Genomic DNA, 72,089 nt, shown 5'->3' with positions numbered 1-72,089 from the left:
CACTGGTGTTGTGGTTTTCTTCAATTCGCCTTTGGGACAAAGTAGCATATGGGACTACACTCCTTGAGAAACGTTTAGAGTGATTTGGGATTTATGGTGGACAGTGACTAGGTCTACGAGCTTAATTTGAAATATTGGCTAGCATAACGGCGGGAGATTTGATATGACGGAAAGAAGCTGCTTGATATGAAGAAGGATACAACATAACTTTGAATTGGAAGATATTGTCGCACATTTAGTTGATGTCCACGAGGAGTGAAAGGACTTGTGCAGCCGGTGAATGAGCACGGGCTCAGGTGCGTTATCTCCTATGAGTAGGTCAGCGGTCGCGTGGTTGTGAAGCTTCTGCAAAGGATTTTACTGACTATCCGGTAAGAGGTCTAATATGTGAATGTTGCTAATAAGTCAAGTGACAAGCTACTATAGATACACTTGGCAATTTAGGATAATATTTGTAATAACATTTAACTTAAATTGAAAGATAATTTTTTTTAGTTTGAATAGAAAGATAATAAATTAAATTCTTTTGAATTTGAATAGAAATAAAGTAAATATTTTTCGGAAGATACAATAGACTGTCCTATCTTAACTAATTATAACAATAAAGATGAAAATATTATAGATAAATGCTAAATAAGAAATATATATTATAGGATAAAAAAAAGTATGATTAGGAGAATAGAGATAATGTAATGATATTTATACTTTAAAATTATTTATAAAAAAATTAAGTAAACAGATAATACTCAATATTTTTAATAAATGTAAATAATAAAAGAATTTCGAGAAATAATCATACAGATAAAATTAAGTTAAATTTTATGGCTAATAAAAAAAGATTATTGTATTAATATAAAGAGGAAAGTTAATAAATACTCGTATGTCAATTTAATAATACTAAGTAATGAATAATATAATTACGATAAGTAAACAAACAAAAAGAGGAATAAAATATAAATTTTAGGAAAACTATAGAAGTATAAGACTTATAATTAGAATAAGATGAGAAAAGTCCTTATATACACATAATAGAAATTATAATAGACAAAAAATCAGAGGCAAAAATATTAAAAATAGAAAGAGTATATATATATATATATATAACTTCGCCAGTAAAGTCGCATAGCTATATATATATATATAACTTCGCTAGTAAAGTCGCATAGCTGGTTGCCTCTTCTAATGGTGACCTACGACGAACTTTTATTGACGACATTATTTACTTTTAGTGACGACTTTGGTCGCTACGAAAAGTAAATAAGATCGCCACTAAATTGCCCCTTCTAGATAGTTTTCCTGCTGAACAAGAGATAAAGTTGAAACTAGAAAAATGGAATTTGATAGAAGAGAGAGCATTCTTAAACAAAAATCAAGGGTGTAATGGTTGTGAATAACTAATTTTTTACCGTACCTAAATTCTACGCTACTTTAGTATAAATATTTCTTTTAGGTCCAAATCTTGATATTTTAAACGTTTATCTTACTTTAATAGGTTTTGTTCAAAAAAAAGTTAAACATTATAAAAAAAAATGTTCACATACTTAGAGTACAAATTTTATTTTTATTTGTAAAGAGAAAAAGAAAATTTACAAAAAAATAATAAAATATCTGATTTCTTCTAATTAGAATTTTAAATGTAAGAAAGGTATCTTTTTTAGTATAGTTTATACTATAGTGTAAATATTTAGTTATCCTATGTATATAATATTTAAGTCTAAAAGTAGTTGGCTAATATTTTTAGCTATGTATTTTACTTTCTTTTCTCTTCATTTTAAAAAAAGAATTAATTAATAAGTAAGAGTTATTTAAGAAAAAAGGCAACTAACGAAAAAGAACAAAAAAAAAAAGATAACAAAATAAACAAATCTTAACTCCCTCACGTTCTTTTCCCCACTTCCCCCACTCCGTCACGTCCGTGAGCATGTGATTTTTTCCCTATACGAGATACTCCTATAAAATCTTAAGAAAATAGATTTTTTATTAATTATTCGCCATTTTAGGAATTTTTGTAGAATTTTGTTCAATTTTTGCATTTTTGTGCATGTTTAATTTTATTAAATCATGAAAAAATGCCAAAAGTATCGTGCATTGCATTTAGGATTTGTTTTACATTTTTAGGATTAATCAGTAATTATTTATTTTATAGAAATTTGAAAATCACAAAAAATAGCTCATTTTTACATTTTGTCTTTTAATTTTTAGTTTATTGATTTTTTTATCTTTTAATTTAGAATTAAGTGATGTTTATAATTTTTATAATTAGTTTAATTTCACATTTTTAGATAATTTAGGATTTTTAATTAAAAAAAGAAAGAAAAAGAAAAGAATAGGAATAAAAGAGGGTATTTCAAAAGAATAGATTTCTCGGAATTTGGCTAATAACGAAATCAGCCCAAATTTGCCCCAAACCCGTCCTAATTGCCCACAACCCAAGCCCCAAAATCAAGCCTTACTAGGTCCAGACCCACCTGAAGCTAAATGACCCCGTTTCATATGGATTAATCACAGCCGTTAGATTTTGATCATCCAACGGCTCGGAACTAGTTGGTCAATTTATATAAAACTGTCTGAACTTCAGCCCCCCCCCCCCCCCGCCGAACCCTTTCACTCTTCGTCTCTCTCTCTCTAAACTGTTAAACCTTAGCTGCCCATATATTCTTTCACCACCTCCGCCGCAGACCACCTACCGGAAATCGCTTCACGGCGGTTCCGGTGGTCCAAAACATCCCAAATTCACACCCCGAACCCTCCTTCACCTCCTCAGTCCATATATCCAACTATTTTCCTTCGAATCACTGTCAAACTCCTTGAATCTCAAATCGAAATTTCGATACCAAAACCCTAACTGCTTCAAACCTCCCCCCCCCCACCCAATTAACACCCTACAGTCCTTGCCCCTACCTGAACCTCAAACCACCCTTAGCCCCCCTCGAGTCAGCCCCAATCTAGTCGAAGTTTAAATCTCAGATCTCGAAAAAACCCTAATTTTTTCTTTCTTCTTCACTTGATTAGTGCTTGGTCAAATGAACTAAAATATCCATTAATCGACTGTTCTTATTAATGTTGATTAACGTTCATTTATGCCTTTTGAAGTTTGGCCGAGTTCATAACAAAATCCAATTTTAGGTAATTTCCTTTTTTCTTTCTGTGTACTTTTACCTTGTTTTATTATTTTATTTTCATGTTAATTGTTTCCATTTAGCTGCATATTTTAGGATTTTTTTATTTTAGATTTTTCTTTTCTTTATTTCACAACTGTTTAGTTTAATTATTTATTCTTGTTTAGTAAATTGGTCGAAGCATGTTTAAGTTTTATTTATTCTTTGTTTGTACTATTTCTGCCACCAATATTCGTTTAAATTCAGTTTTCATTTAGGGTTAATTAGATAAGCATTTTCATTTACTAATTAGTTTAGTTTTAGTTTTAAATTGCATCATCACGCTTCTTTTTGTCATTTCGATTTGGATTTTGGATCCCTTCTTGTTTCTGCCTCTGTTTACTTTGATTTGAAAGCCAATAGAAACTTTAGGGACTTAATTGAACAAAAAATTTTAGGTAAAAACTGCAATAAGCAGACTTTAGAAGGGCAATTTAGGGTTTTCTAATTAGGAAAATATTTGAATGTTCTAGAAAGTGTACCAGCTGTCCAAATTAGTTTTAAAAGATGCTGAAAATTGATAGCTGGACATTTTATCCTCTGCAGAAATGTTGTACTAGCTAGGGAATTTAGGGTAGAATATTTTCTAGATGCTATTTTTTGGGCGCTCTATATAAAGAAAGCTTTCCCACACTCTCATACACATCTTTCAGCCTTAATTTCTGCAAAAAAAAAAAAAAAAAAATCTCTGAAAACACAATTAGATTTTTAGAACCAAAAATAGCATTTCAAAAGCTTTCAGCTATTGTTTCATTTGTGGCTAGTTTTATTCAGATTCTTTGAGCAAAATTCGAGAAAAGTTTCTCTATGGGATTTCTGATTTTTCAGATTCAAGTCTGGGGTTAAGCTTTAAGTTGTATACAGCTTTGAGTTGCTGTTATTTTCCACCGTTTGCTTGCTAAAGTTACTCACTCATTTCTGTTTCTTTGGCTGTATCCAGGTACATCTTCAAATCTTTGGAATAGAAGTGAATGTAATGGTGTTTGTAGCCTTAGAGCTGATGTATAAATGTTAAATGGAGTTTGGCACTCAAATGTTTAAATTTTAGTTTTCACTTAAAGTCTGATTTTCTTCCCAACAGTTTAGTATTTGAGGATCTTATTAGTTTTGCTATTTTCATTTAAGTATTTCTGATTTGCATATTGATTAGCAGTTTCTTTTCTCTAGTTGGGATTTTCACATATGAGTGTTTAAGTTGGTTCATTTCTTCTATAATGACAACTCTAATTAGATATTTCATTAGAAGGTATTAGTTGGTGTTTTACTCATGCTTGAAAGATGCATTATTACTTCAGCTGAATAGTTTTAGATTTCAAAATCGTTAAATAGGTCATGTATGTATAGCTGCTGAATAAGTTAAAGCATGTTTTAAGTTTATGAGTCGTTGTTTAGGGCATGACAAATGAACTAGAAGCCTATAATCTGATTGTTAAATGCATGTTTGGTTTTCCAAATTCTCATTAGTTTATCTTATTGTTATTTGCGAATTAAGGGGTGTGGGTTTTCAGTCATGGCTCGTTAGAGTTCCCTTTAACAAGCTGGGCTTAATTCTGGCCCCACAAGCTGGCCTGCCTATTATGAGCCCAGATTGACTAGATCCGGCCTTCTGCCATTTTGGGCTCAATTTCAAGCCCAACAGGATCCAACCTTGACTTATCTCTTTTCCATCCCCCCCCCCCCAATTAAATACAAATGTATGCTTTATGGGATGGCTTTGGTGTAAAAAATGTATGGGGTAGCCATTTTTTAAAGTGGTGTTTACTTTTATCCAGTATTTTTAATGCTTAGCAATAGTAGCCACTAGTCTATTAAAATTAATAAAGATTGTGTTACCCTTTTTTCTATTTCTTTTCCTTCCCAAACCCTCTATCAAGTCTGGGTATACCAGTAATGGAGATAATGTCAAGTTCCCTTATTGAAGAATCTCGGACAAGCATGACAGTTTCAGACGACACTGGATCCACTTCAGCTACGACAAATACTACTTCAAATGATTCATTGGCAATTAGTACTTCCAATAGTTCAAAGGAAACACTGAATGCAAAATCAATTGGGAATTTATGGAAGAGCTTTTGTTCTATTATTTTAATTTGAACGATAAGAAATCGTACAAATATAAAGTATCTATCAATTATGATTCCCAATTTTGCTGTTAATAATGATTTCGATAGTTGTAATCTTGATGTTTTTGGCAAGGCAAATACAGTCAGTGCAATTTGAGGTGTTATCGGGTTACACAAAATGCATAGCAGAAGACATAAAGAGGCATGGTTATGGTAGGTACTTGGTCCTGAATTTAGATTAAGAAGCTCAAAAGTTAAGGACAATAGGTCCTGAACTTAGACTAACAAGTTCAAAAGTTAAGGACAATAGGTCCTGAACTTAGGCTAAGAAGCCCAAAAGTTAAGGACAATAGGTCCTGAACATATAATTACAACTTCAAAAGTTAAGGACAATAGGTCCTGAAGTCCTGAACTTAGATTAACAAGCTCAAAAGTTAAGGACAATAGATCCTGAACTTAGGCTAAGAAGCCCAAAAGTTAAAGACAATAGGTCCTGAACTTAGACTAACAAGATCAAAAGTTAAGGACTATAGGTCCTGAACTTACAGTTACAAGTTCAAAAGTTAAGGACAGTAGGTCCTGAAGTTTGAGTTCCAAGTTCAAAAGTTAAGGATAATAGGTCCTTAGCTTTGAATTCCAAGTTCAAACGTTAAGGACACTTCGCCCTTAACTTTGAGTTACAAGTTCAAAAGTTAAGGACACTTGGTCCTGAACTTTGACTTACAAGTTCCAAAAGTTAAGGACACTTAGTCCTGAACTTAGACTTACAAGTTCAAAAGTTAAGGACACTTGGTCCTAAACTTAGACTAACAAGTTCAAAAGTTAAGGACAGGCAGTCCTTAACTTACAGTTACAAGATCAAAAGTTAAGGACAATAGGTTCTTAACTTTAACTTACAAGTTCAAAAGTTAAGAACGTTTGGTCCTGAACTTTGAGTTCCAAGTTCAAAAGTTAAGGACATGTAGTCCTGAAATCCTGAAGTTAAGTTCAAAAGTTAAGGACATATAGTCCTGAAGTCCTGAACTTAGAGTTCCAAGTTCAAAAGTTAAGGACATGTAGTCCTGAACTTAGAGTTCTAAGTTCAAAAGTTAAGGACATATAGTCCTAAAGTCCTCAAGTTAAGTTCAAACGTTAAGGACATGAGCAGAAGGGTATTTTCGTCCGGGAAGTTAAAGTTTATTAAAGTAGTGGCTAAAGACTAAAGACATTTTAAACAGTGGCTTACAAGTAAATACATGTGTTATTAGTGGCTAACCGTGCACTTCCCCCGGCTTTGGTTGGGCATTGGCCTAAAAGAAATGATCCCGGTTGATTTAAACCTAACAGGGCCTTCAAGGTCCATTTTTGGGGCTTAATTTCGAGCCCAAGCAGTCCCAATGCCTTGTCCCCTAACTAAATTACTACTGGCCAATTCCCTCGATCCAAGATAGCTAAAGGCCCAGCATGTATCCCAAGCCCTCTTATAATTACTAGTCATATATCTTAAGTTCAACTATTTGTAAATAAGAGCATCCTTAAGTCTAATTAATTATGTTCCATATTAATAATTCGAGGTGTGTCATACTCAAACGAAATCCATAACCTATGGCCCTCATGTTAGTGTTACAACTTAGATATTAAATACTCGTAGTTTGCTTTAGGCTCGATTTAGATTATTCTTGTAATTATGTATACGTTCGCGTAACCTAATTACGAATTTAATTCTAAAAAGAGACTCAAGAGATGCGTTCGCGCAACTTCAACCAAATTTTTCTTAATAAAATAAACAAAGCGTTATTAATTGTGGGCAGGTTCGCGTGACATGATTTTCGACGCGCCAAAAGAAAAGAGTATACGTACGCGTAACTCAATTCTTTAATTACGAATAAATCAAGTTATTAAAAGCAGTTAAAAGGTAAATGAACATAGGTCCTAAAATAAGTAATTAGACAACTTAAGCAGAGTAATAATCACTAAGCGACCGTGCTAGAACTAAGGAATCAGGGAATGCCTAACACCTCTCCCGGGTTAACAGAATTTCTTACTTAGAATTTTTGGTTCGCAGACCTTTAAAAATAAAATAAAAACTTCCTCGATTTGGGATTTAAAATAAACCGGTGACTTGGGACACCATAAATTATCCCAAAAAGACTCTAATAAATAAAATAATCCCATTTTGATTAATGTCATTTTAATTGAAAAAACTCCCTTATATCCCTTATATACCCCCTCGGGTGGGTAAAAAGGAGGTGTGACAGCTCTGGCGACTCTGTTGGGGATAAGAACCCAGAACTTCTGGTTCAGGGTTCAAGAATTCGATCTTGTTAATGTGATTTTTATTTGGCTTTATTTATTGTTGATATTATTGTATTTCGTGGACTTAATGTGCTAATTGCTATTTATTTACCGCTTTGATATTTCTTGAACTGTATTTAAATGTCTTCTTACGCCTCCCCCTGAATCTTCTGAAAAACGATGCTCACGTTCATGTGGCCCACTTTTCTGTTAGAGTTATACCAAATAGAACGGGGTTGGGCAAGCAACAAGGCCGGGTAGACTTTCGTGCTCCCGATATGTTGCCTCCTCATCGACTCGAGTTTGTCCGCCCGGGTAAGCCAGGTTTAGAACACAACCCCAGGTTAAACTTAGAATAACATAACTTTATGTCGGATCCCTAGTAGGAACGTTTATTTACATCACGTTCATTCGACCTTGGGGACTCAACACAGGGGTTAGGTCCGTCTAGGACAGGTGAACCCAAAATAACAGACCATCCTGATGCATCCTATGTACTATCTGAATATTTATTTATTTCGGCTTGCATGTTGACCGACTAGGAAAAGAAAATCAAAGAGAAAAACCAAGAGTGAGGTAGGATAGAGAATTTACCTGGTTCTAAAAATTTCGGTATTTGAAAATATCTCGAAACTCTGGCAAAATTTTTGGAAAAAAAAAGGAAAAAAGGAAAATGTATTTCAAAAAAAAGTGAGTCAATATCATGCTTTTTCCAATTATGTTAAAACGGGCCGAACTACGTGGGTCTGATTCTCACCGGATGTGAGATATGTAGACAAACATCATCGGTTCCGACCCCAATTTTCAAAAATCCAAAAATATTTTCCTTTAAGTTCCTTATTTAGAAATCTTTTCTTAGAAAATTCAAAAAAAAAAGTTTTTTAAACTCAAAAAAAAATAGTTTCCTTCTTTCTAAAGTCTCATACAGAAAAAAGAAATAAAAGAAAAAAAACTAATTCGATAAAAAATCAAAATCTAAATTACGTGATTTCTTTATTTTGAAGTATTCTTTCCAAAAATTCAAAAAAAAAAGAATAAAAAAAATTATTTTCCTTGTTTAAAAATCTTTCTTTCGTAAATGTCAAAAAAAAAGTTTGAAAAATTGAAATCTAAAAATATTTTTGCTATAAGTACTTTTGTAAATAACTAAAAAAAAAAACTCAGAAATCCAAAATATTTTCTTAAAAGTCCCTCTTTCGAAAATTAAGAGGCAACATCCAAAATCCAAACATATTTTCTTTCTTCTTTAGGAAAAGAGAAAACAAATGAAAATTCAAACAAAAATATTTTCTTTTTACTTTTAAAATTTCTAATGTTCAAATCAAAAACAATTGAATTTTTAGAAGTCTTTCTTTCGAAAACAAAACAAAAATCAAAATCAAAAAATCAAAAAAAAATATTTCCTTTCTTCTTTTAAAGCATTTTCTTTCAAAAATTCCAACCAAAAAAAAAGGTTAGTTTATTTACTCCATTTTCGATCTTCCCGAACTACGCAAGATCTGATTCATGCGGCGTCATAATACGTAGGCAATCCTCATCGGATTCGATCATAGCCATAAAATTAGTTGAGTGAAAAATAAACTGAAAAAAACAGAGAAAAAAAATTGAGTGAAAAAAAAAAGAGTGACAAAAATAAAAGAGTGACAAAAAACAAAAAAAAAAGAAGAAAATAGAGTGCCAAAAAATAAAAGAGCGACAAAAACGAATTGAAAAAAATCAAGAGTGATTAAGAGAGGCAAAAATAAAAGAAAAGGGGTACATACTGAAAGGGTTAACTAAGGCCGGGATGAAACATGCTACCGTTCAAACACATGGTAGAAAAGTTTAACTATTTAGGTGCATTGCATCCAAACGTGTGATTTCCTATATGTTAAGCGTCTCAAAACTAACAAGGTTGTTGGATGTGCAAACTAGCCAGGTGTTGGTGGTTTGTTTTTTTGGTAGTGTAGTCTTCCCCCTTCACAAGATCCAAAGGCACATCCACAAGCAATCTACCAATCATTGGTCCTGAGGATAGCTCGGCATCGGTTATTCTGCAGCTAGAATCAGCAGCTGCTGAAGAGAATAAGATGTTGCCTCTCCGCATATTGGAAATGTCGGATGCATGTTCTAATGGTAGGGAACCACCAAGTGCAATCCCTGGGTTTCCTGAGTTGATCCCCAGGTCGGGTGAGGCTACCAACGCTCTTGTGCCCAATTCGCACATCCTATGCGGGCACCCTCTAATGCCATTCAATGATACTGGCATGCCTTCTGTGGTTCGCCCTCAGGCGCCAGTTTCCTGGGCACCTCCAATATTGTTCTCTGCAGCACCAGTCTGCACCAGAACACAACCAACTTTACAACGGTCGTATGTTGAGCCTCCAATGTTCACCTTTTAGGGTCCACAGCTTCAATCAGAAATAACATATGTTACCCCGGACTCTTTTACTCAACCTCCGCAATATGATCTCTCGGGGGAGCAAGAAAAGGTTGTTAAAAATTCCGAGCAAGAGGAAATGGCTCGGAAGATGAAGAGACTAGAACAAAGCCTGAAAAACATGCAAGGTCTGAGTGGCCAAAAGAGTGTATCATACTCTGACCTCTGTATGTTTCCCCATGTCCACTTGCAAGCTAGATTCAAGATGCCAAAATTTGGAAAGTACAACAGGCACAGAGACCCGGTCGCTCATCTGAAACAATACTGTAACCAGTTGAGGGGTGCTGGTGGAAAAGAGGATCTGCTAATGGCCTATTTTGGGGAAAGCCTCACCAGAATCACTTCTGAGTGGTATACAGATCAATAAATTACCCATTGGCATGTGTGGGACGATATGGCCCGAGATTTTATTCGCCAGTTCCAGTATAATGTGGACATCACTCCCGAAAGAAACTCTTTGTCCAATTTGAAAAAGAAAATCATGGAAAGCTTCCACGAATATGTTGTCAAATGGCGTGAACAAGTTGCCAGGGTAAAGCCTCCAATGGACGAAACTGAAATGGTCACAGTTTTTCTGCAGGCCCAAGAGGATGACTACTTCCAGAACATGATGTCTGATGTGGGTAAGTCGTTTGCTGAGGCTATCAAAATTGGGAGATGGTAGAAAATGGGCTAAAAACGGGTCGAATCTTGAGTCATATTGCTTTTAAAGACACATCACCAGATGTTCAAAATGGTTCAGAGGATTTGATAAATGGAAAGGGGAGAGAAGAAGGAGCCATGATGGTTTCGAGCTCGAGGGGGACCCATAGGTCATCCAGCCGATCATATATGCTTCCTGAGGTCCCTCAACATTATTATCCTCTTCAAGATGTTGCTTATGTCGTGGCACCACCTCCTTATGTGGTGATGAACGCGCAACCTTACACGCGACCACAATATCATACACAGAACCGAGTGCAACGAACCGACTGGTCGTTTTGATCTCTAGCGCATCGTTCAGCAGTTTGAGGTCATGACCAGCTTCATTTTAGGTATTATGACTTGTACGCATGGTCAAAATTGAATTTCCGGAAGTTCGGAGTTGATTTGGAAAGAGAATTCTCATTTCGGAAGCTTTAAGTTGAAAGAATTGACTAAAATTGGATTTTTTTAGTAAACAACCTCGGAATCGGGATTTGAAGATGCCAACAGGTTCGTATGATGATTTTGGACTTGGGCGTATGTCCGGATCGGGTTTTAGAAAACTCGGGAATGTTTCGGCACCTATTGTGGAAGTTAGCATTTTTGGAAGAATTTCATAAGTTTGGGTTGAAGTGTATTTTAGTGTTATTAATGTCCATTTGGGATTCTGAGTATGGTAATAGCTCTGTGTGGTGATTCTGGTGTTGGGAGCACGATCGGAAGTGAATTCGGAGGTCCGTGGGTCATTTTGGAGTCATTTGGCTAAAGATAGAAATTGGAAGGTTATTGAGGAGTTTGACCGGAAGTGGACTTTTTGATATTGCGGCCGAAATCCAATTCCGGAAGTTGGAGTAGGTCCGTAATGTTGAATATGAGTTGTGTGCAAAATTTGAGATCAATCGGATGTGATTTGATAGGTTTTGACATCGAATGTAGAAGTTTGAAGTTCTAAAGTTCATTAAGCTTGAATTGGGGTGCGATTCATGATTTCAATGTTGTTTGATGTGATTTGAGGCTTCGAACAGGTCCGTGTTATGTTATGGGACTGGTTTGTGTGATTGGACGGGGCCCCGGGGGTCTCGGGTGTGTTTCGGGGTGGTTTCGAATCATTTCGGGATGTTTTACAATAGCTGATGCTGGTGTCTGGTATTGTTCTTCGCGTTCGTGAGGATCCTCTCGCGTACGTGAAAAGGATTTGGCTTTAGGGACTCTGTTGTTCGCATTCGCGAAGAAGGAAATCTTTGTTGCATAGGTCTGACTTCGGAGGCTCATATCTCGCAATCTATAAGGAATTTGGAGATGATCCAAAAATGAAAGTTCTATCTCTTTGTGTCTAGTTTTATAAAAATAAACCATTTGGCATTTGGATTTGTGTACAAAAAGTTATAGCTGGTACACTACAGGCTATCTGGGAAGATAAAGAAGAAATTTGTATTGCACATGGTAGGATTTGGTAGCTTATATCTCAAAATATATAAGGAATTGTGAGCTGACCGAAACATGAAAGTTGTAGATCTTGGTTTATAGTTTTCAAAACATTAAATCATTTGTAATTTGGAGTTTTGTACAAAAGGTTATGGTTATTATACTAGAGGCTATCTAAGAAGAGTTTGAAAAATGGTTTTTGGAAATTTTCTTCTTTGCGAATGCGATGAGGGTCTCGCGAACGCAAAGAAGAGTTGTTTGGGCAGTGTATAGGTGTAAAGAAATGGGTTTGGCTCATTTCATCTCATTTCCTCCATGGGAGCCGACCTAGGAGTGATTTTGGAGCACCATTTTCATCATCCATGTCAAAGTAAGTGATTCCCACCTATTGCAAGTTAATTACTTGGATTATATCCAGATTTTAACATGGAAAATCATGTAAATTAGTAGAAATTTTGGGATTTTGAAGAAAACCTAGGAAATTTGTATTCTTGGATTTTGACCACGATTTTGGACATGAAATTGAGAGCCAATTATATATTTGAATTCATGAGGTTGTGGGTAAACTTTATCTTCAAAAAATTTCGAAATCCGGGCATGTGGGCTCGAGGGCATTTTTGTCACCTTTCTGATCGGGGTTAGGGATTGCTATAAATTGGATTATTATGAGTAATTAAACATGTATTAATGTGTTTACATAATTATTGGCTAGTTTTTGAACGTTGTGCGTCAATTTGAGTCATCGGAAGGGCGTGGAATGCCGGTTATGGAACTTCGGAGTGAGGTAAGTCTCCTTTCTAACCTTGTAAGAGGAAATTATCCCCATAGGTGAAATAATTAGTTATGTCTCCTATTTGTGGGGGATACGTACGCACAAGGTGATGAGAGTCCGTGCGTAGCTATTATTATATTTAAGTCCGAGTAGTCTAGGACCCAAAAGCATGCTATACATAAAATATTTGTAATCTTATTGACAACTGAAATTGCCTAAATCATACCGAATTAGTAAAAGAATTTCAAAAAAGGGTTAAACCTCATTTTCTTAAATCGTTAAAAGAGAATTGACTTTTCCTTGGATAAATGTTTCTTGATGAGTTCTTAATTGACTGTTTGAATATGTGTATCTATGAGTATCTGCGTCGCACGCATGATTCGAGCGGGGTAACTCTATTATTTATATTTGACCGCGTCGCACATATGATTCACGAGCGGGGTAATAGATGCATCTATGGTTCGCGCCATTCGACCCTATAGCAGTGCACAGTTTAAATATTTGTTAGATCGGGCCGTACGCCCTCGACATGATTTGCGCATGCTTGTAATGCTTGTTTGAGATTTACAAATTGATATTGCCTCCCTGGTCAGAGATAAATTTATAAATAATGGATTATGAATTTGGAGACTTCTAAATATAAAAATGAATGTTTACTTGTTTCTTGACTTACTTGAGTTTAGTGTCGTTTTAATAAATCCATAAATATTCGCATTATCAATATTGATATATTATTACTAGACCACTAGTAAGTGTCGAAGTCGACCTCTCGTCTCTACTTCTTTGAGGTTAGACGGGATACTTACTGGGTACACGTTGTTTTTGTACTCATACTACACTTGCTATGCATTTTTGTTGCACATGCACATGTATGTCTAGTGGCCTAGTTGGGTGCAGCGGCATGGTTGATACGAAGTCTTAGGTGAGCTACACCTCTCGAGACGACCTGTAGCCAGCAGAGTCTCCTTCAGAGTATTGTACTGTAGTTTCTTTTCTGTCCAATTTGTATTTCGGACAGTTGTTGTGTTACATTATTTCCTAAAAACTGCTCATGCACTTGTGGCACAGGGTTCTGGGATGATTATGGGGTATTCTGTATTAACTTCTAAATATTCTTTTATTTATTTTGTAAAGATTATCTTTTACTATCCAAATTGAAGGAAAATCATAGTTTTCACAATTATTTAAATGAGAATTTAATTAAGTATTTATAGGTGGCTTGCCTGACAACGGTGTTCGGCGCCATCACGACCCTTAGTAGATTTTGGGTCGTGACAACATGGTATCAGAGCACTAGATTCACTTAGGTCTCACGAGTCTGAGCAAGTCTAGTAGAGTCTTGCGGATTGGTATGGAGACGTCTGTACTTATCTTTGAGAGGCTATAAGGCTATTAGGAGCACTTCCCTTCTTGATTCCTCATCGTGTGGTTTGATTCCTTTGAGGCTTATGACTTTGTTTATTTCCTACTCAATCTTATGTGACGTGAAGCGCTTGCTATATCGATCGAGAATTGAGAAATTGTAATGGTACTACAAATATGGTGCGGGATGTTCCTCCCTGTGTATTTGATTGGGCTATTGTCATCGCCTTGCGGAAGGTCGTTCTGTCGTTTCTGCTCAGTATCAGTATTACCTAAGGTTTTGAGATTTGGCATTAATTGTTATGACGTTTTGTGTGTTGCTACCGCACAGTATTGGTGTAATGGTAGGATGCTTGTCTATGCGTTGAAGCAGTGAATGACTTGGAAGGATGTTTACTCAATGCAAGATTCAGAGATTCAGAATTTTATTTCCGGCGGAGGAGAGGAAATCAGGCTATGAATGTTCAAGTTTGGTTTGATGGAGTAACAAGACTTGACATTTTCGAGCGTGGTGGAATTTTCATCTGTGATGTGGTGTCATTGTCCTTGTTGAGTACGTTAAGTTCACTGGTGTTGTGGTTTTCTTCAATTCGCCTTTGGGACAAAGTAGCATATGGGACTACACTCCTTGAGAAACGTTTAGAGTGATTTGGGATTTATGGTGGACAGTGACTAGGTCTACGAGCTTAATTTGAAATATTGGCTAGCATAACGGCGGGAGATTTGATATGACGGAAAGAAGCTGCTTGATATGAAGAAGGATACAACATAACTTTGAATTGGAAGATATTGTCGCACATTTAGTTGATGTCCACGAGGAGTGAAAGGACTTGTGCAGCCGGTGAATGAGCACGGGCTCAGGTGCGTTATCTCCTATGAGTAGGTCAGCGGTCGCGTGGTTGTGAAGCTTCTGCAAAGGATTTTACTGACTATCCGGTAAGAGGTCTAATATGTGAATGTTGCTAATAAGTCAAGTGACAAGCTACTATAGATACACTTGGCAATTTAGGATAATATTTGTAATAACATTTAACTTAAATTGAAAGATAATTTTTTTTAGTTTGAATAGAAAGATAATAAATTAAATTCTTTTGAATTTGAATAGAAATAAAGTAAATATTTTTCGGAAGATACAATAGACTGTCCTATCTTAACTAATTATAACAATAAAGATGAAAATATTATAGATAAATGCTAAATAAGAAATATATATTATAGGATAAAAAAAAGTATGATTAGGAGAATAGAGATAATGTAATGATATTTATACTTTAAAATTATTTATAAAAAAATTAAGTAAACAGATAATACTCAATATTTTTAATAAATGTAAATAATAAAAGAATTTCGAGAAATAATCATACAGATAAAATTAAGTTAAATTTTATGGCTAATAAAAAAAGATTATTGTATTAATATAAAGAGGAAAGTTAATAAATACTCGTATGTCAATTTAATAATACTAAGTAATGAATAATATAATTACGATAAGTAAACAAACAAAAAGAGGAATAAAATATAAATTTTAGGAAAACTATAGAAGTATAAGACTTATAATTAGAATAAGATGAGAAAAGTCCTTATATACACATAATAGAAATTATAATAGACAAAAAATCAGAGGCAAAAATATTAAAAATATATATATATATATATATATATATATATATATATATATATATATATATATATATATATATATATATATATATATATATATATATATATATATATATATATATATATATATATATATATATATATATATATATAACTTCGCTAGTAAAGTCGCATAGCTGGTTGCCTCTTCTAATGGTGACCTACGACGAACTTTTATTGACGACATTATTTACTTTTAGTGACGACTTTGGTCGCTACGAAAAGTAAATAAGATCGCCACTAAATTGCCCCTTCTAGATAGTTTTCCTGCTGAACAAGAGATAAAGTTGAAACTAGAAAAATGGAATTTGATAGAAGAGAGAGCATTCTTAAACAAAAATCAAGGGTGTAATGGTTGTGAATAACTAATTTTTTACCGTACCTAAATTCTACGCTACTTTAGTATAAATATTTCTTTTAGGTCCAAATCTTGATATTTTAAACGTTTATCTTACTTTAATAGGTTTTGTTCAAAAAAAAGTTAAACATTATAAAAAAAAATGTTCACATACTTAGAGTACAAATTTTATTTTTATTTGTAAAGAGAAAAAGAAAATTTACAAAAAAATAATAAAATATCTGATTTCTTCTAATTAGAATTTTAAATGTAAGAAAGGTATCTTTTTTAGTATAGTTTATACTATAGTGTAAATATTTAGTTATCCTATGTATATAATATTTAAGTCTAAAAGTAGTTGGCTAATATTTTTAGCTATGTATTTTACTTTCTTTTCTCTTCATTTTAAAAAAAGAATTAATTAATAAGTAAGAGTTATTTAAGAAAAAAGGCAACTAACGAAAAAGAACAAAAAAAAAAAGATAACAAAATAAACAAATCTTAACTCCCTCACGTTCTTTTCCCCACTTCCCCCACTCCGTCACGTCCGTGAGCATGTGATTTTTTCCCTATACGAGATACTCCTATAAAATCTTAAGAAAATAGATTTTTTATTAATTATTCGCCATTTTAGGAATTTTTGTAGAATTTTGTTCAATTTTTGCATTTTTGTGCATGTTTAATTTTATTAAATCATGAAAAAATGCCAAAAGTATCGTGCATTGCATTTAGGATTTGTTTTACATTTTTAGGATTAATCAGTAATTATTTATTTTATAGAAATTTGAAAATCACAAAAAATAGCTCATTTTTACATTTTGTCTTTTAATTTTTAGTTTATTGATTTTTTTATCTTTTAATTTAGAATTAAGTGATGTTTATAATTTTTATAATTAGTTTAATTTCACATTTTTAGATAATTTAGGATTTTTAATTAAAAAAAGAAAGAAAAAGAAAAGAATAGGAATAAAAGAGGGTATTTCAAAAGAATAGATTTCTCGGAATTTGGCTAATAACGAAATCAGCCCAAATTTGCCCCAAACCCGTCCTAATTGCCCACAACCCAAGCCCCAAAATCAAGCCTTACTAGGTCCAGACCCACCTGAAGCTAAATGACCCCGTTTCATATGGATTAATCACAGCCGTTAGATTTTGATCATCCAACGGCTCGGAACTAGTTGGTCAATTTATATAAAACTGTCTGAACTTCAGCCCCCCCCCCCCCCCCGCCGAACCCTTTCACTCTTCGTCTCTCTCTCTCTAAACTGTTAAACCTTAGCTGCCCATATATTCTTTCACCACCTCCGCCGCAGACCACCTACCGGAAATCGCTTCACGGCGGTTCCGGTGGTCCAAAACATCCCAAATTCACACCCCGAACCCTCCTTCACCTCCTCAGTCCATATATCCAACTATTTTCCTTCGAATCACTGTCAAACTCCTTGAATCTCAAATCGAAATTTCGATACCAAAACCCTAACTGCTTCAAACCTCTCCCCCCCCCCACCCAATTAACACCCTACAGTCCTTGCCCCTACCTGAACCTCAAACCACCCTTAGCCCCCCTCGAGTCAGCCCCAATCTAGTCGAAGTTTAAATCTCAGATCTCGAAAAAACCCTAATTTTTTCTTTCTTCTTCACTTGATTAGTGCTTGGTCAAATGAACTAAAATATCCATTAATCGACTGTTCTTATTAATGTTGATTAACGTTCATTTATGCCTTTTGAAGTTTGGCCGAGTTCATAACAAAATCCAATTTTAGGTAATTTCCTTTTTTCTTTCTGTGTACTTTTACCTTGTTTTATTATTTTATTTTCATGTTAATTGTTTCCATTTAGCTGCATATTTTAGGATTTTTTTATTTTAGATTTTTCTTTTCTTTATTTCACAACTGTTTAGTTTAATTATTTATTCTTGTTTAGTAAATTGGTCGAAGCATGTTTAAGTTTTATTTATTCTTTGTTTGTACTATTTCTGCCACCAATATTCGTTTAAATTCAGTTTTCATTTAGGGTTAATTAGATAAGCATTTTCATTTACTAATTAGTTTAGTTTTAGTTTTAAATTGCATCATCACGCTTCTTTTTGTCATTTCGATTTGGATTTTGGATCCCTTCTTGTTTCTGCCTCTGTTTACTTTGATTTGAAAGCCAATAGAAACTTTAGGGACTTAATTGAACAAAAAATTTTAGGTAAAAACTGCAATAAGCAGACTTTAGAAGGGCAATTTAGGGTTTTCTAATTAGGAAAATATTTGAATGTTCTAGAAAGTGTACCAGCTGTCCAAATTAGTTTTAAAAGATGCTGAAAATTGATAGCTGGACATTTTATCCTCTGCAGAAATGTTGTACTAGCTAGGGAATTTAGGGTAGAATATTTTCTAGATGCTATTTTTTGGGCGCTCTATATAAAGAAAGCTTTCCCACACTCTCATACACATCTTTCAGCCTTAATTTCTGCAAAAAAAAAAAAAAAAAAAAAAAAAATCTCTGAAAACACAATTAGATTTTTAGAACCAAAAATAGCATTTCAAAAGCTTTCAGCTATTGTTTCATTTGTGGCTAGTTTTATTCAGATTCTTTGAGCAAAATTCGAGAAAAGTTTCTCTATGGGATTTCTGATTTTTCAGATTCAAGTCTGGGGTTAAGCTTTAAGTTGTATACAGCTTTGAGTTGCTGTTATTTTCCACCGTTTGCTTGCTAAAGTTACTCACTCATTTCTGTTTCTTTGGCTGTATCCAGGTACATCTTCAAATCTTTGGAATAGAAGTGAATGTAATGGTGTTTGTAGCCTTAGAGCTGATGTATAAATGTTAAATGGAGTTTGGCACTCAAATGTTTAAATTTTAGTTTTCACTTAAAGTCTGATTTTCTTCCCAACAGTTTAGTATTTGAGGATCTTATTAGTTTTGCTATTTTCATTTAAGTATTTCTGATTTGCATATTGATTAGCAGTTTCTTTTCTCTAGTTGGGATTTTCACATATGAGTGTTTAAGTTGGTTCATTTCTTCTACAATGACAACTCTAATTAGATATTTCATTAGAAGGTATTAGTTGGTGTTTTACTCATGCTTGAAAGATGCATTGTTACTTCAGCTGAATAGTTTTAGATTTCAAAATCGTTAAATAGGCCATGTATGTATGCCTGCTGAATAAGTTTAAGCATGTTTTAAGTTTATGAATCGTTGTTAAGAGCATGACAAATGAACTAGAAGCCTATAGTCTGATTGTCAAATGCATGTTTGGTTTTCGAGATTCTCATTAGTTTATCTTATTGTTATTTGTGAATTAAGGGGTGTGGGTTTTCAGTCATGGCTCGTTAGAGTTCCCTTTAACAAGCTGAGCTTAATTCTGGCCCCACGAACTGGCCTGCCTATTATGAGCCCAGAGTGACCAGATCCGGCCTTCTGCCATTTTAGGCTCAATTTCAAGACCAACAGGATCCAACCTTGACTTATCTCTTTTCCATATCCCCCCCCCCCCCCCCAAAAAAAAAAATTAAATACAAATGTGTGGCTTGGGCATTGACCCAAAAGAAATGATCCCAGTTGCTTTAAACCTGACAGGGCCTTCAAGGTCCATTTTTGGGGCTTAATTTCGAGCCTAGGTAGTCAATGCCTCGTCCCCTAACTAAATTACTACTGGCCCAATTCCCTCGATCCAAGATAGATAAAGGCCCAGCATGTATCCCAAGCTCTCTTATAATTACTAGTCATATATCTTAAGTTCAACTATTTGTAAATAAGAGCATCCTTAAGTTTAATTAATTATGTTCCCTAATAATAATTTGAGGTGTGCCATGTTTAAACGGAATTCATAACCTATGGCCCTCATATTAGTATTACAACTTAGATATTAAATACTCGTAGTTATTATTCTTCTAATTATGTATACGTTCACGTAATATAATTATGAATTTAATTCTAAAAAAGAGACTCGAGGAATGCGTTTGCGCAACTTCAACCAAATTTTTCTTAATAAAATAAACAAAGCGTTATTAATTGTGGACATGTTCGCGTGACATGATTTTCGACGCGCCAAAAGAAAAAAGTATACGTACGCGTAACTCAATTCTTTAATTACGAATAAATCAAGTGATTAAAAGCGGTTAAAAGGAAATGCACATAGGTCCTAAATAAGTAATTGGACAACTTAAGCTGAGTAATAATCACTAAGCGACCGTGCTAGAACCACGGAACCCGGGAATGCCTAACACCTTTTCCCTGGTTAACAGAATTCCTTACTTAGAACTTCTGGTTCGCAGACCTTTAAAATAAAATAAAAACTTCCTCGATTTGGGATTTATAATAAACCGGTGACTTGAGACACCATAAATTATCCCAAGTGGCGACTCTGATAAATAAAATAATCCCATTTCAATTAATATCACTTTAATTGGTAAAACTCAAGAAAAAGATCACGAGAGAGAAAAAGGCAATCAGATAGAGAAAAAATTCAACAACATAAGAAAAACTAGCATTATTCTTCTAGAGTGAAAATTACTTTGAGATAAATTATTGGGTGGATTTCTTAGGTTCGAAGTCAAAAATCAAAGTATTCTGTGTGGTTTTAAGTTCGCGAGTTCAACTCAGCAGATTATAAATATTTTCTTTGTTGTGAAATATTACAAAAGATAACACTCAATTTCCTCTGTATAGTTTAAACATGATATATGAGATCTATGTCTTCTTAATGTCTGTAAATTTCCTTTATCCGTTGGTAAGTTTTTGTTAGAATTATTATTATTATTTTTTGCCATCTTTTCTTTTTCTCTTGTAAGATAGAGAAAAGTGGCCAAAGTTTGTTATTCCTTTGTGCATGTACCTTTAATATGTTAAAAACACTTTTATACTAATTCATGAATTTGGAGGTAAGATATAATGGGAGTTAACATGTTATTCTTAATTAGTTAAGTCTATATAGCTTGTAAAGCTCGGTTTTGTTTTGAATTAGTAAATCCAATTTGAGGTTGATAATATTAAATATTAATCTAAATAAATTGGTCAGATTATTTTGATAAGTCAGTGTATTAATCAAAGGACTTTTATCAAACAAGTTTAGTAAGTTGACAATTCTTTTTTAAGAATCCGTTGGGTAAATCTAGTATGTTTGGTCATGGTATTCAAGGCATTTATTTTACTCTTCTGGATATAAATTCTAAGTCATGGTCTCTAAGTTTTGAAATTAGTTTGTATTGACAATGTACTTACTGTTAAATAGATTTAATGAATTAAATTATTGAGTCAAAGAATTTTATATGCGATTTTGACAAACTGATTGTATTCTTTAGAGCAAGTTTATTTGTTTTAGTCACATATTATATTTATTTATTTTTAGATAAATATTTATTTTATTATTAGAACGTAAGATAAAAGTTCTATATTTTTCACAATGTCAACATGTGAATATGGAATCTGTTTATATTGACGTGTGCATTGCTAAAAGAATGGTTTCACATCATGTTTGATGGCTTCTTATTTGTTATTCATTTTTTTTTGTTGCTTTATGACAGATTAATGGTTTGGGATATATGTTTGTTCAAATATTATAGCTTGTTTGAATATGTGATCGTTGCAAGAAGTAAAATAATTAGCATGGTAAGAGTAAAATATTGGTAAGGTAGCGAGATGAGTCAAGAACTAATTTAAGACTCGTAGAAATAAGTAAAAAAAATTATGATAAAAATATAAAAAATAATTGAAATACTTTAAAACACTAGAAAAACTTTAGATGTACTTTAAATATTAGTCTATGTGTTCATACCCGAACCTTGGATTAATATGCTTAAGTAATAAAAGGGTCATGTGCGCATTCTCACGTCTCGTTGCCTTCAAATTTAAAATAATTATGTTTTAATCATGTGTACATTCTGTACCTTGGTTTAACATCTAACTTCAAAGAAATACCTTGTATGTGTATCACATCTGGGTCCAAACAATTAATAAAAATATAATAATTTAAGTGAAATGGTAATAGACAACCATAATCAATAAAATACAAGAATAGCTAAAAATTGATTTAAGCATTACATTAGTCAATAACGCGACCGTGCTAGAACCACGGGACTCGAGGGATGTCTTACACTTTTCCCTCGATTAATAGAATTTCTTACTCAGTCTTCTATTTTCGTAGGCCATAAGTTATGAGTCAAACCTTCCTTATGATAAGAGATTCAAATAAAAGTTGACTTGAAACACCAAAATCCAATTCCAAGTGGCGATTCTAATTAATTAATAATCCCTTTTCAAAACGTCACTTTAATTGAAAAAACTCTTCTAACTCAACCTCATAATAGGGTTGTGTGGCAAAAAAAGGTGTGACGATGGCTAAAACTAGGAGACTCGAATAGTTCATATTCCTTTGCCAGTATGAAAAGTAGGAGAGCTCAAAATGGTATACACAGTCTACTAAATACAACGGGGTGTATACTACAGAGTAAGACAGACATTAAAGATGAAATCTTGAGCTTTTATAAACAGTTACTGGGAACTTCAGCGGATCAAGTAACGATAATTAATCCTCAAGTAATGAAAGAAGGGGGATTGCTTAACAGGGAACGACAGATGTCATTGACACTAATGGATATTGATGATTCCAAGGCACCTGGTTGTGATGGTTTGAACGCGCTATCTTTCAAAAGAACGTGCTCATAATTGGGAATGATGTTACTTGTGCAGTTCTGGATGTCTTTTCCTCAGGTGAGCTCTATAAACCTATCAACTGTACATTGTCACCTAGATTCCAAAAATAGAAACCCCCTCTAAAATTACCGAATTTAGTCCTATATCTTGTTGCACCATACTGTATAACATTATCTCCAAAATTCTTACCAAAAGGTTACAAAAAGATGATGGATATACTGGTTGATAATAGTTAGTCAGCCTTTGTTCTAGAGAGGGTTATTATAAACAATATTATTTTAATCTATGAACTAATCAAAGGATATGGTAGGAAAGGAGTATCACCCAGATGTATGTTAAAGATTGACATGAAGAAAGCATATCATTATGTGGAATGGAAGTTTCTTGAACAAGTTTTCAACCGTTTAAACTTTCCCGAAAAGTTTGTAAAGTGGATTATGTCCTGTGTGACCATTGTGTCTTACTCTATTGTTATTAATGGTTTACCTGCTCTCCTATTTCCTGCAAAAAAAAGGTATGAGACAAGGAGATCCTATGTCTCCTTTCCTTTTTATACTAGCTATGAAGTATTTCACTAGAATTCTGAAGAATCTGAGAAGGTTGCCTGATTTTAATTTTCATCCGAAGTGTGAGAAGTTGAATATTATCCAGCTTAGTTTTGCAGATGATATACTATTGTTTAGTAGGGGAGACATGATTTCTGTTACTATGTTGTATGATTGCTTTAAAGAGTTCTCACAGGCATCAAGATTACAAGCAAATGTTGATAAGTGTCTGTTTGAAAAGTCACCAAATAATTGAAATTGGTGTAATTACTAGGGTAGTAATTACACAACATAGTAATTACATAGTTGTGTAATTACGACGATCTGTTTGTTTGTCGTAGTGTAATTACAAGTTTACTATTTGGTTGCACAAGTGTAATTACATAGTTAGATAAAATTTTAAATGAAATAATTATCAAAACTTAAAAGTTAATATAATAAATATATGCTTGTAATTTTTTATAAGTATAAATGATATTATATTTGGTATTTAAGATGTATATTTTTTCGTGAATATACATTAATTAGTAATCATATATTTATAACTAGCATTGTAAAAATAATTATATATATATATTTTTCAAGTTAATAATATTTAGTTTAGAAACTTACAAAAACTAAAAATATAAGTTTTATCAAAATATCGTGGAATTCATGTTTGATAAAATTAATTAATATTTATAAATATGTCATAATATTATTCAAATGTTTGACAAAACTAATCTATCAATTCTAACTAAAAAAATGAACAACATGCAATATGAGCCAATACTACTAAAACAATTGAAACCATGAATATAACACAATTTCAAAATTAAAAAAAAAAAGTTTAACATATGTCAAATTCCAACATAATATAGTAAATTCCACTACAACTTAAGATTAGGAAACATAATAAGTTTATAATCACATTCAACATCGAAATTTCACTTTAATTGCATCACTAATTATATGCCAAATTTGTTAATTACTCATTATTTCTAATATCAGGAGGTGTAGTTTCAACAAATAGAATAATAAAAATAAATAAAAAATAAAAAATAAAATATAAGCAATTACATGGAATCACAAGAAGTAAAGGTAGAGAAATAAAAAATAAACAATGTACAAAGAAAATTATATTTTAAAATTACAAAAGAAAATAAAATTATAAAATTAAAATAATAGAAGTAAAAAGTTATAAAAAAATAAATTAAAATAAAAACAAAAAAGAAAGAAACTAAAAAACAACCTTGTAATTACACAATGCAATTACCACCAATTCTCACCTCCCTTTGAGAATTGAAGAGTGTAATTACACCCCTCCAATTACACCTAATTCCATGCTAACCAAGTAATTACTTGGCCAAACAAACATGTCAAACTATGTAATTACACCGAATTACACCCAAATCCATTTCCAAAGTGGCTTTCCAAACATGCTCTATGAGTTTAATCTACTTTGGAGGAGCTAGCTTTACTGCCCAGCAGGAGATTACTGATGCACTTGGGTTTGTAAAAGGAGAACTACCATTTAGATATTTGGAGGTACCTCTTAGTGATAAGAGATTATCAATAATTCAATATCAACCATTACTGGATAAAATGATGGGAAAGATAATTTTCTGGACTTCCAAATTTTTATCATATACTGGCTAGGTACAATTGATTAAGAGCATCTTGTTTACTATTCAAGTCTTCTGGTCCCAAATACTCATTCTGCCAAAGAAAATTATAAGGTGGGAAGTTCTTGGAGGGAAGGATGCCGGGTGTCTATTTGGAAACAGTCTCTCTACCCTAGGGTAGGGGTAAGGTCTGCGTACACACTACCCTCCCCAGACCCCACTAAGTGGGATTATACTGGGTTGTTGTTGTTGTTGATAGAAGTTATCTGTAGGAGATTCTTGCGGAATGGGAGTACTTCTTTATCTAAGAAAGCTTTGATAGCATGGGAAAAGCTGTGTTATCCAAGAGTAGCTGGAGGCATAAACTTTCTAGATATAAAAACTTGGTATAGGCCTGTCATTTGCAAACTTCTATGGAGTGTGTGGAAGAAAAAAGATAAGCTATGAGTGCAATGGGTGAATATATGCTTATTACATAAAAGAATAATCGGTATGGATAGCACAACCTACACAGGCATCATGGGTAGTTCAAAAGATTTTTGATGCAAGAAAATGTCTAGAGGCTGCTGGGTAGGGAGAGGATGATGTTCGACAGATGCAATCTTTCCCTATAAAAAAGATGTACTATTTGAAATTGAGAGGAGATTTTTTGTAAAGTTGACTGGAGAAGATTGATATGTAATATTTTTGGATGTCCAAAATGGTTTTTCATTCTTCACTTGGCTTCGAGTCTCCCAAAAAGCAAGGTGGGAAGTTCTTGGAGGGAAGGATGCCGGGGGTCTATTTGGAAACAGTCTCTCTACCCTAAGGTAGGGGTAAGGTCTGCGTACACACTACCCTCCCTAGACCCCACTAAGTGAGATTATACTGGGTTGTTGTTGTTGTTGTACTTGGCTTTATATGGCAGACTCCTCACAGAAGATAGATTGTCACAATGGGGAGTTATTGATAACTTGGTTTATCCTCTGCGTGGTCTAGCTGATGAAAGTCATGATCATCTCTTCTTTTTGTGTGAGTTCTCTACTAATGTTTGGAGTAAACTATTACAATGGCTAGGAATCTATCGAACTGTACAAAACTGGAATGGAGAAATCAGTTGGGCAACTATTCATAAGGGGAAAGAACATCCAAGCTGAGATCTTTCGAATGACACTAGCTGGTGCTGTATATCTTATTTGGCAAGAAAGGAACATGAAATTATTTCACAACAAGCAAAGAACAACAACAACAATCCAGTATAATCCCACTTAGTGGGGTCTGGGGAGGGTAGTGTGTACGTAGACCTTACCCTACCCTGGGGTAGAGAGACTGTTTCCAAATAGACCATCGGCATCCTTCCCTCCAAGAACTTCCCACCTTGCTCTTGGGGAGACTCGAACTCACAACCTCTCGGTTGGAAGTGGAGGTTGCTTACCAAAGAACACCTGTTATAATAATCAGGCAACTCATAGAAGAAGTATATTGTAGGGGGACAATGAAGAGTAGATTAGCAAGAGGTTTGGAACGGTTTGATTTTTATCCTAGTTAGATGTTGAGCTGATGTAATATAATAGTACAGCAATATGTTGGTTAGAAGTTGCTGGGATTAGAAGGTTTGGGGCAATTGTCCAAATCTTGCCTTTTGTTTTGTACTGTACAGTTATACTTGGTAATAAAAGTTTTTTTATTTACCAAAAAAAGAATTGTACCTTCTAGCGGCGACCTGCTATGGACTTTAGTGACGACCTACTTCCACACTTTTAGTGGCGATATTACTTGCCTTTAGTGGCGACTGTGTCGCCGCAAAAGCACTTTTAATTTCTATACTATATGCTATATGTACAAATACATTTAAGTATTACTATATATTTTTCAGATCACCGTTTCTGCTTCTCCTTCACCCAACACCAGTGAACATTTCCCCTCCTATTTTACAAAGAATTTCTCCATAGACGCTCTCTATCTCTCTCATTTGCAGAACCCATTGGCGGATTTGGTAAAATAATCTATTTATATTTCTATTTGTTTCTATATAATACTTTGCCGAAAATATCCAGTTTTCAGCTCATAATATTATTGCAGAAAAAATACAAGTTGTGAGATTGGAAGGAAAATGGGGTTCTTGGTAACAACTCTAATTTTTATTGTGGTTGGAGTTATTGCATGTTTCTGCGCTGGAATCTGCTGCAATAGAGGGCCTTCCACTAATCTGTATGCTCTAATTTCTTACAAATTCTCTACATTACCTTCACATTGTTTTTTTTGGGCCTATTGTTGTTGATTATTCTGCGGATTGCTTGATTAAACCAGCTTTATACTCAGAAATTAGTGTCTGGTTAGAGTTTTACAGATTCACTTTTTACCAAAGTTAGTAACTTTTTGTTTTAATTGAATGTTAATCAATAATTCTGTCCCAATTTATGCGGCGCTCTTATTTTTAGTTTGTGCAAAAAGAATATCAATCTTTCTATATTTAGAAATAATTTAACTTTAAAATACCCCTTTTTACCCTTAATGAGATTGGTTACAACCACACAAATATCTAAGGCTTGTTTTAGACCACAAGAATCAAAAGCTTTTTTTTTTTTTTTTTCTTAAACTCTGTGCCTAGTCAAATGATCCCATATAAATTGGGACAGAGGACGTATTATATGTTAATCCCTTATTGACATATCAGAAATGGAGTACTGTAGTTCTTTTCCATGCTTCTTTGATATTGAATCAGTTGTTTATTTTGTTTCTTGCTTAGTTTGATTGGAGAAGTCTATCCATTTTTTACCTTTTGTTATGGTGGTGTCCAGGCAGCTTTAGCGCAGCTTGATTATTCTACCGAGTGCTTGCATCTTTTTCACCCATACAAAGTATACTCTGCATTTAGGCGGATTGGAAATCACCAAGATTTTTAGTCTGTATCCGGTGATAATGTTTTGAGCACAAGATTGTTGAACGATTTGTGCTGCAATTTTTTTAATCCTTTGATCATCTCTGATCTGGAATAGCGAAATTTCTGAATAGATTTGAGATAACAGACACTCGGGAGATATTATGACAGGAAAACGTCAGAGCATCAACTTCACCTATGCTCTTCTGACTATCATGACATTGAATAAACCTTCAAGACTTAAGCTTTAAAATTTCACACATTAATATTCCTTACATTGAGGTCCCTCATGTTTAAGTTCTAAGTTAATTTAATTCAAAATGCTATATGTTTTATGTGTTGCTTATAATTGGATCAAAGGCAGCACAAAATTTCTAAATTCCCTTTTTTTTAAGGCTTCCTTAGAATACTTTGTAATTTACATGATTATTAGTAAGTCAAATATCAGTTTAATAGCTTAAATGGTCCCATTATAATCACTTCTTTGCTCAAACCTCCTAATGTTAAGATTGCAACTAACAAAAAGCATATTCTTTATAGAGTTAAGTATTTGAAGATCAGTAGAGAACAAACCATTTGAACAGAAACTTTGAGCTCTGTTGCTACATCTCTAACTGAAGTTTGGTGGTGCAGGTTACACCTGACATTGATTATAACTGCTACAGTATGCTGTTGGATGATGTGAGTTTCTCTATCTCTATCCCTCTCTCTTTCTCACTCTCTGTCATTCACACACCACACTCAGACACAGAGCGAACAAACCCCCACGCACAAAAAAGGAAAAAAGGAAAAAAGAAAACACATTCTTAACATGCGTGGGGTCAATAGAAAAAACAAGACATGGTACATGTTGCCATATTTCTTGAATGTTGAAGCATGACTTCACGTGTTTGACCTGAAATGAGAAACTAGTTAAGTCTTATGTATGCGGAAAAATCAGAAGGTCTAAATTCTTGCTATCGAGTCACTTTAGAAGAATACCTCGAGACCACGAGGACGCGAAGCTGTGACCGAGTTCCCTCCCTCGGAGCTCGCCGAGGTCCGACTTAAAGAGGACGTAGATCGAGGCTAGAGTAAAATGGGGAATTCCCAAGGCACACGGCTAAGTCTGACAAAGCCGACCTACCCTAGCCTGTATAAAGGCGTCACTTCTAGCCGTCCCATCTCCATGCTTTTACAATTAATGTATTTTGTACAATGGCGGGATTCCCCTTCTATATAAAGGGGATCCTCACCACTTTGTAAGGGGCTGCTATTGCTCCAACTACTCTACACAAGATCAATAACATCTCTCTTTTCTTTCTAACTTACTCGCTCGAGACTAAATCTTTTATTTATTGCTTTCATACTTGTTCTTCATTTATTGCTTGATATTTGCCATAAAGAGCCTCTTCCAATTATATCCTGACTGTTAGCCCCTTCCCGGTTATCTCCGATAGCTCGAGCTCGAGCCCAGGCGTCGACCTCGAGGCCCTTCATCAGCTAGCCCGAGGCCCGGATAGCTAGCCCCTCGGTTTGATTATAATCCTGTTTCAGTTCGTATTTCGTCGTTAAGCTTCACATATCTAGTATCAGTTGTTCTAACAACTAGCATAAAAATAGATCACGTATTTTTAGAGTCCCATCAACAAATTTAATTGTTATTACCATTTTCACGGTAAACAGTTTGGCGCCCTCTGTGGGGCTAAAAATAATAGTGATTATTTTCTTGCTGGTTTCGTCACACAACACAAGTTATCTTTCACACTTCTTCTTGTCCAAGATCTTCGATTTCAGGTCAAAATATCTGGCTTAGTAAACAGAGTCGAGAGCGACAACCTCGAAAACCACGGAGAAAACGGTGTGGTTGTTCTAGTTGTCGGTGCACTGCCGCAGAACCTCGATAACGCACCTGGACCGATTCCAGCGGACGCGGATTCGCAAGACGCGCAGCGGGTCGATGAAACCTCACACACCAACAGGAGCATACGACATGGTGACCAATAGGAAGCCCAAAAAACCCCAGCCCGAGAAGAATAGGAAGTTAGTCTTCATGTTATTTTTGAAATGTTGCAGGCATAACAGTTGGCTATCGCTCAGTTGCAAAGCCACCCGAAGACTCCCAGCACAGTAGCATTGAACACTACTCCCCCGGCCGAACAGGTACCGAAGAAATCGAGCAACAATGGATCAGTAGCCGATCCTGCCATCGTGAAAATGCTGGAGGACCTCACCAAAAGATCGAGTCAGGCGAGAAAACGATAGCAGCTAACGGCAAGAAGGTCGAAACCTATAACTTCAGAGTCGACCAAATCCCAGGCGCACCCCCAGTCCTGAAGGGTGTAGATTCAAAGAAATTCGTACAACGGCCGTTCCTGGAGGAAGCGGCTCCGAAACCCATTCCAAAGAAGCTCGGAATGTCGGAACTCCCAAAATACAACGGGACCTCAAATCCCAACGAGCATGTCACTACCTATACGTGCGCGGTAAAGAGCAATGACATAAAAGACAACGAGATAGAGCCCGTCTTACTGAGGAAGTTCGGGGAAACGCTCTCGAAGGGGGCCATGATGTGGCATCATAACCTAGCTCCTAACCCCATAGATTCATTTGCCATACTGACAGATTCCTTCATAAAGGCACACGCCGGTGCCATCGAAGTAGCAACAAGAAAGTCCGACTTATTCAAGATTAAGCAAAGGGAGAATGAAATGCTGTGAGAATTCGTATCTCGTTCCAGACGGAACGAACGGAACTACCCCTGGTCTCTGACGACTGGGCAGTGCAGGCCTTCACTCAAGGCCTGAATGAACGAAGCTCGGTGGCTTCAGGACAGTTGAAACAGAACTTGATCGAGCATCCAGACACGACCTGGTCGGACGCCTATAACCGGTACCAGTCGCAAATCAGGGTCGAGGATGACCAGCTGGGAGCCCCCTTGGGCTCAGTATACTCGAGCAGGCTCCTGGCAAAGAAACCGAAATCGAACAAAGAAAGATACCAACCCTACGCCGAAGATAGGAGGAATGTCGGAGAATGGATCGAGGACAATATCCTCGAGGGCTCATTAACAGAGCCAGGGTCGACGGAGACGCGAGGCCAACGGGGGCACCTCGCCTACCAGAATATAACTTCAACGTCGCTGTATCAGACATTGTGTTCACGATCAGCAAAATCAGGGACACCAAATGGCCCAGGCCTATCCAGTTGGATCCTTCTCGGAGGAATCACAACTTGGTACGTGAACTTCATAATACACACAACCATAGGATCAGAGATTGCCACCAACTCCGCAAGGAAACAACCAAACTACCCAATAAAAGTCACCACCGAGGATTTTTGAGCAATCGAGCTCAAGTTCAGTTCCGAGAAAGAAAGGCGGCCAAGAAGAACGAATCAAATAAGCCGCGACATATTACCATGATATTGGAGGAGCGCCGACACTCTCCAGGAACTTGTGAAGAGGAGGACAAAAATATCCATCACCAGAGAAAACGGACCCGGGGATACGTACCCGAAGATGCCCTCACATTCGGGAAGGAAGGCTCCGAAACCTCGCCCCAACCTCATAACAACGCACTGGTAACCTTCTTCCTCATTCGTTCATTTCAAATAAAACATGTGCTCCTGAATTCAGGTGGCTCGACCAACATTATCGGGTCGAGGGTGATAGGGCAGCTCGGACTGCCAGGCCAAATCATGCCCGCCTCTCAAATCCTTGGCGGGTTCAGCACGGCGATCGAAACAACGAGAGAAGAGACCATTTTCTCAGTCAGCATGGCCGGTGCAGACCGGAACGCCAAGTTCCATATCGTCAAAGGAGACTCGAGGTATAAACGCCTTGTTCGGACGGCCGCGGACGCACCGCTTGAAGGCGGTACCGTCCCCTCTTCGCCAAATGATGAAATCACCAGCAAAGGACGGAATTAAAACCGTCAACGGGGAGCAACACGCGGCAAGGGAAGTGTTCGCGTTACGTAACGTAGCGCCGACACCAATATCTCCACTCTCGAAAGAGTCAAAGGGTAATAAAACTATGTCTTCGGCTAAGCCCGATTAAACACAGCAGAGGGCCGTACAGAGTCCTCGCTCCGAACAACAAGGACAATCAGGTCTCGGAACATCGCCTGCGTACCCCGCGATAAGGTAAGACCACCTCCCTCTTTCGTTATTTTACACTAACCCATATGCAGGCGCCCGATCAGGGTGGTCGAAAGTGTTAACTCAACCCGAAGATCCCAAGGCCTTAATGGCATTCGTTGCACTCTTTCCCTTCGGCCGAGCTTTTGCCCTGAATAGGGTTTCGCCGGCAAGGTTCTTAATAGGGCAACGCGCTACCTAAGGAAGATCCGACAAGCTTGCAGGGCTTCTTTTGCAATCAACCCCGAACACTGGGGCGCCCCATTGAGAGGTCGTCCACTTGGAGGAACCAGGGAACGACTAACTAAGTTCCAACAGGAAACAATGTACCGGGCCAAACGGTCAAATAAACCGTGTCCACATAACCCGGGCTCGCTGCAACAAAACAACATGTACTTATGCCAAACAATCAAAGAACATCTTTCGCCAAAGCATCTCGTACTCCAAAGAAAATTCAACATTTTCACTGCAAGGATCCCTCCGCCAAGGACGTTCGAAAATACTTGGAGACTAGCGCCAACAACTCGGCGCCCGCATGGCCTCAGGGTCGGGACTCCAAACTCATAAGCCCTCAATGAGGCAGCACAGAAAATACGAAATATCTCCAAAAGGGAAAATTGTCCCGAACACTCGGAGACTGACATCACAAACTCGGAAAACGCATGACCCCATGGTCGGAATCCCCAAAAAACGTAAGCCCTCAATGAGGCAACCCCGAGCTCGCGAGTAACGGCCCCTGAGCCTAAACAGACTCGATGACTCGGAGACTATAGCCAATCGCCATTCACTTAAAAATCCAAGGCCATAAGACCCGGAGCTGGCAAACTCGGTCTAGCAAGACCTATTTAATATAGCAACAAAAACTGTAAGCCTCAACAGGCATGACAAAACTGTAAGACTTCAACAGGTATGAAAAAATTGGAAGACCTCAACAGGCATGAAAAAACTATAAGACCTCAACATGCATGAAAATTTTGTAAGACCTTACTAAAAGCATAAAACTCGATCTCGAAGTTTAGGCTATATGTCGAATTTGTAAGACTCCCGAAAGGGCATACCCTCGATGTAGACGCCTAAACTACCACACTTGGAATCAAAAATGGTTCCGGCCAAACACAAATGGCTACGGTCAATACGGCTGCACCAGCCAAACTAACGCGACTCAGGGACGCCCGACCGTCGCTATAAAATCACAGGCCATTACTTCGAAAAGAACCGGTTAAACAGGCTACCCTCGACAGGCAAACGAGCTTCGACTATGTCAGCTCCAAATCACAAGGCTTCGAGCTACTCAGCCTACGAGCTAAACCTTCTGAGGTACTCGAACATCGCCGCAAACGACTTGAAATCGAGGTTCTTCTCGAACCGACGACGGGTCAGGCAAAATTATTTCAGAAAGTCCTTAACGAGAGGAAAGCAAAGCCTATATATGCCTAAGGGCAAAGCGTAAGAGCCATTGTCGCCAGCCTAATGAGCCTCAGGGTCACACACACTAAACAGTCGCAACGACCAAAAGCGTAAGAGCTACTGTCGCCAACTTAAAAATTTGAAAGCTTGAGGGTCAAAGTGAGCTCGAGTCGTAACCCGATTCGGAGACTGAATCCAAAATAGTTAACTATACATGCCTAAGGGAAAGCGTAAGAGCCATTGTCGCCAACTTCATGAGCCTCAGGGCCACATACATAACAGGTCGCTTCGACCCAAGGCGTAAGAGCCGTTGTCGCCAGCCCACGGAAATACAAAACTTGATGGTCAATTGTGCCCGAGTCGAAACCCGACTCGGAGACTGAACCCGAAATAGTTAAGATACAAATGCCCAGGGGCAAGGCGTAAAGAGCCATTGTCGCCCGCCCATGCGGACACAAAAGTTTGAGGGTCGAATGGGCTCGAGTCGAAGCCCGACTCGGAGACTAAACCCAAAACAGTTGAGCAAAAACATAAGAGCTCTAACGCCAGCTTACATTAAAGGCCGCATCAACCGAACGCGTAAGAGCCCCCGGGCAAGCCTGATGAGCCCCGGAGCCATATTACGAATCTAAGGATTCTCATCAACTCCGAAACCAGTCCACCTGGTCAGAAGCGAAGCAGAAAGGGATACATAAGAAATAAAGCTTCAAAGTTCTCTTCTATTTACATACATAAAAAAGTGCATCCTCCATCTACAGATGTGCTCTTGAAATATCACAAATAAGATGGCAGAGTCTATGCCCCGCCCCTAAGGGCTACGGCCTACCGGCCTCATCTTCACCCTCCTCAATATCAGGCAGGAATGATCGAGCGTTACGCTCGTCCGCCCTCGCTCGTGCTAGCTCTTCCGAGAGAACAAAACCCCTGGCTCCGATCTCCTCAAGAACCGTTCTTCGGGATCTGCAACGAACATATTCTTCGATCTTCTCTTCACGATCGAGGACCCTCTTCAACTCGGCTTGGGCATCAGTGGCATCCTTCAAATGAATCGCCATCTCCTGATCAGCCTTAGTCTGGCTCAATGCTGCTTCAGCCCGAGCATCAACGATATCAGCCCTGACCTTCGAAAGTTCGGACTCGAGCTTCGTGATCATATCCGCTTGAACTAAAGCGTTGTCACGAGCTAAGCGGAGTTGGGCCTCGAATGCAGGAACTCTAGCCAAGGCACCCTTCTCCTCTGAAGCCTGAACCTGCACCTGAGCTCTTAGCTTGCCACAGTCACTCCTGATTCTGTCGGCTTCACTCCTAAGGCGCTCCAGAGCCTTCGTCTTTTTCTGCAACTGGGATGGGCAAAAAGATTAACCCAAAAGGTTAAAAAGCGAAACGCATACCATGAGAAATTACCTGCTCCATCAAATAGCTTTCGTAATTCGAGCTCCGGTACGCCTCATATCGCCAGTGTGTCGACTCAACTTCCTTCTCCTCGCAAAAGAGCCTAAGGGACCTACCCTCATCCAGAGCTTTCTGGAGCCTAGCTCTGTGACGGAGCAGCTCAGACCTAAGCCTGTCAAAGGCCTGCAGAAGAAAAGCTCGATAAGGAACGGGAGACGCGAGACTCGGAAAGCCTGTGCCAAAAACTCACTGCAAAGTGAAGTCGGCGGACTTCCTCGATTGCCAAGCACACCTCTGTTGATCCAGCCCCCTTGGCCCTGGAAGGACCAAACTCGGTCGAAGCATGATCGCTCGGGGGAATTTCCTCTCTAAGGTCGGAAACTACGGGTACAACAGACTCGGGCGATGTCCCCTCCTCAAAGACGTGGCCCCGTTTCGCCCTGCTGAAAGGCGTATCCCGTTTATTGTCTCCGTCCTTCAGCTCGGAAGCTGGCAACTCCTCCCCTTCTCCGGAGGAACACAACCTCGCCCTTGGAGACCCTCCGATACCTACGACAACAAGATTAGTGCATGAAAAGGGGAAAATGCCTTCCCAAATGCACGAAGGATAAGGTAAAAGCAGTGTATGCACGTACCATAGTGTTTTTGCTTCCCATCTGCTTCGGGACACAGTTCGCCACCTGCGCTCGTCACAAGTTGATTGGGTCACCAGCTTCCGGACCCAGCCGGGCAGATCGGGAACTTCGCCCGGCGCCCATGAAATTGCTGCAAAAAAGAAGGAAACGCGATTACTAAACTAGCTTTCACCATGAGCGAATCTGTGAAAGCACGAGACGCTCCACTCACGCGTGTAATTCCATTTCTCGGGGAATGGCATAAGTTCCACAGGGATAACGTCAGTCGTCCGAACCCGGACGAATCGACTAATCCACTCTCGATCTCTATCTTCCTCATCATCAATAACAAAGGGCGTGGACGAATGGCACCGCAAGGTTAGTAGACCTCGATGATGAAAGGGCCGGTATAGCCTGACGAGATAACTGAGCGTGAATTCAAGCCCCGCTTTCTCTGCAAAGAACCTCATCATCAACACTATTCGCCAAAACGATGGACGTATCTGCGCCAAAGTAACCCGGTACTTTAAACAGAAATCGAGCACGACCCTATTAAGGGGGCCTAGCGCGAAAGGGTACAAGTACACGTTCAGGAATCCATCGGCGAGGTCCGTGATACCCTCATCCGGGGAAAGCACCTGCAAAAATACTCGCCCCATCCGCAGTCTCTCCTCACTATCTCCAGATGCTTCTCTCTTATCGAAGACATAGTCTTCAGAGTAAACTTCCGTGGATCCTGAGCACTGGGAGTGGAACTCTCCCCTCTCTGCCGGTCAGACCCTGAAGTTGGCAATCATGGTTATGGTGGAACTAGCAAATTGAAGCGGGAACCTACACGAACACTTTGGCGCTTAAGGCAACGAAGGACTCGATGCCAAAACGGAAGGATAACTATCTGAAATAATGGGATCTTCCAAGAAGCGGGAGCAACCACATATAGATGTGGGGAAAGAACAACGATTCGCCTACCCAGGTTAGGCCTCGGGAGGCTGACGGCTTCGGTACGGGTTCTGAGGTGGTACCCGACCTCGAAGTTTCCTCTCAAGGAGAAAAACAAGCACTTTGAGCTCCGTCTATAGGGGCTCGGCGTCAGGAAGTCGCCTAAATATGAGTAACCCCTCCTCAGAGACCTGCCTACTCAGAGGCCGCTCTCAAAGTTTCAAGGTTCGGTGCTCTATCTCCACGAGGCTCGAGGGTCCCGATAACCTGGGTTTATCGGACTGCTTCAGGCTTGATCCGGGAAACAATGATGAGCTCGGAAAGGAGCCATTTCCATCAACCAGAGACCAGAAAGAATGCTCGCGCCCGAGTTGGATATTGACGATCGTCAACAGAGACATACATTCAAAATCCCCGCAAATGCACAAGAATATACAAGAATATGGCAGATATCAAAAGCAGAAACGAAGAAGATGTCCTTTTTATTTCATAAATATTGGCTTACAATGGCCCTCGAGGGGTCCTTACATGTAATTACAAAAGCCTGCAAGGGGTCCTTACACAGAAACAAAGGGGTATACACCCATAGTGAAAGCCTAAGAACCTAGTCCATCAAAGGTTCATCTTTGGTATCATCATCCCCGAGCGCCGCCTCCTCGAGCTCGCACCCTCGAAGGCAACTCCTTCGATCATCATCTCCTCTAGGTTTCCAGCTCAATCCCGCGGAGAGTCCTTGCTGAGGGAGAAGATGAAGAAGAGGAAAAAGGGGGGAATGCAGAAGAGGCAGAGAAAAGAGACATAGCCCGCCGAAGCCAAAGATTGAAGATTCGGCGGGCCCCAGCCTCAATGGCCGGTTGTGCCATTTTATCCCTCGGGAAAGAAAAAACCCAAGGGATGAAGTGCCACACCAGGCCAGGGTAGGAGAGTGAGCAGCGGTGTATAGTCCGAATAACTTTCTAAAAAAGGGGAAAGTCGATTCCCCGTCTATCGTCATCTCGAGCCAATCAGGACAGCAGTAACAATCGTAACAACAACGGCAGCGACGACAAGACGGTATAATCTCGCTCGACAAAGGGAAGCTCAGGCAAAAGGCCATCGCCCGTACAGTGGGAACGCAGCCAAACAACCTTAAGGCCGCGAACTTCAAACATGGTGATTAACAAAATAGAAAGATGGCGAGAAGGAAGGGATAAATGAATGAAGAAAGACACTTGGATAGAAAAATGACGCCAGAATGCCCCCATTTTTAGGGGGAAATAACACGGTCATCAATGCCTTTGGAAGACTGACCGGCGGGCGCAATTACTGCATCCTTGAAGAACTGAATCGACGACAGTACTGCCACTTTGAAGGACGAGAATCGACAACGCATTGAATGGCGTCGAAAAGACAAGTCCATGGAATGTCCTGCTTATCGTGAAAATTCACGCCATAAATTGCATCATCGGTATGACGTCGTCACGGTAAGCCCGAGGAGTCGGGTATCATAATCGTTTCCCATCGCTTCGTTTTGAGAAACGCGGAGACTATCTGTATGCGGCAAAATCAGAAGGTCTAAATTCTTGCTATCGAGTCACTTCAGAAGGATACCTCAAGACCACGAGGACGCGAAGCTGTGACCGAGTTCCCTCCCTCGGAGCTCGCCGAGGTCCGACTTAAAGAGGACGTAGATCGAGGCTAGAGTAAAATGGGGAATTCCCAAGGTACACAGCTAAGTCTGACAAAGCCGACCTACCCGGAGCCTGTATAAAGGCGTCACTTCTAGCCGTCCCATCTTCATGCTTTTACAATTAATGTATTTTGTACAATGGCGGGATTCCCCTTCTATATAAAGGGGATCCTCACCACTTTGTAAGGGGCTGCTATTGCTCCAACTACTCTACACAAGATCAATAACATCTCTCTTTTCTTTCTAACTTACTCGCTCGAGACTACATCTTTTATTTATTGCTTTCATACTTGTTCTTCATTTATTGCTTGATATTGGCCATAAAGAGCCTCTTCCAATTATATCCTGACTGTTAGCCCCTTCCCGGTTATCCCCGATGCTCGAGCTCGAGCCCAGGCGTCGACCTCGGGGCCTTTCATCAGCTAGCCCGAGGCCCGGATAGCTAGCCCCTCGGTTTGATTATAATCCTGTTTTAGTTCGTATTTCGTCGTTAAGCTTCACACATCTAGTATCAACTGTTCTAACAACTAGCATAAAAATAGATCACGTATTTTTAGAGTCCCATCAACAAATTTAATTGTTATTACCATTTTCACGGTAAACATCCTATTCTGAATTTTCTACACCGCATTGCACTGTTCAAAAGTTTTGATGTTTAAAGGGGTTGTATTTCCATTCACCCATTCATTATATGTATTATGTAGACTACCTTTCCACTGATACGTACATATTTTGGTTGATTACTTGTTTTATATATCGCTTGATAAATTAGACAGTGGGTTGTTTGATTTTTCTAGTTTTTGATATTGGGATATTGATGCTACAAAGAAGAACATATGGTCATTTGAGGAGTTGGCTGGTTATGTAATTGAACGTGTGCGCAATAATCGTGATTCTAGGATAGATGACTGTTGTGACCATCTCATCTAAAAGTTTAAACTTTTGAGAGAACACGCTTTTATTTGTTTAATTATGTCTTCAACACATCTTCTCACATGCACGCTTGATACTTTTTGGTGTACGTGAAAGTTTCTTTTGATAATGGGTGGCTATGAATTTGAACTGAGGACCTATGCTTGCTTTGATATCACGTTGAACTCTATACTCATCACAGCCCCTTGAAATGCTTGTTTTCTGAGAAATCAGAGAAAGTAAGGACATTTATAGGTATTTACCATCATCTGATGATTGCAAATGGCATTGCGCCATGTTAACCTTTTTAATGAGTGGATATGGGCTAGTTGTGAGCTTGTTTGAGATTGATTGCTTTATGGAACTCTAGCAGTGGATAATGGCCAGAATATTACCTCTTTTCTTCTGTTAAAGAAGCATCGCGTAAAAAAGAATTAAATAGAAAGCCCCGTGTAATTTGGTCAGTTTTCTGCACAAGCCACTGAAATTCTCCTCCTGCTGGAAGGCTGTATTGTGACTGATAGTCACGTTTAGAAGATGTCGCTAGTTCTGGTTGCCCTACAGCATTGGAGAAAGTACTACTTATTGTTTGGTGTTGTCATGCTTTCTTAGCCTTGAAATAATGTCATTTTCACTTGCGACTTTAAAAAGTAGTAGTTGGATTACTGCTCTGCTTGAATTACCATAAGTTCTTTTAGCATGCTAGCGTTCGGATATAACAAGTGAGAGGTTTAAGTAATGACACTCAACCAACATGAGTGACATATCGATGGAATGTTAACTGTTTCTAACACTTTTATTGTTCTTATGGATAGGTGGGCGATTGTGTATCTTGCACAGTTGAAACCACTCATCGTACCAATCTTGAGCGAAGGAGAATGAGATGCTTATGGAATCCAGCAGCCATCCATTATTAAAGGAGGATTGATGAGGGGAAGAAGTATTTTGAGGCATGTAGTAGCTGAAGATACTGTTGTATCAAAATTTCTGTGTATTTGTAGTTGGTGGAAGTAATTTTCATTCGTATTGTAGATTCATAACATGTTTTCTAGTTCGAAATCCTTTTGTGGATGTTTCTCTGAGCTTTGGACTAAAGGCAAAAATAACAGATGGATGATGTAACTAGGAGTTTTTACCCTCTGCCGCTGTAATAAAATCATTTTCCATCTGCATTATTTGTTTTTTTTTTAAAACATATATATTCTTCTTTGTGGACAAAGTTACCTGGAAATTTGTACGGGTGGAAAGTAGAAGGTACTCGGCCGAATAGTTAAGGTATGCACAAACTGGGTAGATGACGGCGCCTTCCTGGTCAATTAAAGGCAAATTTACATTTTTTCCACTTTTCTAGTTGAAGAAAATCCTATTCAAATATTTCAGAAATTTAATTATAGAATATTATTAAGCTAATGTTCACATCACCTGTATAATATTTGAAGGTTACTAGCAATATATTCTATGCTAAGGTAATTTTTCAAATTGTTAAGACTATAAAAAAAATATGTGAGAAAGACAAGAATTATATGACTAGTTTAAGTGCAAGTTTATGAATGTAATATATCATGAAATAACTAAATCCATAGTTATAAAACCTTAAGAAGTTGCTTTTTAGGGTTCATTTGGTACGAAGGATAAATGATAATTAATTTCGGAATTAAGTTTGAAATGAGTTTATTCCACGTTTGATTAGAATAAAATTACAATAAAACTAATCTCGGAATTAATTATCCTAAAATTATAGTGTTAATTTTTATTCCTATAGTAGGATGAATAATAATTTTAAAATAATTAATCCTGAGATACACTTATTTCCAACTTTAGTTACAAAATAGTCTCATAGAGATTATAATGCTAAAAATGAAAAAGAAAAATGATAGGTCCCTATTAGCACAGGCGACTTAACTAGCGTTTGGACATAGATTGAGTTGAAACTTGAAAAAATAATTTTTGGAAGTTGAAATTATGTTTGGACATGCATTTTATTTGAAAAAAATTTGAAGTTTTGTGAGTAGGAACTTGATTTTCACCAAAAATCTACCATAAACTAGATTTTGAAAATTTGAAAAATATTTTCAGAAATTTCTCAAAAACAGATCACTAATCTATGGACAAACAATGTTTTCAAAATTTTTGAAAAAAACTTGCCAAAATGTATGGCCAAACGGGGCCTTACTATCCGAGAAATAAAAATAAAAAAAATAAAAGAGGTCACGTCGTCTCCTAAACGACGCCTCTCCAGAATCCAGAGGCGAAAAAAAATGAGAAAAAACGACCAGAAAAATCTTCAGAATTTCTAAAAATGTCAAATTAATTTCACATTTGAATGTCTCCTCTTCTCCCTCTGTATCCCAATCCAACAAAATTGCGGAACAGATCAAAAGGCTTAGGTTTAAGCTTTTTGAAATTCTCAAAAATCAAATCATTCCGCAAAATGGTGGTGCCTTTATTACAGGCACCGGAATTTAGGAAATTAAGGAGATCAGCTTTAATATTGGGCCTCTCCAATGCGCTTATAATAATAATGGGAGCTATTATTGTAATTATTACGCGTTATTCGTGTGGAGAAAAGGATATTGCGCCAGTTTTTGTTATAATGATGGCTAGTTTTGTAAGAATTGGTGCTATGATTGGAACTGGTATTGCTCAACAAGATACTGCTTCTTGTATTTTAACTTCTCAGTCCGATTTGCCTGATTCTCAAGCTGCTATTCGACACCAAAGACGGGTAAAAAATTTAACCTTTTTTATTTTTTATAGTAGTTTTGATTATGTGCAATGGTGAAAAATGCTATTTTTTTTAGTAATATTATGGTATTTGTTTCATTTTATGTGGCGGTGTTTGAGAACATTGGAAATTGAAGTATTAATTTGACATTTTAGGTATGGGAAAAAGTTGGCTTAGGGATTATATTAGTGACAGTGGAAGAAAATGTTGAAGTAGTTAAAAGTTTTGTTTTTATTTAATATAATGATTTCATGAGTTGAATTTAAATGGAAAATTGAGGATTCATATGGCCGATCCCAACTTGTTTGAGACTCAAGCGTAGTTGTTGTCTTTAAGAAGTTTGTTTGATGAAGAGGTTTACATCAACGTTCAGCAATTTTTCATGTGGAACGAGACTTTGAAAGAAATTTGAATGTATTTTTTCATAGCTTTGATCCAAAGAAGAAAGGGATTGTAGAGTTAAGAGGCTTGTACCTACTCGTTTCTTAGGTGATGTTACAAGATTATCACAAAGCTTTACATGAGAGAAGAAAGGTGGTCATTGGATTGAAAGCAGTTTACTTCCACAAAATTCAGTCAATATTTGATCTTGGCTGGGATACAAGAATGTAAAGCTGGTGGCTTTCCTTTAGTATTGCCATACACCTTAAAAGGCTGCTGTAACCAGTTGGCAAGGGCATATGAGGTGACACCTCAAGTCCATAATGGATGATGGTGCCTAGGTGCGTCATTTGGGTAACATAGAAAGAAAGGAATTGCAAGTTTTTCGAAGGAGGATCAGAGGCATCAATTTGTTTGAGTCTAGATGTTCACAGGCTAATAATTTTTGGTGTTCGCTGAAACTTGTGAATGAATTTTGACACTTTTCTGAACTTCATAGACTCTTTGCATATGTAAAGGAGTTATAGTCTTTTACTTTGATGTAGATATTTAGCACATTATTCCTGGTGCTTCTACTGTAAAAAGTACCTTACTTGTATATGATAAAGCATATAATCAGTAACGATTGGAATAAATTAATTATCCATCTCCAACAGCAGTATCAACATCACCACCACCAAGACCCAATACAGATGTGAATCCACGAGTATTCAGAATGTCAGTCGCATGGTGTATGGTTTGATCATAAAATGCATATTACAGCTTGTATTGAATTGTATCATAACTCATATTTTATTAGATATGATAATAATGGCTAAAACTAAACCAAGAAAAGAGAGAATAGAATTCGAATTAAAAGGTTTCTACATGGTTGTTGCTTGTCTATTCCTTTGTATGGTAGTTCCTTGTTGTTCCCTTTTGAAATAGGGGGATTTAAACGGTTGGTTTCCTATTATACAAGAGTATTTTAGAGTAGCTAGTTGATCCTTGAATCTGTTCCATGTAAGCGTCTTAATACAATTGGATGTATCGCCTTCTATACACCTTTATATTTTTTCTCTTACGCAAGGTAGGGTCTGCTTAAAATTTTACCTGAATAATCCCAATTTTATTTGCACACACAGCTGCATTAGACATGCCTAGTATTTATTTTCCAGATCCAGACGTCATAATTAGCCTTTTAGACAGATCTGCTGCTCTTTCTCTTCTCTGGTTTTTAGCATTCACATGTGTATTTATTTTATGTTTGTTGATTTGGACTGTATCTTATGGTTGAAAGAAATGGCACTGTCATCGGAGGGCATCAAGATATTTGAGCATGGGATTTTTTCCTAATATAAAGATTATAATTGCAACATCTAGCCAGACATATGCAACTTTTGTTTATTGTTTACATTCATGATTTAAACAGATTTTAATGCCAGCCTGCTACTTTAGTATATTATTACTTTATTTTGGCAAGACGTATTCATCTGCTGTGATGGGCATGTGATAAAATTATTCTCCTTTACCAAGTATTCTCTACGTGTAAAATCATTAGAGCCCTCTGAAAGACATTTCTTGTTTGTAACATATTTTTGGGTTTTACGTCTTGATTACAGAGGAAATATAGGAGACTGTTATTGTGGACCCGAATTGCCTCAGTAATTACAGTGGTGCAGCTTCTTGGGGCTGTTTTTCTTTTGTTCAGTGTCACAAATCTTTTGCATCGTGATACAACATCAAGCAACTGTCTGAGAGGTGATATGGAATTGTATGCGTGCCTTCTTGAAAATTTTGATCTAATTACAATATTTTACCTTATCTTTGCTTTTTCATTCTCTTTTATTGCCTGCTTAGTTAAACCCGACTACTATGTTTGTAAATAACACAATTAACCAACATCTTTTTATTTCAGTCATCAAACTGAAAATACTTGTGAAAGTATCTTGCAGGGCTTCTCTCAAATGGTTCATGGTGGCAACGCAACATACTTATTCTTTTTATGGTTATTATTTCTTATGTGGCTCCAGTACAATGTTTTGCTGGAGCCGAGGTCTTGAGATGGAGGTCTTTCTATGCAACAGAAGATAATGCATGGAAGGCACATTATAGGGAGGTATTTGATCATGGCATTCGTGAAGCTTTGTGCTGTCTGGGACGGGTCAAATACTTGTAGGCCTCTCTGCATATGTTGACCACAGGATTTGAATTGTCATTCAGATTGTTTAACCCGCTTTCTTTGTTACTCTGTTTCCTGCATAGGACTGTGCTAGAGGAAGATGAAGTTTGTTCTGTGGCACAGTTACTTGGTGATCTTGTCACTTACCGTGCATCCGGGACAGGTCATTTGGAGCTCTTAGCAGGTTAGTGCTGTTGTAGGAGTCTGTGTTTTACTTTTATTTCTTTATTTGGTGCATGTAAAGTATACAGTTCACCATTCTATAGAAAGTGTTGAAGAATATGTAGAGTGGTGCAAGACCTTAAAAAATCCTTTTGGATGCCTTTTATACTTGATTGTGGTACATGAAAGGTTCTAAAAAAACAAAGCTGTTGTATTATTGTATTATGTATTCTAACATCTCTTCCAAAATCATGCTGGTTGAACATATATCTGGAGAAGCGTACCCCCAATTTCCAAACTCATGAGGATACCTCTTTAGTTTGTTACGTGCATTCTTGTGCAAGCATATCTGACAGTAGGGATGATAGGGAAACAGAAATGAAATAATCATGGGCTCTACCTCGCTCTCAAACCTTCACTCATCCAAAAAAGGGAAAAGGGACATAGGATTATGTACATTTATCCACAACTAGTTTAGGTCCTTTAGGATGTTTGGGTGCTGCAGTTCTTTCAGAATGTTGCAATTCAGATGTTTGGGCGAATGTTTCAAAAGGGGTATTAATTAAGAAATAGTTATACAAGAAGTCACAAAGTTTCTTGTTGAAAATCAAATGGAAAAGAATAAAAAGGTCATTTGAAAAAATTAGAGATTTTAATCAGAGGGAGCTAAGAGGAGAATTCTTGTTCATTTGACATGATCAAGGTTTTGTGTATTGTTTTGCAATCCTTTTCTTCGGTAATTTCTCCTCCAACATTACAGTAAAAATGGTAGTGATGAATGCTAGAAGTGCTTTTAAGTATTGGATTTGTTTTCTACTTGCTCGATTCGTACTTATTCACTTTGGAAACAAGATTATCTCTTTCTATCAGTAAGGTAAAAGAAAATGATTTCTTCTTGATATTCAGGACTAGCTTTATTGCAGAATCCTCGTTCATTCTCTAAATTGTATGAAGAGTCAATGATCGTACCCATGGAAAGGATGCGCGAGGCTGCTTTCTTTCATCCGTTTGCTGAAGCAGCCTACACGGTATGACAACAAGGCATTTCAATTGACTTGATTTTCGTTCTCCTTATTTTGACGTGGAATGGTCAATTGCAGGGTCTATTACTTGATATAGGAAGAAATCCTGTACTTTTTTCATGTTCATGGCTCTATAGGCAAGGCATTCTTGCTCCCTGGCTATGGAACAGGTAAGACACCTACTGGTATATCTTGGTTGTAGATCAGCAACTTCGGATTGTTAAAGCATGAAGCAGCATTTGCTTTGTAAAGTTGAAAAGAAAGGGTTTCAGTGGAAAAACATAGAAGTTCATTTGGCCGCAAGTCATAAGCTTGGATATGGATGGATTATACATGGGGAAAAATACCATGAAGGGACTCCTCTAGGAATTGACAGGATGTAAGATCTGGAATATGACATAGAAGATGCTCTAAATTTATGAGCAAAAAGGATCGGGAATTTCGTACAAGTTGCCAGAAAATGTGAGTTTAATGTTTTATGGGAGGGACTCGAGCTCTGTACTATGTGGATAGAGGGAGCATGAACGAGGTAGTTTATGCTTTTTCATCCTCACTATCTGGTGAAACAAAGAAATGATGATTCCCTTAAATAGACCATATACAAGCTCCAACTGTGGCTAGTAAAAGAAGTAAGCTTATTCAGATCACCTCGAAGAGCTTTGGCTTAAAGGAACTCTCTGCTTAGACTTTTTAAATCTAAAAGATCAAGATGCTCGTCACTCTTAAGTATCCTAAAAGCAAGTTGGAGTATCAGACATACATACACGGTACGATCCGTGGTGCATGATAACAACTGCTTGCTCCACTCAGGGGACTTCAAATGTGTGTCTAGTCTAGTACTGGTGCCAGCAACTGATTTTATCATAAAAGGATGAATGGAATTACCTAGATTCTTCTAGCTTTCTTGATTTATATTCAGAGATCTGATAATTTAAGATCCAGCACAATCAAATGAAGGTTCCTGCAAAGGATTATTTTCATTAAATCTGCTTCATTGGACAAATCACGAACCCTTATTTTTGTGACACTAAGTTATTTTCAAATTGTTGTTTGATTGTTATCATGGTTACTTGATTCTTCTTTTCTTTTTTGAAATAAAATTCTTTTGATGTAGGCGACCTTTACTCGAAGGTGACAACTGGTGGCGAGGTCATGCAGCAGCCTTCTTGAAACATGTTCATTTGTCAGCACATATGCTCAGAAAAGGGCGTGTTAATCAAGTAAGTCTAGCTTTAGATCTATAGGCTATTTTAAGCTGCTGATATTTTGCAATGACATTCCTAAGCTCTGATCAGTGATCACCTAACCATCCAGCTTTGGTGCTAATAGACTTTAGTGTAATTATTTACTGATTGTACAAGTTACCTTTGTAATATCACCACCAGTTTTTGATAAAACTTTCATGGTGTGACTCAACATCTTGATACCTCTATAGTTAATACAATTCTGGATATCACCCTTGTTCTTGAATCTATATTTTTGATTCTAAGTTATTTATAAACCATGTGAGGTCTGAACTGTCAGTTTGTCATTTAAGGCCTGTAATTTCATAAATTTGAATTTCTTTAAGCCTAATTTTGAAAAGCGGCCGCTTGTGTGTGAGGCAATGCAAGTTGAGGGGCAATGCTACTTCACTGAAGTGTATGCTTAGACAGGAGAAGCTCAAGACTTCAAGATAAAAAAACATTGTTTTTGTCTTTAGCAAGCCCATCTCATCGTAAAATGCGGGGAAAGAAGATAAGGCAGGGGTGTTAGATTATCCCGTTTGAGGAGATCGGCGACATTGAACTATAACATAAGTGTTAGGAACACTTCCTACGACTTACCTAGGCCTGCTGTTAGAAGCGTCGCACGAAGTTTGCTCTATGGAATCTGTTATGAGAAGTGGAGAAAAGGTTAACATGATGGAAGAAAAGATATTTAGGGGATATGAGGGTCCTAATCAAGAGCACCTTGTTTAACATACCAACATATTACATGTCTCTCATGTGCACACTTTCTGTTACTGAAAAGAAAGATACCAAAAAAAATTCCTTGTGGGAGTTTGAAGGAGTGGAAGAGTCTTTTGTATAAATTAGTAAACCTTCTTATTTTATGTTCATTCTTCCAGATGACGGAACGGGAAGACCCAGGGATCATCTGTGACATTCCATTAGTACTAGACAGGGGTGTACGCAAAACTTTTTATAAGCGGTGTCGTATTTACATAAATAAAAAAAGTATTATTTAATCTTATTTTACCTCAAGTTGAAAGACTCTGTAGCCTCAAATTTTTAACAAAAAAGCTCCTCAAAGATCTTCAAAAAATATGTCTAGGTACAGATTCGAACCAACGACCTTTACAAGCCCAAATACAAGCTTGACCAGCGGACCAAGAAGCACTATCTTCTAGGAAGCGGTGTTTACTATATATTGCTTTATTTTTGCAGAATATTAGTATAAACATTTAATATTTTTTTCCAGCGATGACATGTTACGAGAATCATGTTTTTGTATGACATTTCTCTTACAAAAAAATGTTCCTTTTATGACGTTTCTTTAACTTTTATGTTTCTCTAGTATGCGGGAATTTCCTCTCCCATTTATTTAATAAAACTTAATACTTCACAAGTGAAAATTTCTAATCCCTTTTTGCTGCTGAGATGGGAATGGAATCTGTCTGAGCAGTAAGAAGTTTAGTAGAGGAATGGACGATATAAAGGCTTCGATTAACATAGTAGTGATTTCCAGGCAACAATTCCTCTACATCCCTCAAAAGTTTGCCATGCCTTTTTTTTTAAATATTGTGAATCAAGTGAAACCATGAGTACTAAAACATGTCTTATTTTGGATTTTTTTTTTTGGCAGAAATAGGTTATGTATATTATTGTTCCTTAGATATTGTCTTGTCATTTTTCTTATCCAGAAAAGAAATATTGTCTTTCATTTCAGAAAAATAATATCTTCTATATCTCTTTTTCAGGGAAAGTGTAAAGCAGCATACTTTATTGTGGTTTTGCATAATGTGAAATCTGTTGTAATTGCTGTGAGGGGAACTGAGACCCCTGAAGACCTCATAACTGATAGTTTAGGCAGGGAATGCTGCCTTACTGAAGGAGAATTAGATAGCCTACTACAGTAATCTCTCTCCCCCTTCCTCCCTTTCTCTCTCTCTCTCTCATTTTGGTCCTTTCTTGTTGCACATGCACATTTACATGCACGCAAATCCGCTTCTGGCATCACTTTCTGACATCCTTTGACTGCCTTCCTTTTACCATTATATTGTTTTCTATCTGTTTTGCATTTCTATCAATGTGTTTTACGTAAGCTAGAGTTCGTTCCTGTAAGCCCGCACTAAAATTCACGTGTCAACGTCAAAATAGAGTTACGCGTGCCGGAGAGCATTGAGTATATTGTTGTTCGTAAATTCTGTAAAAATTTCCAAATAGTTTTAAAAAGGTTTGGATAGGTCCACCCATTGCCTAAAGATCTTGTGTTGGATGTTTAGACTCTTTCATAGTACGGGGAAGGGGGAGGTGTTAGAATCCCAAGTCAGTTAAGTGTATAGGATGTAGTTTCCTTATATAGTCTTAGGTATTGCTCTTGAGCTAACTTTTGGAGTTGAGTTGGGTCCATTGTCCATTTTCTCTATAGAATCAATGTTATATAAAATCCAAATGAGATTCACAATAGTAACACTTCATACTATTCAACCTAAAGCTAAAACCATAGAAAATGAAGGAAAACTGGTCTATAAGCACATAATAGAATTACTGTTTGTTACACTGAGGAACCAGGAAGAGATTGAACATTCGCTGTAGTAATGTGATGTGATTTTCTTTTTGCTTCCATTGCTGCCTAAATTTGCCGTACTTGGTTTCTGCATAGGATCTACGCAGTCAGCACTATTTGATGATTCTCCTGTTTTTTTTCCCCTCTTCTAATACACCATTCTTTTTCAGTGGCAATCATTTTGACTCGTGCATTCGTCAAAGGGTGGTTTCATCCAAACCACACTATGCACACTCAGGAGTAGTTGAGGCCGCACGTGATCTTTACATGCAAGTAGATGGAAATTCTGAAGATGGTATAGTGCATTGTTTTCTGTACTATTTATTTTCCCTGTTTTTCTCTGGAACAATTTTGAAACATTCAATTTTGTACTGTTGTTTCACTTGTACAACTTACAAGCAATCTCTTGCTGTGTTTTGGTGAAAGAACTGGCTAAATGCTGGTATTTGTTTATGACCTGAAATGATTCGTAGCATCTAGTATACTGAGAGTAGTTATTAGTGCTAGAATTACAGGTTGATATGTTTGATAAGGAGTATATGTAGCCAAGGACGTTATAGAAGGTTGTCATCATGCTCCAACAAATTTACCAAGAACTAGAAGTTCTTGTGCACATGGGTATTCCTTTAAAGTCCTGAACTGATGAACACGAGGGAGAATGAAATTGTATAGGGTGGTGGTGGCTGACCATCGTCCATCATTGCTCCTTGAAGACTGTCAAAACGGTATTTCACTGTGAAGATTATCCATCAGTGAAGTTCTACACTGGAAATTTCCTGTCATGCCTGATTGGGAGATTTGACTGTCAAACAGGGTTCCAGAAGCTATTGTAGACTGGGCTTTCTAGCGTGTGGAACCTGATAACAGGCTTGAAGGTGTCTTTGTTTTGATTCCCATTGGAAGCTAAAACTAACAGAGTGCTATGGAATGGGCAGAGGTGGATGAGCGATTTATTCATGATCCTACAACATGTGGGTCTTCTAAAAGTGGCTGTTTAGGCTTGCAAAAGAAGTGTTTTATGGTGATAAGCTTAGTTGGACCCATTCACTTATTGCGTCTGAACTTGTTTTGGCGAGTTGGGAATTTATGCAATGGTTTCTTTGATGTGGAAATTAACACGAGTAACCCGTCATGAGCTAATTACAGCATTATTTCATCTGTCTTGATGTACCCAGTGTCAAATGTGCATGGATGTAGATACTGTATGCAGATTCTAAATGCACTAAGAAATAGAAAACAAGTTGCACTGTCCCATACTTGATATATGCCTACACCCGTATTGAATTCGTATTCATAGATGAGTTTATGTAACATAGGTCAAGAGTTAATTTATCAAGTAAAGGTATGTAATTTTTTGTTGTATGCTAACTGAAGGTGGATACATTTGCTGTAGAACTTGGATTTACTTGATTTGAGCACCAAAATCACCAGGATGCCTACTGATGCCAATGCAGAGATGGATGTGAGTGAGGTGTTGGATACGAGTTGGTCAACGAGTTCCCATAGAAGACGACTGGTAAGGACGAGGGTCCTTCCAGAGAAGATGGCTACCAGTAACGACTATCTCTGAGTTTTGCAGAGATTTACTGTACAAAGAGGATTGGAAAACATGAAAGAACGTTTAAGTTGGGTCCTCCTTTGGCCAAGACCATTGGGCTGAAAAAAAAATGCTGTAATGGATTAATAAGCAATCACATTCGTTTTTCTCCAGCAAGATAGAGGAATGGCTCATAATGGGTCAGACTGCAACATTGCAGTGACTGGTTGAATGTCTAAACACGACGGGACCATGTTTAAACACTTCTAATCAGTCACTTAAGCCCAAGAAGGTGAATCTTTCTTAGGTTAGACTGTATAGAACAACAAGACGGAGAAGAGAATCTGCCCTGTAGTAAATGACTCTTAATATACAATATTAGGAGTTCTAGGCCATGTATAATATGTTAAGTAGTTATTTTTCAATCCAAACACAGTTAATAGTTATTCTCAAACCCAACTTTGAACAAATCGCCGAGGATCTTGGCAATTTTATTTTATTCCTGCTTAATATGGTGTTTTTTTATCCCCTATATTATTTCTTTCAGAATTTCAAACATAATACTGACATAATAAATTTGGCTCTATTCTCTTCTTCCAAGTAAAAGTAAATTTAATGCCTGAAAGTGTACCCTCTATTATCTCTCTAAATACCGACCTATAATGATGTTGGTGATCCTGTTTCAACTTGCTTCGGTATTTTAACATAAAAGATTCATTTTGAAAGGGTTGATGCAAATTTGGTTTTAACTTTTCTTTCGCTATAATTCCAGCTTTAAAGGTAACAAATATCTTCTTACGCTGTCAGAAATAACTTCTATTTTCTGTTCTCTGCATCAGTTCTTGCTCATTCTTCTTGATGTTTTTCACCTATGAAGTGTTATACCATTTGCCACAAATCTAGTTTTATTTATAGAGCTCAAGGTGCTATTACGGATGGCCCACACAGTGTACCGGATTTGTATTCTGATTGACAGGCACCCTACAGTACCCATGTCGGTGCCTCTTATGCTCATTCCTATTAATTGGTTCTGCTAGGCAGTGTGTCATAAATTTCTCTATTTTGCTTCGTACAAGGAAGCTGTGGTTGAGTTGTTTCACCTATTATCAGTTTATTTTTCTTGATTCATATGCTGATTAGTTCAAGAAGATGCTTAGTAGCTGATAACTATCTGCCTCTGATGAGGCCCACATGTAGCTATTGATATATTTTGTTATGAGATAAACTCAAACACGTTCATCATGCAGCGAATTGCTCCTTTATTTCCGCTTTGAATCAATCCCCCACATCTGCTATGATAATTTGTGAATATATGTGCGCTTCGTCTATATCAGGTGGATTTCTCTCGTCATTGCTGGGAGCAGGATGTGAGTGTGAGGGATATGGTGTGCGAATAGTGGGGCATTCCCTTGGAGGAGCTATTGCTGCATTACTAGGAATGAAGGTATGCAATTGTCAGCTAATGAAATGCGTTCTTGGAACTTTTCTTCCATCATGTTTGAGTGCTCTTTGTATAGGACATATATTGCCGTTTTCTTCCCCCAACCCCTTCCCCTTTTGGTATCCAAAGAACAAAAGAAAAAAATATACTGTCGATAATTGTATTGGTTTTGTGTCTGTTTTATTTTTGCTTCATTAAGCATCTGGATTCAGAATAATAGATGAGTATGGTCCAATCAAATTCACTGCTTTGTTTATCTAGCCGATCTACTTTGTTAAAGTCACTTTCTAACTTTGGTAAAGTGTTTTAACTAAATATAGTAATTTGAACTCTTTTTTGTGTTAACAGTTCCAGATTTGTTCAAGCAAAAAAGAATTTTATTGTTATGCTCTCTGGATTCAAAATCTTATGTTGGTGTTGTTAGTGTTGTTGTTTCTGCTTCATTGTCATCTTCCCTTGACCCAGGGGACTATCGGAAATAGCCTCTCTACCTTCAAAGGCAGGGGTAAGGTCTGCATAAACACTAAACCCCCTCTACTCCCTACCCCCCACTTTGTAGGAGTACACTGGGTTTGTTGTTGTTGTTTGTTCTCTGGTTTCAAACCCTAGTTATGTCAAGATATGTGAAGTTCATCTCTGTTCTTCTAATTTTCCTAATGGTCACTTTGATCTCCCAAGGTGCTTGCGTACCTCAATGTATTACCTATAAGTTCTTTGTTTAATTATATTAATTTCTGCAGTTAGTACATCTAGCCTATTTACAAATCAAATTACTATATTTTGCTGAGCAGCTGCGCAAACAATATCCGGATATACACGTCTACACATATGGTGCTCTCCCATGTGTGGGTCTGGTGGTAGCAGATGCTTGTTCAGAATTCATTACCAGGTATTGCCAATGTGTTATTATCTCTGCGACAACTGAGTGTTGCTGCTCATATGCTATAAAATTAACTTCCACCTTTATTGACATCTTTTCAGCATTGTAAACAATGATGAATTTTCAGCGCGCCTTTCAGTAGCATCAATTATGAGACTTCAAGCAGCTGCACTTAGGGCACTATCAGAAGATGGCACTGTTGATATTACAACAATTTTTAAACTTGCTCATCACTTTACTTCACTGAGTGTCTGTCAGAAAAGCATGAACGATGGAGAATCGTCAGTGAATTCTTTGACAGCAATGTCAAGTTGTACGAACGAAATCAACCATAGCCAGCTTGAAAATGGTACTAAGGGACTTTTTTCTTTTTGAATATTCCGTGTTAATACATGTCTCATTTAATCATGTTGTGTTTAGTTAACTGTATTTGTCTGCAGTTTCTCCTATTTGTAGCTATCTCACTTTTTCATGCAAAAATGCTAACTATTTCTGCAGGATTGGTAAAGCACGAACCAGGATCCTCTTTTTTGCATGACATAGACACAGATTTTAGCTCTGATGATAAAACCGGTTCAACTAATTCATCAAATCGTTTCAACAGTCCTTTTAATTGTTCTACTTCTGATTCAAGTCCATTTGGTGATCCTTTAGCCGAATTTATGGAGGCTGTTCCATCTTCTGAACATAAGTCATCATTGAATATCCCAGAATTGTTTTTACCTGGTCTTGTTATCCATATTGTGCCACAGAAGGACGGCCTTCATAAACCATTGTGGAAATGCTGGAGAACTTGGGAGAGAAGCTGCAGGTATAGGGCCTATGTTGCAAAAAGAGAAGCATTCAAAGATATAATAGTATCGCCATACATGTTCCTGGACCATCTACCTTGGAGGTATTTGAGTTAGCATTCTTTTTGCAAATAGATGTTTTCATAGACATACTAATATCTACTTCATCAGATGTCAGAATGCATTGGAAAATATACTGAAGACCGGAAACGTTCAAACTCCAGATGATGCATCTGAAATTGTGTGATTGCCGACAGTAAGGTCAGTTGTCACATCGTTAACTTTGTAGTCCTTGATGTGTTCTTCTTAATGGTTTATCCGTCTCTTGTACTTCGATTGTATTTTCTCAAAGAGAATGCCAGTTCACTCTACTTGGTTCTGAACAAACATCATCTTACTAATCTGGCAACCTAGGTATTATTGGAAAGTACTGATTTATAGATATGACCAGGACAATTAAATGAGCAAGCATTTACTTTCAAAGGGTGTAACAGATCAACAGAAGCATGTCTATTGTCACTTTTCCAGAGAAGATTCGACATTATATCGCTTATCATTGTTTCCAATATATTCCTTAAATGCGATGTATAATATCCTTGCATAAGTTGTTGTTTGTATTAGATGAATCACAACCTCAGAAGAATCGTACCTAGAACTGCGTCGCAACGAGTCAGTTGAATCATTTTATGTAATTGTATAAGCACTTTTGTGATTACTGCCGAACGATTCCTTAATTTCTGTGAGGTTTCAGTTAAAAGTGACCGATCTTGTCATCTCTTTTCTTTTTAACTGTGAAAGGACGAAGAAACTTTTAGAGAAGGGCATCTGAATAGCACAAAGTATGGATTTATTCATTATAATCTATGTCGTATAAGTTGATAGAAAATATGAAATGACAACAAAACTTTGAAAATTCATCTCACGTGTTAGTTATACGTTATTACAACAATAACGAAGCCAGTGAAATTTCACAAATGGAGTCTGGGAAGAGTAGTGTGTGTGCAAACCTTACCCCTATCTTGTGAAGGTGGGGAGGTTGTTTCCGATAGATTCTTGGCTTAGGAAAAGCATAGTCACAACATTGTTGAAAAGAGATACAGTAATGAAGAAGCCATGGAAAAAGAAGAAGAAGATGCAAGAGCAATAACAAGATAATAAAATAACCGAAGCAAAAAAAAAAAAAACTTAGTAGTGATAGAAATCTACTTACAAGCAAATGCGAGAATAATATTAATGCTATAGACTCAATTATCTATTAATCCTCTATCCTAATTATCCACTTTCACACCCTTCTATTAAGAGTCATGTCCTCGGTAAGCTGCAGATGTGCCATGTCCTGCCTTATCACTTCCACCCATACTTTTTTGGCCTGTCTGTACCTATCCTCAAACACGCCATGGCAAACCTCTCATACCTTCTTTGGTGTTAGTTATGCGTTACTTAAAAAAATTATATCAAAGAAAACCTCTTGACCAATAGATTCTAACAATGTAAATCTCTTTTCATGATATAAAATAAATAATTTCCATTGAACTTTTTAGAATGTGATTATTTCCAAAAATAGTTAAAGTATCACATAATTTCAAAAATTCATATCTCACTCGTTTTAATTTCCTCTATGGGTGATATGTCACAAAAATGATACCAGGAAGCCACTTTTAGGGTTGCTGTATAAAGCATATATAAGCAGTGTTTGCAAACTACTACTTCTTCTTCAAAGAGCAAATAAAGCTCTATTATTTAATATAGGGGTGTCAAATGGGCGGGTTGGGTCAATTTTGGGCGGGTTAAAATGGGTTGAGTTAATAATTGGGCAGGTCAAATGACCCGCCCAAAAGTTACTTGGGCTGAGATGGGTTGGGTCAAGATGAGTTAAAATTCGGGTCATAACCTAACCCGCCCAACTCTTATTAAACTTTAATTAATATGTGCTATTTTCTTATAAATTGTATAATTACTAAATAAGGCTTTTTTGCTTTTGTTATGGTCATATTTAAAATATTAAACAAAAATAAAATTATTTCTAAGATATTTTGACAAACTTGTTCATGGATTAATTTGGGCTAAAAATTAGCCCAACTTTAATTGAGTTGAGATGAGTTGAATCAAGATGAGCTAAGTTCAATAAATGGGCGGGTCAATAACCAACCCAACCTTGGGCGGGTTGGGCGGGTTGGGCGGGTCATTTGGGCTTGGGCCAAATTTGACAGCCCTAATTTAATATAAGATAGATCAGCAGATTACAATTTTTCGTCTGATTTCAAACTTGATACTACTTCTTTTCAGATGAGTTATTACATCCCTTTAACTTATTTTTAACCTTACTTTATTAGTCTTTCTTAACTAGATCAGGATCAACTCACATGAGCGATCCAATTTTGATTAATTCAAAATTAACTAACAAGTTACATCCAGATGTATAATTTAATGTTCAAAATTAATTATATGAAAAATGATGTTCACAAAAGGCTACACTTACTTAGACTATAGGCTTTTGTATTTTTTTTTTTTGGCAATCCGCGTTTTTTATTAATAAAAGAAAAAAGAAAAATACAACAATTAGGAAAAGCATAAATAAGGGGGACAATAGCACCGTTAGAGTTACCCATATGCCTTGGCTATATAATCACTCCTCTGCGCCTCACACTGCCTTATGATGACAGTCTCATGTAGAGGATTCATGGCGTAACTGTCGACAACGTCTCACGAGGGCATATAATCTCATAGGCTTTTGTATTTCCAAATGCCAAATGGCCATATATTGCATGGTTCTCCACTCTAGTTCAAAAAGAGATTGACCTAATTACCTATATTGGGACCCTTTTGTTGCATCTTTTCCCAACACAAAAATCCAATAAGATGAAAAAGAATCCATAGACCAATTAAAAAAGCAATTTTCTGTTTCTTTTGAGTGGACAAAAACAAAAAATGTTGGTGTCCTTGGTCAGATGTTCAAACTGTAGCAGTTAAGAAATTAGAGTGAAAAAGGGCTGCAGCCTAATTAGAAAAAATGTTCCCATTTTTTATTTTTATTTTTTAATGACTTGAGAATGAACACAAAGGTAGATTAGATAAGAGAAAATATTCTCATGTGCAGGTATGGCAGCTCCTAGCATAAGAGCTTCCTAGGAAAAAGCAAACAAATTAAACCAAACATTTTAATTTTGTTACATGTCATTTCATTAATAAAATTATTTGTTTGAAATCTAGCAAAATGAAGCATCCGTTGGACGTGAGAATAAAGTTCCATATCCAATAATAACATATAGAAGTTATATACAAGGTTATGAATACTCGTGAATGGTGCGAGAATTTTAGGAGAAAATCGTGTGAGCTAAAAAACAAGCCGAACACAGTGTTGTAGTGAAACATGTAGGTTTACTACCTTTGTTCGTCGACGAGTTGGAACCAGTGGCGGATCCAAGATTTCAAAGTCATGGGTGCTCACCGATAAAAATATCAAAAGAAGAGGAAAAATAAATTTAATAATGGGTGCTCACTCAATACTTATTTAAATTTTTTGATAATTATCTATGTAAATCTATTAAGTTGGCCAAAGACAATGGGTGCTTAAGCACCCATAAGATCGTTGTGGATCCGCCACTGGTTGGAACCACCTTTGGTTATGGATCATGTGATACTTAATTTCGTGGGAAGATCGTTAGATATTCGAACAAAATCTCATATTAAAAGAAGTTGTATATAATATTTATGACGCTTATATGAGACATTTTGGAAAAAATCGTGAAGGATTGGTCAAAAGCAGATAGTATAAACCATATTGATAGTGTTTTCGGGCTAGCTTAGCTCAATAGCACTAGGTTCAAAATGCTAGAGCTTATATATGGATTTTTCAAAAATCCAATTCTTATATTCTAGGAAAAAGGTAAACTATTTCTCATGCTAATTATTCTTTAGAACTTGTTTTTTATGGCGACTACGCTGCAATTGTAAGACTAAAGTTTAATTATTCTACAAAATTAGAAAGCACTTTTAAAGGCCAATTAATCAATTTCTGATCGTGTGCATGCTTTAGTTATAACTTTGACTAATATTGGTCGCTAATCTCAGTATACCTTTGACCAAGTAAGTGTGACCAGTCCAGTCAACAGTTTGACTAAATTAGTGACCAAGTAGCGACCAATTTATTTCAAATATTTATTTTATTATTTTCGCTAGTTTGGCGACCAACTTTGGTCGCTTTTTGCGGCAGACCAACTTTGGTCGCTAAAGTTTGATCGCTTTTTTCCGGAATTCTAGTAGTGTTACCTAACCAAACACTAGTATTCTTAAAGACTGAGAAGACTTTGTCTAGACGCTTAAATTTAATGTAACTAGTGCATAATTTATAAAATGAAGCGTGACTTTAATTGTGAGATCTAGTCAACAGTAAGAGAATTAGGGACGCAGTCCAAAGGAATGAATAATGTAGCCAGTTTATTCTGATACAAGCAAGATGAGGTCGCTCTGCTTCGTAGACAAGGCTCGTTCCATACTTTACTTACGAGCTCGTGTAGTACTCACCCCTATCTCTAAAGGGGATGGAAGGGGCTTGCAACGATGAAAGGCTTATGGGATAGGGGCAAGCGTCAGATTCCACGACTTGAATCAGTGACTTGTACATATATACACAAAGAACAATAACACTAGTATTAACCCAAATAACCGCTCACCTAATTTCTTAAACTAAAAATAGCTAGCGGATGTATAGCATATGTAAAATTCATGTATAATAGTATATGTATAACTGTGTATAATCTATATATATTGGCTAGAAAAAGTAAATAGTGAATCTGACCGGCTATTTTTAACTGCTTGTGCGAACTTTATTGTTTTTTCTTCACTTATTTGGGTTCACTCTAATCATGATTAACCTTTTCTTCCTTTATTTGGGTGACTTATTTAAACATTTTCCCTTGATTTACAAGGATATATATTTGGAGAGTGCTACAATGACCTTATAGATCAAATAAAACCAAAACCCAAACAAATCAAAACTGCCGTTTTACATTTCCTAATTTTTCCTTTTCTTGCAGGAGTTTTATTTCTGCTCTCTGTTTATGCTTAATTTTACCTCCTTCCAATTGGAATACATACAATAATTTAAAAGTATAACTAATTTAATGTCTAAATAAAAGTAGAAGGTTAAAACGACCCAACTTTGCATTCAAATGGTGCAAAGTTTAATCCTCACCTGACTGACTGACTCTTCTTTACTCTTCGTAAAAATAGCACGGGCTAACCAGTTTTCGGACTGGTCATTTAAAAATAACCAGTGTTTACCAAATCAATGAAAAATAGTCACTATTTTGCTGCAACAAAGACCGGTCCAGCATAATATACTGGAGTTCGGTGCACCTGTATATGAACTTCCAGCATATTATGCTAGACCGGTATACTTTGCTAGTTTCAGTAAAATATACTGGAGACTGGGGAACCGATGCTCCAAACTCCAGTATATTATGCTGAACTGGTATATTATACTGGATCCAGTATATTATGTTGGAGTATTATTCCGGATTTTGAATAGTATTTTCATTCAGATTTATTTTTACATGAAAAGTGACTAAATTTTGATTACTTTTGAAGCTGAGCTATTTTTGAACGACCACTCGTAAATCTGGCTATTTTTGAATTTCCCCCTTACTCTTCCTATCTAAATCCAGAAAAGGAAAAACAAAAGTATAAAATAGAGGAATAAGTTACAAGCATAAATCTAAAATATCACAGACAAAGGGCTAATTTCAGCACTACTTCCTAGAAGTCAATATATGTTGTAAACATTAAACTCGTTGACCACATAGGCACTAAATATGGCTAAATACTTGCTCGGGTGTTTATCGTTAGCTAAACAATTAATATTAAGAATAAAAAAATCAAAGCGAAAATGTATATCACTTATCATAATTAAGTGTTAATAAGTGTATATATACAATGATATCTTATATTTATTGACTTGATGTAAACAACTCACGCAAGTAAATTTTTAGTACGGACTCATTTATGTCGCCTAAGGTTTTGTTAGTATATACTGATAAACTCCCTTCTATTATAATTACAGAGGGTGTCTTTTATATTTGACCACCACCTTTTGGAATTGGTGAACGACGAGGGGAACTCGCATTCAAGTAAGAAAATATAAACAAATAAATAACAGATGACAACAACATTAATCTTCGTTGTCCGTGAAAGGTACGATGTAATTTGATCCTCAATTCAATTCTTCTCTTATATCTACTGCCTAGTGTATTGGTCAAAATCTGACCGTTGTGGTCGATCCAACAAGGATCATGTCCAAGCAGCGGGATAAAGAAAAATGTCATGATCTGCTCCAAACCACGTACTTGCAGTACCCGCTAAGTCGAAGAACAATAATTAGGGAACGACGAAATGGATGTGGCATGAAGACGCCTTGACCTAAAAATATAGTAAGGACTCCATAACTATATATAGGGAGAGAACTTTCCTAGAAAGGGGGGCATTTTCTCTCTTTCCCTTCCTCGGTAATCTTCTTAGCAAAAGGAAGATAAAACACTCTTACACTCATCATGTAAAAGATTGATCTCCATCGATTGGTGGGAAAAGGAATGAAAAAGATCAATGAGATTGTTCGCCCCTATTTTATCTTATGCATCATTTTCTGATTCGTTTGTAGATCTGGAATTTATTACGTGTGACTAAGATTTACCTCTTCATCTTCTTTAATTGATTTAATTGAAAAGATTTCAATATCTTTTGGGTCAAACAATTTGGCACCATCTGTAGGGATTTCTTAGTGAAATTTCCTAGTCTCTTCCAGATCGAAAACCGTAAACATGACCACCCACCAAAAGAGCGATAAGTAAACCTCACATGTCAACCTAGATCATGATGCTACATGCAAACGAAAGCTACAACCAGCATCTTCCCCCGCACGCCGGGCAGCTCAGGAACCAACCAAAGCAAGCCCAAGACCGTGCGGGGCCAAGGCACGAAAAAGGAGGGGAAAGAGATGAATACGGCTACCGAATTCAGAAGCCACCGCCCCATCAGCCATCGAAACACCAAGCAAACTGATAGCAACACTACAGATCCACCCTCATCCACCAACCCCTCGAATCGGGGGGAGGAGAATATCATGTTGGCCCACATTCTGATGTTCACTCAAACAGGAACGCGAGCACCGCGCGGGTAAGCGAGCAAAGAAATATCTCAACAAAAAAAAGAGAAATTACTACAAAACAACCGAAATATCGCCTACTTGACGACCCAACTCTCCAAATGAACTGGGACTCACCAGAGGACATCCAACTCCCCAATTTTTTTTTTGGAAGCAACGACGGGTTAATATTTCGACGAAAGTGTGAAATAACACCCTTGAGGCCAAGGGCCTTCGCCAAAAAGAAAAGAGTTCAACCTCGATCGAACAATGACGGGTTAATATTTCAACGAAAGCTCGAAATAACACCCTTAAGGCCAAGGGCCATCACCAAAGAGAAGAGTTCGACTACGATCGAATGACGACGGATTAATATTTCGACGAAAATTCTAAATAACACCCTTAAGGCCAAGGGCCATCGCCAAACAAAAGAGTTCGACCACGATCGAACGATGACGGGTTAATATTTCGACGAAAGTTCGAAATAACACCCTTAAGGCCAAGAGCCTTAGCCAAAAAGAAAAGAGTTCGACCTCGATCGAACGATGACGGGTTAATATTTCGACGAAAGTTTGAAATAACACCCTTAAGACCAAGGGCCATCACCAAAGAGAAGAGTTCGACCACGATTGGACGACGATGGGTTATTATTTTGACGAAAATTTGAAATATCGCCCTTTAAGGCCAAGTGCCTTCGCAAAAAAAAAAAGAGTTCAACCACGATCGAACGATGACGGGTTATTATTTTGACGAAAGTTTGAAATAACACCCTTTAAGGCCAAGGGCCTTCGCCAAAAAGAAAATAGTTCGACCATGATCGAACGACGATGGGTTAATATTTCGACGAAAGTTCGAAATAACACCATTAAGGCCAAGGGCCTTCGCCAAAAAGAAAAGAGTTCGACCACGATCAAATGACGACAGGTTATTATTTCGACGAAAGTTCGAAATAACACCCTTTAAAGCCTAGTGTCTTCGCCAAGAAGAAAAGAGTTCGACCACGATCAAACGACGACGGGTTAATATTTCGACGAAAGTTCGAATGACCCCTTAAGACCAAGTGCCTTCGCCAAAAAGAAAAGAGTTCGACCACGATCGAACGACGACGGGTTATTATTTCGACGAAAGTTCAAAATAACACCCTTAAGGCCAAGGGACTTTGCTAAAAAGAAAAGAGTTCAACCTCGATCGAACGACGATGGGTTAATATTTCGATGAAAGTTCGAAATAACACCCTTGAGGCCAAGGGCCTTCGCCAAAAAGAAAAGAGTTCGACCACGATCGAATGACGACGGGTTAATATTTCGATAAAAGTTCGAAATAACACCCTTAAAGCCAAGTGCCTTCGCCAAAAAGGAGAGTTCGACCTCGATTGAACAACGATGGAGTAGTATTTCGTCGAAAGTTCAAAACATCCCCGGGGCCAAGGGTCGTTTTAAATGAAAAAGGGGGGAAAATAAAAGTGGGACTCGCAGTGAGATAATATTTCGATATAAACTTGAAAGTAACATCCCTATGGCTAAGGCCGCTATTAGAAGAAGCATTTGACGCCATCCGAATTACGATGGGATGGTACTTCAACACAAGTTCGGAAGTATCGCCCCGACAGCTAAGGCCACCATCGAAATCCTACTTAATCCGTGTGATGCTAAATTCCCTAAGAATTGGGAACTCGCCACACAGAGATCTATTTTGTACAAGAGTTATGAAAAACAAAACGGGGAAAGAAATACAGGAGGTGTGCAACGATGAAAAACTCCTCTTTATACGAAATTACTGCGCAAACAACTGTAGATTACACACGGCTAAACCAACAGAGTCTAAGAAAAAACAATAAACAACCAATATAAAAAAAGAAGAGAAAACAAACAAAGACATCAATTCTTTTTACTCGACGTCATCAACGCCACCCTCCTCGCCACCATCTCCAAGAAGTCCTCCTTCATCATCACCACCTTCATCGGCCTCTGGCGTCGCAGGGTCATAACCACAGTTAACATGAGCTTCTCGTGCCTTCGCCCGTGCTCCTTCATATGCAGCCTCGGGAACATTGCCCGCCTCTCACAAACTCTTGTAGATATCCTGCTGGGATTCACAATAAACCCAAAGCTCATGCAAATGACGGGGAACAACAGCAGAGGAAGATCCGACTTGAGCCAATAATTGCTCCTTTTCGGCCTTAAGAGCAGCGAACCGATCCCCTAAGATCGACGCCTCTCGGTCGATCTCACCAATACGCTCCTCAAGCCTCGCTTCCATTAGCGCGGCCGTCGCCCTCCGATTCCTGCTCGGATTAGAGGACGCGGATGGTGTTCTCTAGAGCCGCCGCCCTCGCCAAAGCCGATGACCAAGCACTCTCGATATTTTCAAACTCGATCAACTTTCCCATCCACTCCGCGCTCATCGTCTTGACCCTGATAAGATTCTGATCCATCTTAGATTGCATCGACCTCAGCTTCTCCTAAAGATGTTCGCACTCTGCAGCAACCCCTTTGCCCAACTCAAGCTCTTCATCCTTTGCACGAAGTTGCTCCTCGAGTACGCTACTTTTGCGAATAGCCTCCATCAATTGCTGGTCCCTCTTATCTAATTCCTCGCCGAGGGATCGAGAACTAGGGTTCGCCTTCAGCCACTCATGCATCTCACGACACTTTTCGCGATAGCACCGATACTTCTCCAGCATTGTCAGGAAAATCTTGGCCCGAATATCAACCCTATAAGCGTTTTGAATCTCCACCATGTACGTTTGAAAACCGAAAAGATAGGCTAAGGCCAGATCATCAAAAATGAAAGGAACATGAAAGAAAAGTGAAACGTACCCTCAAGCCCATAGCGGCCACTTTATGCATCAAATCAATATCAAGTACATTCCGAAGAGCCTCACTCTCGGCGGCAGAGCATAAGAGGTCAAACTACGGCACCAGGTCCTCCGTATGTCCTAGAAGGTTGATATCCGATGAGATCTCAAGAATACGAGTTGGGCTTTCCACATGAACCACCGAACGGGTAAGACCCTCTTCAAACATCCTAACATTATCAAGATCAAGATCAGACTCAGATTCATAGTCGTCGACCACGACACTCTTTCCCCTTTCTACGGCCGAAGAGGAAGCACGACCAGGTACCGAGGACGAAGGTCCATCCAAAGTAGTAACAGCGGCCTCAGAAGTCTAACCCCCCTATCGTGGAAGGTTGCTGATCAATCATAACGGCAGGGATCTCCGTCGATGGGGCAGACGCAACGACTGGCTTTGTCTCTCTACAAGTGGAATAACATCAACTCCCACCTCAGATCCCGTTAAGGGAAGGTCTTCCTCTAAATGTATCACGGCCGAAGGAGCCGTTTCAGACTCCACTCGCCGCCTCTTTGATGGCCCCTCCCCTTTTTTCGGCACGGGAAGACTCCCCCACTTGGGAGGTGTCAGGGGTCGGAATCTCAGGTCGAGGGGTAGCCTCCGCACGTACGGCCGCAGCCATAGATTCAACTGAAGTGGCCCTCGACGAAGGTCGGGTAGTAGACACTGAGGTAGGGCGGGCGGATGATGTAGGTTGACGAAAAGCTAGTTGAGGAGCCCTCTTTATCCGCACTCTCCCGGGCATAGACGAACATCACGTAAGAAACAAAGTAAAAAAAAGAGGGAAAGGGAAAAGTAGCTAACAAAAATGATATTACTCACCATTAAGGGGATTACATCCATATTTCTCATAAAAAGACGACCATGTGCGGACCCCCACCATATGAGGAAGGATGGCGTTCACCTACTTGCGGATACCGCCAACAGGTGCAGGGGGTAGTTTCACGGCTGCAAAAACAAAAGAACAAATTTCAAGTACTGCCCAAAGGGAAGTGGTCGAGTATCATTCCGACCAAAAATATAGAAACTTATGTGCAAATTTCCATTTCTCAGGGAACCCTGTAGGATACGCCACAAGGTGTTTGGTCTGCACGTAGAAGTAATTCTCATAGAAACGATGATTGGCTCTATCATCCATCTTCACGACCAGACTCTTCGTCCCTCGGTGACGCATATGAATCATTGTGCCACGAATGAATTAAGGAGAAAAGATATTGAGCATGTGCCTCAAAGTGATCTCTCGACCAGCAAGCTCCGCAAACTTGAGCAGCATGCAGTTTATATAGGTATGGCTTAAGTTGAGCCGGGCATACCTCATAAAATCGGCAAAAATCTACCACCAAGAGAGGGAGAGGGAGCGTGTACCCAACAATAAAGGGGTAGGCGTAGAAAGCGCGGTATTCCGGGCGGTCAAAATGGACTATGTCGTCCCCCACCGCCGGCAGCATTTTGACGTAGTGAGGGATTCCCCACCTGGCCTTCAATTCTGCGATCCCCTCCGCATTTATGATAGAAGGATAAGGTTCCGGCTCTTCCCCGACGAGACTGTGGAAATCGTTCCATGGTCTCCCAGGGCGGGCAAGATCTCAGCCGCCGTCACAATCTCCTTATCTTCCACCACTTCTACTCCTCCAGTGGAAAGAACATCACTTTTCGGCACCAAAGTTGTGGCAGGTTGATCAACATGAGAAGAATCACCAGCCATTTGGATCGATTTGACTAAACAAAAAGATATAAGAAAAAAGAAGAGACTAGGCAGAAATTCCTGGTTAACCGGAGAAAGTCAAAAATCCAAAGTATCAGGAGAAAAGATGACTCACAATTTTCCTTCAAGTAAAAGCAGAGAAGTGTGTCCATCGAATGATACCTTCTTTCTATTTATAACAAACATAAATTCTCCAAGCGCGAAATCCAAGAGTCGCCAATCGAAGCTGATAGGGCACGAAATGGTTCAATCCCCTGGAAACTGTGTCATAATGGTGGTAACCACGAAAGACGTTTCAAGTTAAACGACGCTCCGGTTCCGAAACGACCGCAACAGTCCAAGGGCATCTCAAGAGCACTGTTGCATTAGTCGAATCTAAAAATCATACCCAAGGGGTAGAGTCAGATTTCTCTTAGACGAGCAAAAATAATAATCCGTCTACCAGGACCGACAAGAGACGACCTCGGTAGATGGAGGGACTAACTGTATTGGTCAAAATCTGACCGCTGTGGTCGACCCAAATGGGACCCCGTCCAAGTGGCGGGATAAAGAAAGATGCCATGATCTGCTCCAAACCACGCACTCGCAGTACCCGCTAAGTCGAAGAACAATACTTAGGGAACGACGAAAATGGACCTGGCATGAAGGAGCCTTGACCCAAAAACATAGTAAGGACTCCATGACTAGATATAGGGAGGGAGTCTTCCTAGAAATGGGGTCTTTTTCTCTCTTTCCGTTCCTCGGTAATCTTCTTAGCAAAAGGAAGATAAAACACTCTTACACTCATCATGTAAAAGCTTGATCTCCATCGATTGGTGGAAAAAAGAATGAAAAACATCAATGAGTTTGTTCGCCACTATTTTATCTTATATATGCATCATTTTCTGATTCGTGATCTGAATTTATTATGTGTGACTAAGATTTACCTTTTCATCTTCTTTGATTGATTTAATTGAAAAGATCTCAATATCTTTTGGGTCAAACACCTAGCGCCAAAAGAAAAGAAAGGAAAAAAAAGATAAAAAGCTTGAATAGAAATATAATAAAGCACCATCAGCTTTTACTATCATCTCGTCCGATGCAGTGCTGATCTTATCGTAATTGGATCTAAAGCCGATTCAGAATTTATATTTTAAGGGTTAAAATTCATAGCATTGAACTTATTGCTTTTTTTTTTTAATTATGAATTTATATCTATTATTTATTACATAATTAAGGGGACTGTTAATCTTTTATATATAAATTTATGCTTCATTACTAGGTTCACATGAATCTGATTATTCGGTCCTTTGAGGCTGCATCTGCCTTTGAATTTGAACCAACTTTTTTGGCAGCTCAAAGATATATGCCAATCACCACTCATAAGGAGCGGATGTACCGTCATAGGTATGAATTCAATTAAATTCATAAATTTGACGTGGAGTATAAATTTATGTGATTTTTTTATATTAAAAATGCAATAAATAGTAGAGAAGAACCCATAACTTTAAAATTTTAATGGATTTAATACTAAAAATCTACAAGTTGAACCTATAGAATTTAAATCCTGGATCCTTCGCACAACCACGTAGCATATGCATTATTTTTAAGGGTAAATTCGTTTTTCTTTGAAATTAATTAACCTTGTCTTTCTTGATATTCCTCTATGTGTGAGTTAATATACGTTCTTTATTTGATTCAAGCAAATATGATATACAGTTATACAGGGTAACTGCCTACATATGAAAGTGATCATTAATACGGGAGGGATCCAACATTTAATTTAAGTAATTCCTACGTAATGTATATTAACATGCATGGTCAAGAAAGCACGTAAAAGCATCGATAGTATGTACCTTAAGATCAGCACGACAAGTGTTATACTCCCTGTATTCATTTTACAGAAAAGGACCTAAACTACCCCAATCGTTTGCTAAATGGTTTATAAATACCCTCTGTCCATCTATCCATCCAAAAAAACACATGACATTAATTCTATTAATAAAAATACCCACGTGACTAACGACAGAATTGGTGGGTCTTTCATTTAATGATGTGGCGATTTTTAACTGGGCCACGTGACATTATTGACCAAAAATTAAATATGGATCTTATTTTTGCCCATTTACCGGTCCGACCCTATTTATTTGACCCGGCTAATTATTTTCTTTCTTTTTCTTTGCTTTTTTTTTCTTTCTCTTTTTCCTTATCACCCAACATACCACTCTCCCCACCTATATCCCAAAAGTTTGGCGTTATCACTGGCCAATTGCCGCCATCGTCGGAAGTTTGGCGTTACCCCCAATTTTCCGCGCTCTCTTTCTCTTATGTTCTTCACAAACTCACCCCCCCTCTCTCTCTCTCTCTCTCTCCCTCCCTCCCTCCCTTTCCTTTTCTAATGCTGACATCATTCCTCCACCACCAGTGACGGCGACCTCTGGATCACCTTGCCGAAAACGGTAACCAGCAACGTCAAAATTGGTGGGTCTTTCTCTTGGCTTGTGCTTGATCTTATGTTATCTTTGTCTATGTGATTTTGTTGCAAAAGTGAGAGAAATCATGGATAATGGCTGAAGATGGAGGGTCTAATATTTCCGATATCTTCTTTGATTCTTGGCATGTTCATTTCCTAATGATGGGATTTATGATTGGAGAAAAAGAAAGGGGGAAGTCAGTTGAGTGGGAATGGGTGTGATAGATACCACCCATTTTTGTAAATGGGTCGGATAAGGTAAATGGGTTGAAATAATATCCATTTTCTGTTCCAGTCAAAGATTGTCACGTGGCCCAGTTTAAAATCGCCACGTCATTAAATGAAAAACCCACCAATTCTGTCATTATTCGCTGGGGTACTTTTGTTAATAGAACTAACGTCGTGTATTTTTTTGGATGGATAGATGGATGGAGGGTATTTATAAATCATTTAACAAACAATAGGGGTAGTTTTGGCCCCTTTCCATTCATTTTATATGATACTCTTTCCTTTATACTGAAAGATTATGAGAAAGAATTGTGGAATTTGATCTCTGTCAAAGACAATGTTTATATACAAATATCCTATATAAAAAAAATAAATTTTTGTGCACTTGTCCTATATGTATTAGCTAAGTATAACTACCTCTAACAGATTCTTATTCCTCCCTAGAAGCATCTACAAAAATAACAGCTGTACTAGTTTTAATCTGGATGGCTGTCATTTAATCTATCAAGTTTGTGACCAACGTCGTTAATGAAGCCACGTGACTTAATCTTTTTCACAAACATAAGTCTATTGACTTTTGATGTACCCGATGAATGTTGTGTCTGGGACTCTTCTGCTTTCTTCTTCCTTTCTTCTTCTTTGAGAAAGATCGACGAAGACATGTGTTTTCTTACATCACCCCTCAATTTGGAGGGTATAGAAATTACCCCTAACTTGGAAAGAACCGAGTGGTGATAAGGACCAGAAAGTGATTTGGTAAAGATATCGACATGATACAGAGGGAATATAAGAGAGTGTGATGAGGCCGAAAAGATATTGTTGGCGGACGAAATGGCAGTCCAACTCGACGTGTTTCGTCCGCTCATGAAAGAAGGGGTTTTTAGCGATGTGATTTGTTGATTTGCTGTCAGAAAGTATAGGTACCGACAAAGATGGTGAAATAGAAAGATCTTCAAACAGCCTGGTGAGCCAAGTTAGCTTTGCTGCTTTGCTGAAGACAAAAAAAAGAGAAGCCTATTTTTTCGATTTCCATGAGACATGGGATCCACCAAAAGAAATGTAAAATCCACTGATAGAGCGTCTTGTTTTTGGGGCAAGAGGACCAATTTGCATCGCAAAAGGCAATCAATTTGAGAGAAGGTGCTGAGTTAAAGAGAATCCCTTGACCTAGGTCGATTTGAAGATAGCGGAGAACACGTATAGCAGCAATGTAATGGAAAAATTGGGGACTTTGCATAAATTGGCTAATTTTGAGAACAACAAAGGATAAATTGGGTCTCGTATGAGTTAAATAATTCAATTTGCCAACAAGATGCCGATAAACGGTGGGATTTGGAAGAAGGAGGTCCGAGAGCTGCATGAAGCTTGGTAGAAGGCACAAGAGGAGAAGCCATAGAAGAAGAATCAGAGATGTCAAACTCACGCAGTAAGTCCTTGGTAAACTTTCTTTGATAGACAATGATCCCTTGTTTTTCCATGATAATTTCCATACCTAGAAAATATTGGATGTTCCCTAAATCTTTGACTTTAAATTATGTATGAAGAAATGTTTTTATAGATGTAATCTCTGGTAAATTGTCGCCACTGATGAGTATGCCATCGATATAGACGGCTATAATAGAAGTAAAATTCCCTTATTTCTTGAAGAATAGAGAATAATCATTCAATGAAGAAGTATAACCTTTGAAACTCAAAGCACCAACAAGTCTGGCATACTACTGTCGTGACGCTTGCTTTAAACCATATAGGGACTTTCTAAGTAAGCACACATGATCGGGACTTGGTAGGGACAATCCAGCTGGAAACTTCATGTAAACCTCCTCTTGGAGAGTGCCATGGAGAAAAGTATTACTCACATCCAATTGATGAATTGTCCAGCCCTTCTTGGCTGCAATTGCCAGTAGGCACCTTATGGTGGTCATCTTGACCACCAGTGAAAATGTTTTACTATAATTTATGCCTTCTTGTTGAATATCTCCTCTGACTACCAAACATGCTTTAAATCTTTCTATTGTCCCATCGGAATTATGCTTAACCTTGTACACTCACTTACAAGGTAGAGCCTTCTTTCCAGTAGGTAGCAAAACTACATCCTATGTATAGTTGGCCTTTAAGGCCTCAATATCTAAGTGCATGGCTTTCTGCCAGCCTAGGTTCAAAGAGGCTTGAGAGTAGCTTCTAGGTTCTGAAATTTTTGAAATTGAATGTATGAGGTGCTAATTTTAAGGTGACAAAGCTCCAAAAGAGCAGACTTGTTGCTTAGGGGGAAGAGCAAGACAAAAGTCAATTAATTTAGTTAGAAAAATATGATTGCACACATAATTATTAAGATGAGTGGGCAATTTGAATTCTCTAGATGATCTTCTAAGCACTAGAGTGTTATATGGGGTAGATAAAGTTGGTCTAGGTAAGGGATGAACTGGTGATGAATCAATTCCAGGGAAAATAGGTGATGCAGGATTATGAGGAGTGATATTGGTGCTAGGTGATGTTGGATGATAGAGAGATTGAAATGCAGTTGTGTTAGGTGAATGAGATGGCTCAGAACTAGAGTCTGAAGGATGAAGGATAATGGTACTTTCTTGGGGAGAAGACAAGGAAAAAATAGTATCTGGAGGCGAAGGATTAGATGCAAAAGGTTACTTGTCTTCATAAAAATGGACATCTTTGTACATTATTATTCTTTTGGAATCCAATTCCAATAATTTTTATCCCATTCTGTCCGAAAGGATATCCTAAGAAAACATAAGTTGTGGCTCTTGGATCAAAATTACCTCTTCCATTAGATATAGTAGAAGCATAGTACAAACAACCAAAAGTCTTGAGATTGGCATAATCAGGTGTTTGGTTGAAAAGTACAGAATATGGTGTCCTTTTTTTAAGAACCTTAGAAGGCAGTCTGTTAAATCAAATGAGTGGCAGTCAACAAGCATTCTCCTAAATAAACAATGGGAACCTTGGATTGAAATAGCAGTGCCCTAGCAATTTCCAACAAGTGTCTATGTTTTCTCTCAACAATCCCATTTTGTTGAGGAGTAGCTGCACAAGATGTTTGGTGAAGAATCCCTTGGGAATGAAGGAAAGCAGACTCTTGAGTCCTTTTTCCAAGTTCAAAAGCATTATCCGTTCTTAGTTTTTGAACTTTAACACCAAATTGCCTTTCAACCATACCTAAAAAATTCTTCAAGACTCCAAAAGCATTGCTCTTGGTGCTTAAAAGAAAAGTCCAAGTTCCTCTACTATAATCATCTATCACAGTTAAGAAATACTTGAAACCATTATGTGTAGTGACTTTATAGGGTCCCCATATATCTACATGAATTAATTTAAATGCTTTTTTTATTTAATCTCACTTTAGGGAAAAAGACTTTTAGTTTGCCTAGCTTGAGGACAGATATCACAAAAAACATCAGTATTAGAAGGAAAAGAAATAAAACTGAGATGTTTCATTAATGAAAAAGGCAAGTGCCCCAATCTACAATGCTAAAGGTTTACATTAGAGAATGTATTTGCAGTAAAAGAAAAAGAAACTGGAACTTGATTGAGAACATTCTGTTTTGAAGATGAAACTACAATTTCTTCAGACTTATCCTTAAAGTTGATAGAATTAGGCTTCAATAGGTATAGTCGCTCTCTTGTTTCACCAAAAACTTGAGCCCTTTTCATTAAAGAGGCCTGCAACACACATTTCCCAGAAGAGAATAAGAGAATGCAGAAAAATTATGAACAAAACCTGTTAACTGATAACAGATTATACCTGAAACTAGGAACATGAAGCACATTTTCTAAGATATAATTAGGTAGAATAGAAATTCTGCCTATGTGAGTGACAGTTACTTTAAAGGAATTAGGAGAGTTATGTCTAAAGGAACAACTAGAGGAGACAAAGAAATGAAAGCATTTGAATCAAAACACATGTGTTCTGCCCCTAAATCTATAATCCATGTACTTGAATTAAAAACTGAGAAACATGATCCAGAGTAC

The 72,089-nt window shown here is 37.6% G+C and overlaps 1 protein-coding gene, 2 long non-coding RNA genes and 1 other non-coding gene across 10 annotated transcripts; 3 read left to right on the top strand and 1 right to left on the bottom strand.

The window, feature by feature from the left end:
* The first annotated feature begins 3,666 nt into the window (after nucleotides 1–3,666).
* Nucleotides 3,667–5,373, top strand: LOC142182502 (uncharacterized). The gene is made up of 2 exons (XR_012711309.1): nucleotides 3,667–4,098; nucleotides 5,033–5,373. It is a non-coding gene; the product is annotated as an uncharacterized LOC142182502 (long non-coding RNA).
* Nucleotides 5,374–18,486: 13,113 nt separating this feature from the next.
* Nucleotides 18,487–27,024, top strand: LOC107784246 (uncharacterized). 2 transcript variants are annotated; one of them, XR_012711442.1, is made up of 4 exons: nucleotides 18,487–18,895; nucleotides 22,708–22,852; nucleotides 26,800–26,919; nucleotides 27,006–27,020. It is a non-coding gene; the product is annotated as an uncharacterized LOC107784246 (transcript). The 2 variants fall into 2 exon arrangements; XR_012711441.1 differs by lacking the exon at nucleotides 22,708–22,852 and having other exon boundaries at nucleotides 18,489–18,895; nucleotides 27,006–27,024.
* Nucleotides 25,468–26,800, bottom strand: LOC142182625 (uncharacterized). Its single transcript, XR_012711443.1, has 2 exons — nucleotides 26,294–26,800; nucleotides 25,468–25,675 (listed from the first exon to the last, which is right to left on the bottom strand). It is a non-coding gene; the product is annotated as an uncharacterized LOC142182625 (long non-coding RNA).
* Nucleotides 27,025–41,034: 14,010 nt separating the features above from the next.
* On the top strand, nucleotides 41,035–54,484 carry LOC107784247 (uncharacterized). Of its 6 annotated transcripts, none has more exons than XM_016605344.2 (15): nucleotides 41,035–41,581; nucleotides 43,564–43,702; nucleotides 43,897–44,116; nucleotides 44,207–44,307; nucleotides 45,192–45,313; nucleotides 45,386–45,477; nucleotides 46,422–46,527; nucleotides 48,270–48,424; nucleotides 49,249–49,373; nucleotides 51,950–52,059; nucleotides 52,848–52,945; nucleotides 53,038–53,285; nucleotides 53,435–53,831; nucleotides 53,899–53,988; nucleotides 54,179–54,484. In XM_016605344.2, exons 1-14 carry the CDS (start codon nucleotides 41,180–41,182, stop codon nucleotides 53,972–53,974), a joined length of 2,391 nt encoding a protein of 796 aa, XP_016460830.2. In that variant the 5' UTR covers nucleotides 41,035–41,179; the 3' UTR covers nucleotides 53,975–53,988; nucleotides 54,179–54,484. The 6 variants fall into 6 exon arrangements, with proteins under 6 accessions (XP_016460830.2, XP_016460831.2, XP_016460829.2 ...); XM_016605345.2 differs by having other exon boundaries at nucleotides 54,142–54,484; XM_016605343.2 differs by having other exon boundaries at nucleotides 53,899–54,484.
* Nucleotides 54,485–72,089: the final 17,605 nt, after the last annotated feature.

Source organism: Nicotiana tabacum, chromosome 7 (genome assembly GCF_000715075.1).
Source record: "Nicotiana tabacum cultivar K326 chromosome 7, ASM71507v2, whole genome shotgun sequence".
Lineage (NCBI taxonomy): Eukaryota > Viridiplantae > Streptophyta > Magnoliopsida > Solanales > Solanaceae > Nicotiana > Nicotiana tabacum.
Note: the sequence above shows the minus strand (reverse complement) of the source record. Positions and strands in the feature narration are given on the sequence as shown.

What these genes read in the sequence shown, in the direction of transcription:
- LOC107784247 (XM_016605344.2), top strand. Translation starts at nt 41,180, where the DNA reads ATGTCTCCTCTTCTCCCTCTGTATCCCAATCCAACAAAATTGCGGAAC. An exon ending in GAATTAGATAGCCTACTACA is followed by an intron (nt 48,425 to 49,248) that starts GTAATCTCTCTC and finishes ATTCTTTTTCAG; the next exon opens with TGGCAATCATTTTGACTCGT. An exon ending in CTGGACCATCTACCTTGGAG is followed by an intron (nt 53,832 to 53,898) that starts GTATTTGAGTTA and finishes CTACTTCATCAG; the next exon opens with ATGTCAGAATGCATTGGAAA.